Source organism: Hordeum vulgare, chromosome 4H (assembly GCF_904849725.1).
Source record: "Hordeum vulgare subsp. vulgare chromosome 4H, MorexV3_pseudomolecules_assembly, whole genome shotgun sequence".
Lineage (NCBI taxonomy): Eukaryota > Viridiplantae > Streptophyta > Magnoliopsida > Poales > Poaceae > Hordeum > Hordeum vulgare.
This window is the reverse complement of record NC_058521.1, coordinates 603,883,763-603,955,851: the sequence shown is the minus strand read 5'-3', so window position 1 is coordinate 603,955,851 and position 72,089 is coordinate 603,883,763. Positions and strand designations below refer to the sequence as shown.

General features: G+C 44.3%; 1 protein-coding gene across 2 annotated transcripts; it reads right to left on the bottom strand.

The window, feature by feature from the left end:
• Positions 1-49,394: 49,394 nt before the first annotated feature.
• Positions 49,395-59,706, bottom strand: LOC123449983 (pre-mRNA-splicing factor ATP-dependent RNA helicase DEAH1-like). Of its 2 annotated transcripts, XM_045127375.1 has the most exons (27): positions 59,387-59,706; positions 59,155-59,285; positions 58,851-59,036; positions 58,689-58,772; positions 58,492-58,578; positions 57,597-57,630; positions 57,461-57,515; positions 56,511-56,570; positions 56,338-56,409; positions 56,049-56,112; positions 55,875-55,954; positions 55,716-55,783; positions 55,577-55,634; positions 53,903-53,960; positions 53,761-53,823; positions 53,561-53,629; positions 53,241-53,330; positions 52,895-52,981; positions 52,665-52,780; positions 52,518-52,584; positions 51,387-52,427; positions 51,234-51,296; positions 50,387-50,510; positions 50,200-50,300; positions 50,025-50,087; positions 49,864-49,936; positions 49,395-49,779 (listed from the first exon to the last, which is right to left on the bottom strand). In XM_045127375.1, exons 1-27 carry the CDS (start codon positions 59,484-59,486, stop codon positions 49,733-49,735), a joined length of 3,141 nt encoding a protein of 1,046 aa, XP_044983310.1. In that variant the 5' UTR covers positions 59,487-59,706; the 3' UTR covers positions 49,395-49,732. The 2 variants fall into 2 exon arrangements, with proteins under 2 accessions (XP_044983310.1, XP_044983311.1); XM_045127376.1 differs by lacking the exons at positions 58,851-59,036; positions 59,155-59,285; positions 59,387-59,706 and having other exon boundaries at positions 58,492-58,595.
• Positions 59,707-72,089: the final 12,383 nt, after the last annotated feature.

The window sequence follows — 72,089 nt, the reverse complement described above, 5'->3', positions numbered from 1 at the left end:
TAAAACCAAAAATACAATGAAAATGTTGCTGGATTTTATATAATATTTTGATAAAAGAAAAAGAAAAAACCCCACAAGGTGAGTTGAGTCATGTTCTTCTCATTTCATATCACCAACCAAACACAAGAATGGAACGAACCCATGATATTTTTTATCTTCAACCAAACACAAGAATGAAACCAACCCATTCCTTCAGAACGAGACGATGACATGCCATGTTTTTTGATTCTCAAACCAAACACACCCTTAAGCTATCCCTTGTCAAGATTAGACCCAACGTGAAAATGAATTATCAACCGGAGAAACATTTTAAGCTACAAAATATTTCAGTTTTAAAAATTCAGCTTTTGGTAGGATGACGTGACTCTTTGACCGGTTGACAAACATGTTACTCATTTTCATTGCATGCAATGTGGGCGAACGAAAAATGGCAACGAAGCGCTCGCCCAAGATGGTAAGATCGCATCGCGTGAAGGAGTTAGAGCACGAGCTTGCTTTTTTTGCGGGTAAGATCACGAAATTTTGTTTTTTATAACATTCGATTTTATTGTAGATGTTTATTTTATCTATCTAACAAACTTTACAAAGCATGGATTACCAAACAATAAGCCATATTTTCAAACGCATCTAAAGAAGCACTTATGAATTAGCCCATGGGCCCTTTCTTTCTACTCTCTCCTCACCCTTGTGCGTGCGCACCGACGGGCAAAGCGCGGACGGTGTCTGTGGCAGCGAGCGCTATCTCCCTCTCGCGTGGTGGGGTTGACGCGGCATGATCCAATTGCGCCAGAGCACAATGTGGCTTGGGGCGCAGCGGTGGCACTGTGATGGCGACACTCATAAGTGTTGGGCGTCGCGCCGTAGTGTGGAAGGCTACACGGGGGCGATGTTCCATGCCGGTGTTTGCAGTAGTGACTTTGACGCCTCAAGTGACGGGATCTGAGCTTGGAGGGTTGGGGAGTGGCCCCGTCGGTGATGAGGTCGATGGCGATTGCATATATGATGCTATATACTGACGCATTTCATATCAAATCAGTCATGCATGTGCATCTATGATGGTTTTGTACTGATGTGTAAAGGATTGGATCTGTCATGTATCAACAGATTTCTTGTAGTGATAGATAGCCAACACAGTTGTGGCAAGTTGACGGCGTCGATCGGTGCTCGTTGGGGCGGTTGCTACACCTTTGGCGGTGGCGATTGGCATTCGGCGACGTGGTACAGGTGTCGTGGTGGTGGCTCCTCCCTTCTCCTGGATTAGGCCAGCAGAGCAAGATATTCACGCGGTAGAGATGGCCAGGACCTAGGCCTCATGCTCGGGCAAATCTGATTGGGCCTTAGGCGGGTCAGAGATCCCGCTCCTGGTAGGTGATGGTGGACTGATCCAGGCGGTGTCTCCACATGGTGGTCGTATGGTTGGCTCTCCGACGAACACTATGGCGACGGTGGTGCATGGCTTTCCCTTTTTGTCGTGTGTGCGGTAAGGCGTGGAGCGGTGGATGGCTTGGACTCGCTCCCTGTCACTCGCGTGGTGATGCCCCAATCTGGATCTGGATATATGAACTCACCGCGCTTGTCTTGGAGACGTTATGGTGACACGGGGGAGCTGTCGAGCGAAACCATCGTGCTTTCTCGCCGTCGGCGGTCTGCTCGCAAGCGCCGCTCTCTTCTTGAGGACGTTGTCGTGGTGTTTCTCTCCGTGCCTGGTTCCACGTGAAAACCCTTTGCTATTGTGGACTCGGCAGGAGCGATGCTTAGCGATGTTCTCCCTCCTAGGGGTGTCGTCATGGAGCTCAGGTCTTATAATGTGTAGTGTGGCGTTGTATTCAGTTTCTCCTGCGCTCTATTTCAGTAGCTTAGACGCGTGTATCTTGCGTGATCCAGATATCCTGAAATCGGCGTTGTATGAGAGCTACCTCATCACATTGTATCTTTTGACCGTTTACTTGTTCGATTGTTGCTTTATATATACAACCCAACGAAAGTCTAGTTTCGGATCTAGTTGGGTGGTGTCAAACATAACAAACGAGATGCAACAATGGCGGCAAGAGGAAAAGGAAGGCGGTTCGTTAATTGGTTAAAAAACTAAGTCATGTCAGTAATAACCTTTGAAAAGTTATAATATGTGTATGTAGTCATGTCAGTAATAACCTCTGAAAAGTTATACTCCTTCCGTCACGGTTTAGGAGGTACGCTTGAAAAATCTCTAGGATCAAGGTAGTTATCGATTGGTTGTGAGATGTAGCAGGTGTAGATGTTAATGCGCCTAATCAACTGAAAAAATATTAGTACTAATGTGTGAGGAGCAAATTGAAAGAGCGCATGCCTGAGTAGTACTAGTACTAATTAATAAGAGTAATTGCTTTCGCGTCTTAAACCTTGTCTATTTTGAAAACGCACGCTAGTTTAACTGTGTCTTGTAAACCGTGATGAAGGGAGTACTATGTGTATGTGGGCATGTAATATTAAAACCGTGTCTGCTGGCGGTGGGGGAGGTTCCTGTTGTTATATAACCTTCAAACTAGTAGCCCCCTCTCCCGTTTTGTCTCTTTATCACTGAGTTAAAGTAGGCCTCTGTTCAAGCTTTTCGTCTAATAAAGAACATTCGCCCATCATCATGCACGACCATAGAAAAGGAGCATCATGTCCCAGGTAAGAAAAGAGAAAGCTTAAAATTCATATAGGCAAAACAAAATTCTGTCACATTGCGATATTGATGTTTTGGTACAAATTCTTCTTGACACGTGTGAGTAATAACATCCAGTATATTTCAGCGTATTTGGCTCAAAACCATGTATATATGAGGGGATGGGGGTTGGTATGACCTTTAACCCTTTAGCCGTTTCGGTTTCATCTTGGGGTTAAAAAACTAACCCAAAAGATAAATGTTACACGTGTGACATGAAGCATTCTGGTTCTGACTTTTCTATAACTACTGTTGCCATCCAAAAAGAAAGAAAGAAAATGAAACTTGCCATCTAATTTTCTTTATTATTTTGCTAAAACAGATCTAGATATGAGATAAGTATTGCACATATAAGTTCTATATCATTGATCCTATATGAAAATTCGTGTGGGTATATTTTTTATGCTTGATTTAGTCATTTAGATGTGCATTAACTATGTCACATCTGCAAACCAACCCATGGTTGGATGGTTAAGGATTGTGGTATCCCTGTCCAACGGAGTTCAAGTCCGACGTTGGTGCTTGCATTTTTCTGAATTTAATTTATTTCAGGTCTTTCGACGTTGGTGTTGTAAGAAAATTTTGGCGCCACCATGACGGCTGCAGAGCATGCCCTAGCTAGGTAATTAAGAAAAAGGAAAGCTGAAAATTCGTCTAAACAAAACAAAACGCCAACTATTAGATCGATACAAACGCCCACGCCATTCTGTGAAACTAGTCAAGTACGTACCTTCCGTACGGGAGAGATGGTTGTCCTCGTCCAGCCCTAAGGTTTATGTAGGGAAATGGATTCGGAGAACTCGCGGCGACGTTCCAACCAGCCCTGCCTGATTGCTCCGACGAAGCATCGACGCTGGCCCTGACCTGGGACTGGGAGCTCGAGAAGCCGGCCGCGCGCACGACGACGCGGTGGACGCCGGGGTCGTCGAGGACGGAGACGGCGAGCTTCTCGAGCCCGACCTTTCCCCCAGCCCCGCCCGTGCGCCGGTACGGCTGCGCTTGCGCCCGCTTCAGCGTGACCACGAACGCGTTGGACGGCGCCGGGTCGCCACCGTCGCGGGTCACGGCGAGGCGGCCGAGCGCGAGGTCGAGCGCGTTGGGCTGCAGCGGGTGGGAGTGGGACGACCTGACGCAGGCGGCGCGGAGGATGCCTGCCGGTGCCGAGGCCGAGAGCATTACGCGGGCGATGTGGAGCGGGGTGACCTGCGCGTGCCCCCGCCGCGCCGCCAGGCTCACCGCCTGCCGCACCACGGCGACCGCCTCCTCCCCCAGCGCGTGCCCGCCGGTGACCCGCATACTGGGAGCTACTCTTGGATCAGTTCGGGCTAGCGTGGTAGAGGGAGGCAGACGCTTCTTCTTCGTTCCAGGTGGCGCGCGTGCAGAGATTTATGCGTGCATGGGGCATGGCACGGCGGCCGGCATGCATGCACGAGTAATTGCATGGGCTCCCCGGCTTCCTGTATCTCTACGTACGGAGTACGTAATACGTAGTTATGTATGCAAGTTAAGTCGGTGCTGTGTATTTGGAATTTGGGATCAGTAGAGCATCTCCAACAGCTCCAGCATATCCCCAATAATCTAATGGCTCATTTATCAATCGCTCGGCCATGGCGCACCGGTGCTCCGGCGACTGCGGCGGCGGTCTGGTGATAACCACGGCTCTCCGATGGCCGTGACATTATTGAGGAGCACATTGGGAGAGTGTCAACACGAGTACCTCCATTTAGGGAAAGATGTATTGTTTTCTTTATCACAAAAAATAAAATATTGGAAACTGTTGAACTGAGTTTTTGCCCAACTCCCTCGATAAATTTAACGAGCCGTTGAAGATGGTCTTGGCAGAGTAAGGCTACACGACCGAGAATTTTAAGGTTTACGGAATGATCCGATGTGACACTTTATAATTGTGCAAGGCTGAAGTGGATTGTTTTAGTTGGTATAATTAGATTAGGTGGGCCCCACCTTGAAATTACGAGGAGAGGAGGGAGAAGGCCTCATAGTGAGAGTAATAATATAAAGTTGTAATATACATGCCACGTAGTCAATAATATAAAGTAACATAATATGTTAACATTGGTTGGTCGGCCATAGTGGAAAGTATCATATAGTAATATCATGCGGAGTAGTATTATTGAACAGTTCATTTGTTGACATGTATGACACATGATAGCACATTATTTAATATGATACAGTATCATGATACGATACTTAACTCTCTCTTTTTCATTTGATTCTATGTCATCTTGACAATTTGTTTGGTTGACATTCATTATGGACAGACACACATAGCGATTGCCAATATCGAATGACTCTATAAAGTAATAAATGAAGCTTTCTACTCTCTATAAAGATAGTAACATAGACCAATAACATAAATGTTACTATTCTAAGTTATTTTCTATTATATCAAGGAAAAAAATAATGCGCTATACAAAATAGTGTAGCCCCTAAAAATATGTTATTAGCGTGCTATGACGTGCAATAGCATATGCTATTAATGAAACATTATGCACTGATAAATTTAACGAGTCAATTCTCTACATGTTATAATGTGTTAGGCTGATTGTAATGGGGAGTATCATATACTAATATCATGCATATAATACTAATGTATGATACTACACCCGTAATGCATAGTATCATATAATAGGTCATTTATTACCATGCATGACACATATTAACACAACATTCAATATAATACGGTATCATGATATTAATATGATATGGTAACACAACATGTCATGACATGACATGATATTAATATGATACAGTAACACAACATGACATGATGTTAATATGATACGATATCATGATATGACACATAGTAACACAACATTCATTACCATAGTATCAATCATCTTTTTTTCATTTAATTCTATATCACCTCATCAAAATTGTATAATGAACATGCATGGTACTAATACTTTCATTACGACCAGTCTTAGCGGCAATATAGGGTCTTATTTTTTCAATGATTATAACTAGCCTAAGTAGCGTTTTTATGGCATGGTAGTGCACCCATCTGCCACACAACACAATCCACCGTACGCTGGCATGAACAGAACTCCTGGTCCGTGGATGCACAGCACCACATAAACTTCTGATCAGCTTGCATGCATGCCTTAAATGTAGTACTCCCTCCGTTCTTAAATATAAGTCTTTTAAGCGATTTCACTAGATGTCTACATACGGAATAAAATGATCGAATGTACACTTTAAAATATGTCTATATACATCAGTATGTAGTCCACTAGTGAAATCTTTATAAAGACTTATATTTAAGAACGGAGGGAGTAGTGGATATGCATGGTCCATCTGCACATATATATGGAAATTACACCGTCCTCATGGCTGCAGGAAGTGCCACCCAAGGACGCCGTGCCTCATGCCTGCAGTCATGACAGAAGGCTACCTAGCTACTTCCTCCGTTTTGTAATATAAAATTATTTTTTGCACTACATTCGTGTTTATAATGTTTTTATATTATATTTTTTTATATTTTAGAATATAAATCTTTTAGATATTTGAATATGGCCTGTGTACGGATGAATATATATATTTTTAGAGTATTTTCATTCATTTTATTTTGTATGCAGTACATATTGAAATCTATAAAAAGATTTATATTTATAAACGAAAAGAGTAGGATGAAGGGAGTAGAAGGGATACTATGCAAGTTGCCGTGGAAGTTGGCTATAATTTTATTAGATGTTATTTACTCCGTACCTAAATATAAGATCTTTTAAAGATTTTACTATAAACTACATACGAATGTATATAGATATACTTTAGAGTGTAGATTCACTCATTTTGCTTTTCATGTACTCCTAGTTTATAGTCAAATCTCTAAAATATCTTATATTTTAAAATGGAGGGAGTAGTATTTTGATTAACAATGTGAGAATTGAAACTAAAATACATATACATTCATACTCCTATGTAGTATACCCTTGGATCTTTGGAATCAGACGGTCACCTTAAATTACTTCAACTAGATGGCTACTACTTAACCCCATATAAAAGTCGTTGCCTCGTTGGATAGGCAAATCTGACTGTCCCGCATGCATGCAGGGATTCACGGTGGTGTCAGATAGGTACTAACCATCCATTACTTTCAAAATACCCACGAAAAAGTTGGGATCGATTACGTCCAGCTTTCACATAACTCATGAAGTAAATTTGGTGGCTATACGTGGTCCGGCCTCCATACATATGCGGCCACAACATTCGTGGCTGCAGGAAGGGACATCTGAGGGCAATGTGCATCATGTACAGCACAAGGGTAGGGGCCACATGTAGTAAACTAAATGACACATGCAAGTTGCTTCAGCAATTAGTTGTGACATAGTTCAGTGATTCTGTTCTACGGAACTTGAATATTTGAATTGATAGTATACTCAAGTACAAAGTGTTGTATTTGATTATATGCATATTTGTATTGAATATAATAAAATATTAGAAATAACTTTTTTTCATGCATGATTCCATGTTGATGTGGGCATTTTTTTCATGCATGGTTACAAGTTGAGATGGTCCTTTCCTGTTAGAAGGAAGAGAGAGGGATGGGTGAAATAGTTTTTCTATTGCTTGAGCCTCATGGACACATATATAGGAGTACAATGATTAACTTGGATAAATCTTAGTCTATCTCATATTTCCTAACTACTCCCTCGGTTTTTAAATATAAGTCTTTTTAGAGGTTTAACTAGAAGATTATATACGAATGTATATAAACATATTGTAGAATGTAGATTCACTCATTTTGCTCCATATGTAGTCCCCTAATGAAATCTTTAAAAAGACTTATATTTATGAATGAAAGGAGTAGTCAATATACTCAACATTTCCCATATATGGTTATGGTTGCATGCCGAGGTGGCAAGAAATATGTAAGTGGAGATCATCCAATATAAGTAGCACAACAGAATGAGGTTTTTCTCACACATGGTTCCATGTTGAGGTGTGCGTTTTGTTTTCATGCATGGTTATATGTTGAGATGACAAATTTACATGTTAAAAAAATATGTTAGTGTCAATCACCGCTTGGCTGGGCGCTGCATAGTTAGAGGCAGCAGCCGAAAAGCTAGAGGACTATACCTTGCGAGTTGCTACGTACTACTTGAGCGGTGTGCCGCGATTTCTGAACCAGTTGAGTACAGAGGACTTTACCCAAAAAGCCAGAAAGCTCCGCTGGGGCGATCCTGTGGCAGTGATGCCTAGAGGCTGTTTAACCCACAGCCTTTACTACCTCCCCTCACGCACTACACCCAGACACAGACAGTCACATACCATTACTCGTGTTGCAGGAAAAATCATACTCCATTACTACTCGACACTATTGGCACCAGCCAATGTCCACACAGCACATCTCTCATTCAACAGGGATGTGGCTGTGTACTCGTAACGTACGTGTGTGGCCATGCATTTCAAGCACAGTTGTTTTGTACTAACAACAAATATAAAAAGAAGCATGTGCCGGCCGGTTCGATTAATAATTGGCACGGAGAGAAAAAACATATGCATGCATGCGTGCATGCAGCTGGAGCACATGTCGGGCTCGATTCCAACCGGCACGTAATCAATTTAGTCTAGAAATTGCATCGGTCGATTAATGCCGGTGCCAGAGCTCTGCGCCCGTGCCCAACTGCTCACCATGTCATGCTGCTCAGCAAAGCCTATTTGCCTGCAGAAGTAGCCAGGCAGCGTGATCAACAGCGTATATGGTTGCATAGAATCACCGCGCGGACACTTCTATTGTTTTGACCCTTTTACGAAAATTGAGCGAGATTTGATCCCGACTTGATAAAGTTTCGGTTTTCTAACAGTTGGAATCGATGACAGTAGAGGTTACCAGCCTACCGTCAAGGCTTCTGACGATAGACAATTTATTCATGTTAGTGAAGCGCAACCTTATCATCAAACAGGCTGAGGGTTGTTTATGTAACCCTATCGTCAAGATATCTCACGATACATGCGTATAAGCATTGTACTATCTAATACTTGAAAGAAATTATGTAAGGCGTGCACCCTACCATCGGGGTGCCTCAACAGTAGACAGTTATACCCTATCGCCATCGACTCCGACGGTAGGCAGTTATACCTTACCATCATCGATGATTAGTTAGTTTCTAGTGTAGAACGGTGTGTACTGAAAGCATTGGTGTGGTTTGCTGCACCAATGAACTACTATGGTGATCTATCAAACTTATGATGAATTTGGTGAACCAAAATATTTTGGCAAATAATCATTCATTTAGTTCGATGACAATTCCAGTAGAGAGAGAGGAGGGGTGCATGATTTCGACTGTGGGTATTGAGAGTTGGAAATTATTCCAAAGTATCAAGATGCATAAAAATTTGAGTACAACTAAGACATTATAAATAAATGAATCCTCTATAACACTAAGCTCCCTAGTTTAAAAGAGATCACATTCAATTGATGTCTCCAATAAGAATTGGTCATCCGATTTTTATCGGGTCGATATTTTCTCAAAGCTCTCTCATTCATTTCTTTATACTATACACTATGCTTCCTAATTTTAAAAATCTCTCAGTTAATTGATGTATTTACTTTCGAATTGGGTCACCTGATTTTGACCGGGTCAACAATTTATCAACCACCCCCATTCAATTATTTTAATTCACTATGTTCCCTAATTTTGAACATCTTTCATTCAAATTAAGGTATTCGATTTACAATTTTGACCGGGCCAATGATTTTTCAAATCAATCAGCATCAACCGGCCTATATAAATATACCAGTACCGCGCACCCTACCCACCCTCTAAAAAAATAAGCGCCAACGTTTGATATTGTAGCACCGATATAGTACATGCACTCGCTGACGCAAAATTTCCGACATAAATGTAGGTTAGTTAGCGGATAACACAGAATCACATCATAATGTCCACCAAATAACCGCATTGTAAGCAGAATTAAAACACACTCCATCATCTCATTGTTGGGGAACGTCGCATGGAAAACAAAAAATTTCCTACACGCACGAAGACCTATCATGGTGATGTCCATCTACGAGAGGGGATTTTCGATCTACGTACCCTTGTAGATCGCACAGCAGAAGCGTTAGTGAACGCGGTTGATGTAGTGGAACGTCCTCACGTCCCTCGATCCGCCCCGCGAACCGTCCCACGAACCGTCCCGCGATCCGTCCCACGATCTAGTGCCGAACGGACGGCACCTCCGCGTTCAGCACACGTACAGCTCGACGATGATCTCGGCCTTCTTGATCCAGCAAGAGAGACGGAGAGGTACATGAGTTCTCCGGCAGTGTGACGGCGCTCCGGAGGTTGGTGATGATCTAATCTCGGTAGGGCTCCGCCCGAGCTCCGCAGAGACGCGATCTAGAGGTAAAACCGTGGAGGTATGTGGTCGGGCTGCCTTGAAAAAGTTGTCTCAAATCAGCCCTAATTGCTCCATATATATAGGAGGAGGGAGGGGAGGCTTGCCTTGAGGCTCAAGGAGCCCTAAGGGTTGCGCCACCAAGGGGAGGAGGAGTCCTCCTCCAATCCTAGTCCAACTAGGATTGGAAGGTGGAGTCCTTCTCTCCTTTTCCACCTCCTTTTTTTTTCTTTTCTCTTTGATTTTCTTCCTATGGCGCATAGGGCCTTCTTGGGCTATCCCACCAGCCCACAAAGGGCTGGTGCGCCACCCCCAAGGCCTATGGGCTTCCCCGGGGTGGGCTGCCCCCCCCCCCCCCCCCCGTGAACACCCGGAACCCATTCGTCATTTCCGGTAACTCCGAAAACCTTCCGGTAATCAAATGAGGTCAACCTATATATCAATCTTCGTCTCCGGACCATTCCGAAAACCCTCGTGACGTCCGGGACTCCGAACAACATTTGGTAACCAACCATATAACTCAAATACGCATAAAACAACGTTGAACCTTAAGTGTGCAGACCCTGCGGGCTCGAAAACTATGTAGACATGACCCGAGTGACTCCTCGGTCAATATCCAATAGCGGGACCTGGATGCCCATATTGGATCCTACATATTCTACGAAGATCTTATCGTTTGAACCTCAGTGCCAAGGATTCATATAATCCCGTATGTCATTCCCTTTGTCCTTCGGTATGTTACTTGCCCGAGATTCGATCGTCAGTATCCGCATACCTATTTCAATCTCGTTTACCGGCAAGTCTCTTTACTCGTTCCGTAATACAAGATCCCGCAACTTACACTAAGTCACATTGCTTGCAAGGCTTGTGTGTGATGTTGTATTACCGAGTGGGCCCCGAGATACCTCTCCGTCATACGGAGTGACAAATCCCAGTCTTGATCCATACTAACTCAACGAACACCTTCGGAGATACCTGTAGAGCATCTTTATAGTCACCCAGTTACGTTGCAACGTTTGATACACACAAAGCATTCCTCCGGTGTCAGTGAGTTATATGATCTCATGGTCATAGGAACAAATACTTGACACGCAGAAAAGAGTAGCAACAAAATGACACGATCAACATGCTACGTCTATTAATTTGGGTCTAGTCCATCACATGATTCTCCTAATGATGTGATCCCGTTATCAAGTGACAACTCTTGCCTATGGTCAGGAAACCTTGACCATCTTTGATCAACGAGCTAGTCAATTAGAGGCTTACTAGGGACAGTGTTTTGTCTATGTATCCACACATGCATTGTGTTTCCAATCAATACAATTATAGCATGGATAATAAACGATTATCATGAACAAAGAAATATAATAATAACTAATTTATTATTGCCTCTAGGGCATATTTCCAACAGTCTCCCACTTGCACTAGAGTCAATAATCTAGTTCACATCACCATGTGATTCCAACGAATCCAACACCCATATAGTTATGGGGTCTGATCACGTCTTGCTCGTGAGAGAGGTTTTAGTCAACGGTTCTGAAGCTTTCAGATCTGTGTGTTCTTTACAAATCTTGATGTCATCTTATAGATGCTGCTACTATGTGCTATTCGGAAATACTCCAAATATCTACTCTACTATACGAATCCGTTTCACTACTCGTAGTTATTCGGATTAGTGTCAAAGCTTGCATTGACGTAACCCTTTAGGACGAACTCTTTAACCACCTCCATAATCGAGAAAAATTCCTTAGTCCATCAGTTACTAAGGATAAATTTTGACCACTGCTAGTGATTCAATCATGGATCACTCTCTGTACCTCTCAACAGACTTTGAGTCAAGGCACACATCAGGTGCGGTACCCAGCATGGCATACTTCAGATTCTACGGCCAAGGCATAGAAGATGACCTTCGTCTATTCTCTTTATTCTGCCGTGGTCGGGTTTTGAGTCTTACTCAAATCCACACCTTACAACACAACCAAGAACTCCTTCTTTGCTGATCTATTTCGAATTCCTTCAAAAACTTGTCAAGGCATGCATCTTGTTGAAACTTCTATTAAGCGTTTTGGTCTATCTCCATAGATCTTGATGCTCAACGTTCAAGTAGCGCAATCCAGGTACTCCTTTGAAAACTCCTTTCAAACAACCTTGTATGCTTTACAGAAATTCTACATTACTTCTGATCCACAATATTTCAACCACATATACTCATCAGAAACTCTATAGTGCTCCCACTCACTTCTTTGGAAATACAAGTTTCTCATAAACCTTGTACAAACCCAAAATCTTTGATCATCTCATCAAAGTGTATGTTCCAACTCCGAGATGCTTGCACCAGTCCATTGAAGGATCGCTGGAGCTTGCATACTTGCTAGTATCTTTAGGATCGACAAAACCTCCTGGTTGTATCACATACAATGTTTGCTCAAGGAAACCATCGAGGAAACAATGTTTTGACATCCTATGTGCAATATTTCATAAATAATGCAGCAACTACTAACATAATTCTAACAGACTTTTAGCATCACTACGAGTGAGAAAGTCTCATCATAGTCAACTGTTTGATCTTGTCGGAAACATCTTTGCGACAAGTCGAGCTTTTCTTAATAGTGACTTATCACCATCATCGTCTGTCTTCCTTTTAAAGATCCATCGTTACTCAATAGTCCTATGACCATCAAGTAGTTCTTCCAAAGTCTACACTTTGTTTTCATACATGGATCCTCTCTCGGATTTCATGGCCTCCAGCCATTTGTCGGAATCCGGGCCCACCATTGCTTTCTTCATAACTCGTAGGTTCACTGTTGCTCAACAACATGACTTCCAAGACAGGGTTACCGTACCACTCTGCAGTAGTACGCGACCTTGTCAACCTACGAGGTTTGTAGTAACTTGATCCGATGCTCGATGATCACCATCATCAGCTTTCACTTCAATTGGTGTAGGCGCCACAGGAACAACTTCCTGCGCCCTGCTACACACTGGTTGAAGTGATGGTTCAATAACCTCATCAAGTTTTACCACCCTCCCACTCAATTCTTTCGAGAGAAACCTTTCCTCGAGAAAGGATCCGTTTCTAGAAACAAACACTTTGCTTTCGGATCTGAGATAGGAGATGTACCCAACTGTTTTGGATATCCTATGAAGATGCATTTATCCGCTTTGGGTTCGAGCTTATCAGACTGAAATTTTTTCACATAAGTGTCGAAGCCCCAAACTTTCAAGAAACGACAGTTTAGATTTCTCTAAACCTCAGTCTATATTGTGTCATCTCAACGGAAATACGCGGTGCCCTATTTAAAGTGAATGCGGTTGTCTCTAATGCATAACCCATAAACGATAGTGGTAATTCGATAAGAGACATCATAGCATGCACCATACCAAATAGTGCGTGGCTATGACGTTCACACACATCATCACACTATGATGTTCCAGGTGGCATGAACTGCGAAACAATTTCCACATTGTCTTAACTGCGTACCAAAACTCGTAACTCAGATATTCATTTCTATGATCATATCGTAGATCGTTTATCCTCTTGTAACGACGAACTTCACTCTAAAACAGAATTGAACTTTTCAATATTTCAGACTTGTGATTCATTAAGTAAATACTCTTGTATCTACTCAAATCGTCATTGAAGTAAGAACATAATGATATCCACTGCGTGCCTCAGCACCCATTGGACTGCATACATCAAAATGTATCACTTCCAACAAGTTACTATCTTGTTTCATCTCAATGAAGACAAGGCTTTGCTCATGTGGTATGATTTGCATGTCACTAGTGATTCAAAATCAAGTGAGTATAAAGATCCATCAGCATGGAGCCTCTTCATGCAATTTATACCAACATGACTCAAGCGACAGTGCCACAAGTAAGTGGTACTATCATCATTACCTCGTATCTTTTGGCACCAATATCATGAACATGTGTAACGCTACAATCGAGATTCAATAAACCATTGAAGGTGATTATTCAAGCAAATAGAGTAACCATTATTCTCTTTAAATGAATAATCATATTGCAATAAACACGATCCAATCATGTTCATGCTTAACGCAAGCACCAAATAACAATTATTTAGGTTTAACACCAATCCCGATGGTAGAGGGAGCGTGCGACGTTTGATCATATCAACCTTGGAAACACTTCCAACACGTATCGTCACCTCGCCTTTAGCTAGTCTCCGTTTATGCCGTAGCTTTCATTTCGTGTTACTAATCACTTAGCAACCGAACCGGTATCCAATACCCTCGTGCTACTAGGAGTACTAGTAAAGTACACATCAACATCATGTATATCAAATATACTTCTTTCGACTTTTGCCAGCCTTCTTATCTACCAAGTATCTAGAGTTGCTCCGCCTCAGTGAATGTTCCCCTCATTACAGAAGCACTTAGTCTCGGGTTTGGGTTTAATCTTGGGTCTCTTCATTAGTGCAGCAATTGTTTTGCCGTTTCACGAAGTATCCATTCTAGCCCTTGCCTTTCTTGAAACTTAGTGGTTTTACTAACCATCAACTATTGATGCTCCTTCTTGATTTCTACTTTCGCAGTGTCAAACATCGCGAATTGCTCAAGGATCATTGTATCTATCCTTGATATGTTATAGTTCATCACGAAGCTCTCATAGCTTGGTGGCAGTGATTTTGGAGAACCATCACTATCTCATCTCGAAGATTAACTCCCACTTGATTCAAGCGATTGTCGTACTCAGACAATCTGAGCACACGCTCAACGATTGAGCTTTTATCCTTTACTTTGTGGACAAAGAATCTTGTCGGAGGTCTTGTACCTCTTAACCAGGGCACAAGCATGAAATCACAATTTCATCTCTTTAGAACATCACTTATGTTTCGTGACGTTTCAAAACGTCTTCGGCGCCTTGCTTCTAAGCCATTAAGTATTTTGCACCGAACTATCGTGTAGTCATCAGAAACGTGTATGTCGGATGTTCACAGCATCCACAGACGACGCTCGAGGTGCAGCACACCGAGTGGTGCATTAAGGACATAAGCCTTCTGCGCAGCAACGAGGACAATCCTCTGAAAAGTTTGCTACTATCAACTTTCAACTAAATTTTCTCTAGGAACATATAAAAATAGTAGAGCTATAGCGCAAGCTACATCGTAATTCGCAAAGACCATTAGACTATGTTGATGACAATTAGTTCAATTAATCATATTACTTAAGAACTCCCACTCAAAAAGTACATCTCTCTAGTCATTTGAGTGGTACATGATCCAAATCCACTATCTCAAGTCCGATCATCACGTGAGTCGAGAATAGTTTCAGTGGTAAGCATCTCTATGCTAATCATATCAACTATACGATTCATGCTCGACCTTTCGGTCTCATGTGTTCCGAGGCCATGTCTGCACATGCTAGGCTCGTCAAGCTTAACCCGAGTGTTCCGCGTGTGCAACTGTTTTGCACCCGTTGTATGTGAACGTTGAGTCTATCACACCCGATCATCACGAGGTGTCTCGAAACGAAGAACTGTCGCAACGGTGCACAGTCGGGGAGAACACAATTTCGTCTTGAAATTTTAGTGAGAGATCACCTCATAATGCTACCGTCGTTCTAAGCAAGATAAGGTGCATAAAGGACTAACATCACATGCAATTCATAAGTGACATGATATGGCCATCATCATGTGCTTCTTGATCTCCATCACCAAAGCACCGGCACGATCTTCTTGTCACCGGCGTCACACCATGATCTCCATCAACGTGTCGCCATCGGGTTTGTCGTGCTACTCATGCTATTACTACTAAAGCTACATCCTAGCAATATAGTAAACGCATCTGCAAGCACAAATGTTAGTTTAAAGACAACCCTATGGCTCCTGCCGGTTGCCGTACCATCGACGTGCAAGTCGATATTAACTATTACAACATGATCATCTCATACATCCAATATATCACATCACATCATTGGCCATATCACATCACAAGCATACCCTGCAAAAACAAGTTAGACGTCCTCTAATTGTTGTTGCATGTTTTACGTGGTGACCATGGGTATCTAGTAGGATCGCATCTTACTTATGCAAACACCACAACGGAGATGTCTGAATTGCTATTTAACCTCATCCAAGGAACTCCTCGGTCAAATCCGATTCAACTAAAGTTGGAGAAACCGACACTCGCCGGTCATCTTTGAGCAACGGAGTTACTCGTAGCGATGAAACCAGTCTCTCGTAAGCGTACGAGTAATGTCGGTCCGAGCCGCTTCGATCCAACAATACCGCAGAATCAAGAAAAGACTTAGGAGGGCAGCAAAACGCACATCACCGCCCACAAAAACTTTTGTGTTCTACTCGAGAAGACATCTACGCATGAACCTAGCTCATGATGCCACTATTGGGGAACGTCGCATGGGAAACAAAAAATTTCCTACGCGCACGAAGACCTATCATGGTGATGTCCATCTACGAGAGGGGATTTTCGATCTACGTACCCTTGTAGATCGCATAGCAGAAGCGTTAGTGAACGCGGTTGATGTAGTGGAACGTCCTCACGTCCCTCGATCCGCCCCGCGAACCGTCCCACGAACCGTCCCGCGATCCGTCCAACGATCTAGTGCCGAACGGACGGCACCTCCGCGTTCATCACACGTACAGCTCGACGATGATCTCGACCTTCTTGATCCAGCAAGAGAGACAGAGAGGTAGATGAGTTCTCCGGCAGCGTGACGGCGCTCCGGAGGTTGGTGATGATCTAATCTCGGCAGGGCTCCGCCCGAGCTCCGTAGAGACGCGATCTAGAGGTAAAACCGTGGAGGTATGTGGTTGGGCTGCCTTGAAAAAGTTGTCTCAAATCAGCCCTAATTGCTCCATATATATAGGAGGAGGGAGGGGAGGCTTGCCTTGAGGCTCAAGGAGCCCCAAGGGCTGCGCCACCAAGGGGAGGAGGAGTCCTCCTCCAATCCTAGTCCAACTAGGATTGGAAGGTGGAGTCCTTCTCTCCTTTCCCACCTCCTTTTTTTTTCTTTTCTCTTTGATTTTCTTCCTATGGCGCATAGGGCCTTCTTGGGCTGTCCCACCAGCCCACAGAGGGCTGGTGCGCCACCCCCAAGGCCTATGGCCTTCCCCGGGGTGGGCTGCCCCCCTCCCCCCCGGTGAACACCCGGAACCCATTCGTCATTCCGGGTACATTCCCGGTAACTCCGAAAACCTTCCAGTAATCAAATGAGGTCATCCTATATATCAATCTTCGTCTCCGGACCATTCCGGAAACCCTCGTGACGTCCGTGATCCCATCCGGGACTCCGAACAACATTCGGTAACCAACCATATAACTCAAATACGCATAAAACAACGTCGAACCTTAAGTGTGCAGACCCTGCGGGCTCGAGAACTATATAGACATGACCCGAGTGACTCCTCGGTCAATATCCAATAGCGGGACCTGGATGCCCATATTGGATCCTACATATTCTACGAAGATCTTATCGTTTGAACCTCAGTGCCAAGGATTCATATAATCCCGTATGTCATTCCCTTTGTCCTTCGGTATGTTACTTGCCCGAGATTCGATCGTCAGTATCCGCATACCTATTTCAATCTCGTTTACCGGCAAGTCTCTTTACTCGTTCCGTAATACAAGATCCCGCAACTTACACTAAGTCACATTGCTTGCAAGGCTTGTGTGTGATGTTGTATTACCGAGTGGGCCCCGAGATACCTCTCCGTCATACGGAGTGACAAATCCCAGTCTTGATCCATACTAACTCAACGAACACCTTCGGAGATACCTGTAGAGCATCTTTATAGTCACCCAGTTACGTTGCAACGTTTGATACACACAAAGCATTCCTCCGGTGTTAGTGAGTTATATGATCTCATGGTCATAGGAACAAATACTTGACACGCAGAAAAACAGTAGCAACAAAATGACACGATCAACATGCTACGTCTATTAATTTGGGTCTAGTCCATCACATGATTCTCCTAATGATGTGATCCCGTTATCAAGTGACAACACTTGCCTATGGTCAGGAAACCTTGACCATCTTTGATCAACGAGCTAGTCAACTAGAGGCTTACTAGGGACAGTGTTTTGTCTATGTATCCACACATGCACTGTGTTTCCAATCAATACAATTATAGCATGGATAATAAACGATTATCATGAACAAAGAAATATAATAATAACTAATTTATTATTGCCTCTAGGGCATATTTCCATCACTCATACACCCGTAAACCTAGATATTCCATTAGTTTCAAAATATAAGGGGCATTAGTTTCTTGAAAAGTCAAAATTATTTAATTTTAACCAAATTCAAAACAAAAATATCGACATCCACAATCTTAAACAAAAAAAGTATGGACATTCATTCATGATGAATCTAATCATACCGATTTGATATTATGGATTTTGATATATTTTCCTACAAGTTTGATCAAACTTAAAAGCTTTGAATTTTCAAAAAAGAAATTATATTTTAAAAAGGAGTTTTTTAAATGAAACACAACAACACCAACGGACATACACCTTATATTTTGAAACTTTTTTTTAAACCCAACAACACCAATGAAGCAGTAAAGCACGTCCAACCCTTCTTGTGATGATAAATGGAAAATGATTTGCTGGTTTGCTAGGTTCCGAGAATGGTGTTGGAAAAATAGAAGCAATGGGGAATTGTGAATAATGGCTTTGGAGCACGGGCACATTGCACCCTTTTTTAATTCCAACAAAAATGATTTTTGTGGCTTGAAATTCTGAAATTATATTTACATGTGTTAGAGCATATATCTCCATATGTGGTTTTGGTAATTGATGACAATTCCTATGGACTAATGGTTGCCTTAAGTTATATTTATAGGATTTGTCCATAGGCACTTCTTGAAGTCCATCTGTTGGGTTCAAGGAGTTTATATGATGACCAAGGTGGTATTCAAGGTATTATCCAAAGAATGGTCATAGAGACACAAGGTTGATCAAGATCTCAGACAAAGAGTAAATCAAGATGATCAACACACAAAGCGTACAAGATGTACCGAGAGGGATCAAGTGATCCCATGGTATGGTAAGCATTGTCCATTACGTGTTTGTGTACTAACCCATGGTCTTCGTGAGAGTTCTATGTGGGGGTTAGGTGTGTTTCCATGGGCTTGCGTCAAAGAGAAGATCTCATACAACCCATGAAGTATGACGTCAAGTTGTGATTGTCATCAAGATTGCGATGTGCAAGTTCAAGTGGATCAGCACGAAGATATCATGCTTGAAGCTTGCAATCCATTGTGGTGGCAATGGACTTGTGAAGATATGCTAAAGAGTGGCTCACCCATAATGAGTATGGGGGAGCAATCAACTAGTCTTCATCAAGCCAAAGCAATCAAGAAAGGTGGTCCATCTTGAGGAAGCCAAGATCATCATCATCTAGCTCAAGAGGACGAGGTGCAAGGTATAGGTTTGCCCTTGATAGGTTTTCCGTTTAGGATAGATTGTTGTACTATCAAGGGGGCTCTCAAGTGAGTAGCTTGATCGTATCGTTCGTTGAGAGCTCAAACCATTTGCATCCTTGCATCATACTTCTTGGTTCTTGTTTGGTGTTTCTCTTTGTGAGTTTTAGAGCTTATGGTCATCTTCGTGACAAGCTCGAGTTCATCGAAAACGGAGTCCATATGCATCTACTATGATGTTTTCGATGTTGGAGTTTTTGCCGGTTCTTCATTCATAGAGGACTCACATCTCTATATCATTGGCATTTTCATATGTGCATGGTCTTATCGCTGTTTGGATAGCTCTTGTCGTCCTGAATCCAACAAGTTTGGGTTTGCTCGATTCGGAGCTCGTATGCGAAAGTTATGGATGTTTCAGTGGCGAGCGGTAGTACCGCTGGACCTAGCGGTAGTACCGCTAGAGTTGGCGGTAGTACCGCTGGCCCTAGCGGTAGTACCGCTCGAGCTGGCGGTAGTATCGCTGTCCAGCGGTAGTACCGCCCCTGGCCAGCGGTAGTACCACTCCAAGTTTTGAGTACCGTCATCTTTGCGGTTGTACTGCGTCGGACCTTTTTGCGAAGACTTTCTTGGCGGTGGTAGTGCCTTTGCACTACCAGGGGCCCAGCGGTAGTACCGCTGGAGTGCCAGCGGTAGTACCGCTGCAGCCAGCGGTAGTACCGCCCCTGGTCAGCGGTAGTACTACTGGAGTGCCGGCGGTAGTACCGCTGCAGCCAGCGGTAGTACCGCTGGGCTCGGGCTGTAAGTGGGGGTAACGGTCTGATTCCTCCCCCCCACTATATAAAGGGGGTCTTCTTCCCCCTTGGCTTTACCTATCCGTTGAGCTCTTGTTCTACCTCCATTGTTGACATTCTTAGAGCTTGCTTACTCTCAATCCCTCCAATGATTCTTGCTTGTTCTTGAGGGAAAAGAGAGAGGAGATCTAGATCCACATCTCCACCAATCACTTTCTCCTCTATGTGAGGGGAACCCCTTGGATCTTGATTTTGGAGTTCTTTGTGAGCTCCTTGTTCTTCCTCTCATATTTCTCCATAGCTTTCGTTGTTGTGGAGGGATTTGAGTGTGAGGGACTTGACCACTTCGTGTGTTCTTGCCATTGCATTAGTTGCATCGGTTTGAGTTCTCCACGGTGATACGTGGAAGTGAAGTTTGAGAAGCTTATTACCTTTGGTACTTAGTACCCTAGATATTGTTCTTCGCGGATGCTTTGGCGTCCTAGAAGCTTGGTGGTGTCTCGGAGCTCAATCATTGTGGTGTGAAGCTCCGGGCAAGCGTTGGGGTCTCCAATTAGGTTATGGAGATTGCCCCGAGCAATTTGTACGGGTACCGGTAACCGCCCCCAAGGGTTGCCACGTGTACGGGTTCGGTGACCGCCCCCAAGGTTTGCCATTTGTACGGGTTCGGTGACCGCCCTCAAGGGTCCCTTAGTGGAATCACGGCATCTTGCATTGTGCGAGGACGTGAGGAGATTACGGTGGCCTTAGTGGCATCTTGGGGAGCATTGTGCCTCCACACCGCTCTAACGGAGATTAGTATCCGCAAGGGTGTGAACTTCGGGATACATCATCGTCTCCCCGTGCCTCGGTTATCTCTTACCCGAACCCTTTACTTATGCACTTTACTTTGTGATAGACATATTGTTCATTGTAATATATCTTGCTATCACTTAGTTGTTTATCTTGCTTAGCATAAGTTGTTGGTGCACATAGGTGAGCCTAGTTGTTTGTAGGTTTTGTGCTTGACATATTAAACGTTAGTTTTATTCCGCATTTGTTCAAGCCTAAACCTTAATTATTTTAAAGCGCCTATTCACCTCCCCCCCTCTAGGCGACATCCACGTCCTTTCAACATGCATCTATAAAAGTGTAGTATGACCGTGCAAAACTTCATCAATATGCGTGCATGCATGTGAGATATAAAAAAATACATATACATGCAAAACAAAATGGGTTTATTTTTTGTTGATTTTGGACCGGAATTTTGAATTTTCTGCATAGCGTATAATATAGCGTATTGTTTTTTTTGAATGAAAGGGGTTTCCCCCCTGCCCCATTTTATTAAAATGAAGCAGACCAAGAGTAACAAGGACCTCCACGCGCAAAACAGAAAAGGTAAGCAAAACCTGGATCCAGGTTACAACACCAGAACATATATCAGCGCCAGCAACCTAGTATCTAGGTAAACCACTTTTTTATTACACACCAAAATGATAGAAAGCTAATCAGGGTCATGGCTCCATGCGATCCTCAGAAGCTCTCCCCGACGCTTGTCCAACAGCAAAGTGAACCTCCTCAGCACTTCCACTTGAGCAGCATCGCAAAGAACCCATCATTGTTGCAAAATCCCTCTTAGTTTGACAAGAACGCAGCCCAAACCTCTCCAAGTGCGTCCCTGGAAGCAAAATTCATTTCGTAATGTCCAAATGCTCCATAAGGAGGCAGCAGTAATCAAATTAAGCATAGGTTTTTCTGTTGGAATTATGCCCTAGAGGCAATAATAAATATAGTTATTATTATAATTCTTGTATCAAGATAATCGTTTATTGTCCATGCTATAATTGTATTGAATGAAGACTCATTTACATGTGTGGATACATAGACAAAACACCGTCCCTAGCAAGCCTCTAGTTGGCTAGCCAGTTGATCAAAGATAGTCAGTGTCTTCTGATTATGAACAAGGTGTTGTTGCTTGATAACTGGATCACGTCATTAGGAGAATCACGTGATGGACTAGACCCAAACTAATAGACGTAGCATGTTGATCGTGTCATTTTGTTGCTACTGTTTTCTGCGTGTCAAGTATTAATTCCTATGACCATGAGATCATATAACTCACTGACACCGGAAGAATGCTTTGTGTGTATCAAACGTCGCAACGTAACTGGGTGACTATAAAGATGCTCTACAGGTATCTCCGAAGGTGTTAGTTGAGTTAGTATGGATCAAGACTGGGATTTGTCACTCCGTGTGAACGGAGAGGTATCTCGGGGCCCACTCGGTAATACAACATCACACACAAGCCTTGCAAGCAATGTAACTTAGTGTAAGTTGTGGGATCTTGTATTACGGAACGAGGAAAGAGACTTGCCGGTAAATGAGATTGAAATAGGTATGCAGATACTGACGATCGAATCTCGGGCAAGTAACATACCGAAGGACAAAGGGAATGACATACGGGATTATATGAATCCTTGGCACTGAGGTTCAAACGATAAGATCTTCGTAGAATATGTAGGATCCAATATGGGCATCCAGGTCCCACTATTGGATATTGACCGAGGAGTCTCTCGGGTCATGTCTACATAGTTCTCGAACCCGCAGGGTCTGCACACTTAAGGTTCGACGTTGTTTTATGCGTATTTGAGTTATATGGTTGGTTACCGAATGTTGTTCGGAGTCCCGGATGAGATCACGGACGTCACGAGGGTTTCTGGAATAGTCCGGAAACGAAGATTGATATATAGGATGACCTCATCTGATTACCGGAAGGTTTTCGGAGTTACCGGAAATGTACAGGGAATGACGAATGGGTTCCGGGAGTTCACCGGGGGGGGGGGGCAACCCACCCCGGGGAAGCCCATAGGCCTTGAGGGTGGCACACCAGCCCTTAGTGGGCTGGTGGGACAGCCCAAAAGGGCTCTATGCGCCAAGAAGAGAAAATCAAGAGAAAAAGAAAAAAAGGAGGTGGGAAGGAAGGGGGACTCCCTCCCACCAAACCAAGTCCAACTCGGTTTGGGGGGAGTCCTCCCCCCTTGGACTCGGCCGACCCCCTTGGGGCCCCTTGAGCCCCAAGGCAAGGTCCCCTCCCTCCCACCTATATATACGGAGGTTTTAGGGCTGATTTGAGACGACTTTTCCACGGCAGCCCGACCACATACCTCCACGGTTTTTCCTCTAGATCGCGTTTCTGCGGAGCTCGGGCGGAGCCCTGCTGAGACAAGGTCATCACCAACCTCCGGAGCGCCGTCACGCTGCCGGAGAACTCTTCTACCTCTCCGTCTCTCTTGCTGGATCAAGAAGGCCGAGATCATCGTCGAGCTGTACGTGTGCTGAACGCGGAGGTGCCGTCCGTTCGGTACTAGATCGTGGGACTGATCGCGGGATTGTTCGCGGGGCGGATCGAGGGACGTGAGGACGTTCCACTACATCAACCGCGTTCACTAACGCTTCTGCTGTACGATCTACAAGGGTACGTAGATCACTCATCCCCTCTGCGTAGATGGACATCACCATGATAGGTCTTCGTGCGCGTAGGAAATTTTATTTTTCCCGTGCGACGTTCCCCAACATTTTCTTGTTCAACTTCCACAAGGAAGACACATCAGACAAGCATTGAATTCTATTGCAATCAAAGAACTCAGCTATAATAGACCAAATGCTACCAGCATTGACACAATCAAAAAAGATATGTTGCACATATTCTTCCTCAGTACAAAACAAGCATGTTAAGTCATTTAACTGTTTTCATTTAGCTACATTATCTCTAGTTAGAATCTTGTTATAAAGACATAACCACAGAAACACATGAATATGTTGTGGGCATAAAGTTTTCCAAAGACTGTCTCCAAAAGGAGAAACCACTCCACCAAAGTTGATGCTCTTATAAAAAGAGCTCACACAGTAGATGCCATTAGACTCCAATTGCCAAATGGGGTAATCAGGAGAGCTAGACATGGGGAAACTCTTAATGTGCTCAATGAGCTTATTCCAGCTAGACATAACTCTACTGTCCACACATCTACTAAAGGACAGCCTAAGTGTTGTCCCATCCCAAACCTGGAACACCACACAATCCTGCTGGTTACATATATCAAATAGTTCCCAAAACCTCACTTTCAGGAAACACTCCCCAGCCCAAATATCATGCCAGAAACTAATATTGTCACCATTACCAATGCCCCAGTGATAAAAAAAATTGCAGCACTAAGAGCCCAAGTACTCCCTCCATACCAGTGCATAGGGCACATTACGAAAACCAGGTATTCCCAAATCACTTAGGCGCAAGTCATTAAATATCCTCCTCGTGCCCCTCCCAGCCTCGTTCCCTGGCCACTTCTCCTCGTTTGCCTCGAAATTTCCCCGAGAAAACCTCTCCCCTCCCCATCTGTTCGGTTCTAGGTGTGAAACCAGGCTGCATGGCATGCATGCCCTTCCCTCTCCCTCTCCTCCATTATTTAAATAGATGAACAGATTGGTACAATGGACTGAGGGAGCAGAAAAAGGCCACATAAGAGAGGAGCATCTGCAGCAACAGTACGGCACCATGGGGAAGGAGCTAGTGCAGCAGCAGTATGGCGCCATGGGTGAGGAGTTTGTGCAGCAGGAGCAGGAGCATGGCGCCATGGAGGAGAAGAACTTGGAGCAGCAGCAGCTTGGCGCCATGGAGGAGGAGAAGAACTTGGAGCAGCAGCATCTTGGCGCCATGGAGGAGGAGAAGAACGTGGAGCAGCAGCAGCTTGGCGCCATGGAGGAGGAGAAGAACGTGGAGCAGCAACAGCTTGCCGCAATGAAGGAGGAGAAGAATGTGGAGCAGCAGCGGCAACAACATGGCGCCATGGGAGAGAAGGTATACTCCATGGATAACAAGGTTTTAGAACTCCCATACGTCCCTATACATGAGTTGGATGTTGCCTTTAGTGTTGAGGTAGTGCCGGATGATGTCCCTCTTGTGAACCCTGATGCGGAGACGCAAGACACTCGAGAGTTGCTCCTCTCCGGAATATGGAAGAAGAAGGTTGGCACCATGAATGTGGGAGTGCAGGTTGGTGGCGATGATGTGAATGTAACCAAGTAGGAGGTGGCAAGAGGGAACAATGTAGTTGACGCCGTGAAGAAAAGCAAGTGGGATGACATTGATGATCCAAAGAAAAATCCAATAGTTGGGGAGATGCTTCATTTGCATAGCCCGAATACTTCAATGTGGATGGTTCGATCAAACCGCCGAAGAATGACATTGTGGGCAAGGAAGATTAGTTCTTGCGCTTGTATTTTTCAATGCATGATTAAAACTATGGTTGTAAGATTTTATTTTATGTGGACAAAAAGTTTGATGTTTTGATCATCTTCATTCAAGCTCATTATGAAAATAGTTCTCAAAATGATCACAATATGCATTACAATCACATACAAATAGAAAGTCCTCACGTTATGCATTACAATCACATAAAATGTTTCATGGTGTGGCCAAGAACTCTCTCGCAACTTCAACATACTCTGGATCGATTTCCAATCTGATCGGTAGGTCTCCAGTCGCCTCAAGTGACTGCTTCTTCAGATGGGGCAAGGCATAGTGAATTGATCCTTTATGCTTAATGATCTCTCTCATACAAGCTTGATGGCTTAAGAAAATTTTGTTAAGACGTTGATGTGGATATTCTTCTAGAGATTCTTCCACCTTCTTCACAATATCAGGAAGGTCCTTCGGCATTTTCCGTTGAAATATGGCTTGCATAGAGTTAAACCAACCAAGATCCAAGCCATTGGTGTCGGGCGAGTTAGGTGGTTGAAAAATCATCCTAATGTCCCAACCACCTCTTCTTGCTTCACGAAGAACATCAGGGTCATCCACTTGAACATGTGTCTTTGCGTTGTCTTGTTGAATAAAAATTGTGTTCCAACGATCTTCGTCTGGCCACTTCTCCTTGATCGCCGGTAAAACATACTTAATTAGGTATTCACGGCTCTTTTCTTTGCCTACAAAAATTGAAAAAATGATGTAAATATAAACATAATAAAATTGTACTCGAAAACAACATCAAAATAATATGGCCACATAATAGAATTAAATTATCTTACCAACACTCGTAGAGGGCTTCAGTTCCATGGTTCCCCTTTTCCTATATTTGCTCTCCTTTTGTGCCGCCACCCATTCTACATATGGCCACACTCCTATCTTGCCGTCAAATGTGCATTCACCTGCACTATTGTACCGAGGCCTAGCCATGGCTGCAAGGAACATTATTTTCTCTATGTGCCCCTTGTTTTTTGTTTGCCTCTGCGGGTTTGGTTCCTTGTTGCTCAAATAAAGTTTTTGGTTCTTCCTCGTCCGATAGAACCACTTCTCATCTATATGGACAACATTATATTCAGCCTTGAAAGTAGGTTTGTGTGGCAAGCTTGATGGCTCAAGGTGCATAAGAGAGTACGACACACGAGCCTTCATATTTTCCTCATTCAAAGCGGGTTTCAAGTCACTAGTATGACGACGGAATTCTTTTTCTTGTAGCCTACGATGCACCGTACTCTTCGCCATCTTAAGTGCAGCAGCTAGGCACTGTAATGTTGTCCGTTCTTCATGTGGTATAGCCTCCATGGCATCGGAATCAAGCTTAAGTTTGGACCTACCACACTTCAACTTTTTCATACGCATGACGGTGTTAACGGAACCACCATCTCGCCCTTGCTTCCATACCCTTTGAACAACCCTCAGTGGACATTCACATAGACGGGCAACCTCTTTACTTACTCCCCTCTTCCTTCTACTAAGACCATTCCTGGCCAAGAGCATGCCATAGATGTGTCTCCTTTGCTCGGTGTCATACTGTTCCCTTTTCTTTTTGTTGGCAAGTACATCTATTCAAGAAGACAAATATGACTTAATATATTTCATGCATAAACAACAAGATTTCATCAGTGCTTACAACATATGTTGCATGACTTACTTAGGTCCACTGTCTTCTTGGGGGCTAGAGGAAACTCTGGTAGAGGCGGGCAAGCGTCCATGTGCTCAAAGACACCGGCATCATGAGTTGATTGGAAGTTGCCAAAGCTGTACACATAGAAGTTTTCTGTTCAGTGCATATTACAATCATAGAGAAGCTTGCCAAGTTGAAAATGCACTTACGTGTAGTTGGTGTCGAAGCCACCGGCGTATCCAAGATCCTCGCCGCTTTCTTCGACACCGTGGGTGTGTGAAGTGCCACTTCCCCTACCCCTTGAACCTCGACCCTTTCTACCCCTTGGAGGTCCTGAAAATTCAGTTTATAATTTTGTTGAATGTAAAAAATATTGACATGCATGTTCATGACAGCAATTTGAACAAGAAAATTCAACAATAGATTACACTTACGGCCATAGTTCCTTGTTGGAGCTTGCACAATGTTCATGGCGGTGTTGCCGGCATGCTCCTGCTGGTCAACGTTGCTGCTCGCGCCCATAGCCAGCCTCGTCGACGCACCACCACGAGGAAGTCGAGAACAGGCTGCACCTCGTGCCCGATTGCTTCCGCCGCCACGACTGGACCCAGCCTCACCAGTACCACCGCCGCGAGGCCTACGGGACAGACTAACGCGGCGAACAGGTGCGACTGGCTCGCTTCCTGCCGTGCCTATAGTAAAACTTGGCATGGTTCTTCCAAGGAGGCCGGACGGCGGCGTGTCCGTCGCAGCATCACCGATGCTTGCAGTGTAGAGGACGCGAGGACGACGAACCAGGCCGAGCGGTGGGAGCCCCGTCGTTGTATTATCGGTAGTACAGATGAAGCCGCCACGCGGACGACCTGCCATACCTAGAGGTGGCAGCCGGCGACCACCAAGGACGACGGCATCTGCTGCACCTCGAGCTCGACTACCTAGGACGAGCGCATCTGGTGGCGGCGACCTGCTTCCTCCATCCTCTCCGCCATGACCTGCTCCATCCTCTCCACCTTCCTCTATTTGCGGTGGATTGTTGAGATCAAAGATGGCCATTGACGGGAGGAGGAAGATGAATGGGAGAGGTTGCAACCATCTGGCCTATTTATACACATATTTTACAGCTTCGCGCCTTCGATCTAAAACGAAAAATTACACCTAAACCTGGCGCCGGGACGAAGAAGATACGCGGGAGGAAGATTTGGGCTGGAATTTTTGGCCAAAGCTGGCGCTGGGAGGAAGAAGATGAGCGGGAAGCAGGCATTGGAAGGAAATAGGATGGGCGCCGAAGATGCATGCAACGTTGATTAGTATTGCATGTCATTAAAGTATGTGGGCCTGCAAGGGGATATCAATGGACGTCGTATTAAGTAGCCATCAAAGTATGTGGGCCTGGAGTAGAAAATTCACAGCTCCAGTTGCTTCTCTATGCCCAATCTACAGCCACCTAGGTCGCGATGCACTCTCTAAAGTGCCCTATACACTGGTATGGAGGGAGTAACACTTTTCCAAAAGGGGGAGCCCCCTTGTTGCGTGGACCAGAGCAGATTTGGATTAGAAACATTATATTTATAGGTTAATTTTTTTTTCTAATCACTATCAGCACTATTAAAGAATCTCTTACTCCAAGAAGCAAGCAGAGCTATATTAAATTCTCTAATATTGGGAATTCTCAAACCACCAAATTCCTTCTTCCTAGAAACAAGGCCCCAATGAGCTAAATGATACTTACGTTGTTCAGCCATGTTACCCCACAAGAAAGGAGCCATTTGAGAATTAATAGCTTTGATAGCCCATTTTGGGAATTTCACCACTGACATGAAATAAGCAGGGATGCTCACCACACAAGCACAGAGCAAAATAATTTTGCCTCTGTAAGTTAAATACCTCCCTAACCAGCCAGAAATCCCTTTGATAATTCTGTCAATTAAAGTTGGAGATCCTCTCTTCTCAGATTATCATAATGCAGGGGAACTCCCAAATACTTAATAGGGAAAGAACTTAGATTGCAGCAGAAGATCTGGGCACATACCCTCGCTCTATCATCATCCACATTAATAGTGATAAGGTCATTTTTATGGAAGTTAATTTTCATACCCGAGAGGTTTTCAAAACAGGATAAAATCCATTTAAAATTCTTTTTTTTCAAAAGAATCCTTTAGAAAGAGGAGAGTATTGTTGAGTGAAAATCAAAAGGTATTTAGACCGCATGCACGCGTATTAGTGCCCTCATGCTCGTTGAGGTTGAGAATGTGGTCTGTCATGGGTTATAGCGTCGCCCGGCCCTCTCGCTTCTTTTTTTTTTATGTTTTTTTTTTTTGAAAGATCCAGCATAGTTTTTGACGTCTAATTGATTTAGCAGATGGAGTGACAAAATGTTGATCAAGTGATCGGTGAATGAAAGAAGATTACAGCTTTTTTGACGGGTGGCCCTCTCCCTCTTGCGGTGCCTCTCTAGCAGCCTCGACGCCGGGCCGTACACTGTTTTGCCCATGCTACGGTTTGTTTGTCGATAACATGTCCTCTTCTCTGCAGTACTGCCAAAGCGCCGCCGATTGCAGATACGAATAGCCGTGGTACTTGATCGTGCCTGTAGCTGCCCACTTGGGCTTACTGATGAAGACAACGACGTTTAACTGGACCTTAAAACAGAGCTACTGTTGTGTGGAGACAAAGGGGTGGGTCGGGACCAGGCATTAGGCACTGAGGCTGGTCATAGTGAAGGATTAACTTATACTAATGTCATGCACAGCGCCGGGCTGGTAAAATTTGAGGCCCTGTGCGAAACTAAAAAGTAAGGCCCTATCTCAACAAAAAAATAAGTTAACAAGAAATTATAGAAACCAGACTAATGTTTTTCATGATGACGTAAATCTGTATTATTAAAACATAAGATAAATTAAATTAAATTGAATTATAAAGTAACATATATTAATTGAAGATCATGCATCAACGTTTGGATATTAGAAAAATCATTTAACTCACCTAATTTTGGGTCATGTCCAGTTAAACCACTACATTATCTTATTTAACCGAGGAGGTAAATACCGATCTCTCATGAAGTAACGGTCCCTACCAAAAGTTAACCAGGAAATTCGGTACTAGGAATAGGAACCGAAGTTAATCAAAAAGGAGGACTCGCTAAGTACTTGAAGGCTAGATTCGGTCACGGATCGATTTGACATGGCGACGACTTTAAAATTTGAGAGAGGAAGGTACGAAGGCAACAACGACAGCAGCCTAAATCCAACCGATCTGATGAGACGAAGGCGACGAGACGATCATGTTTCCTATAGCGACGGTACACTTTTTAGACCGGCGGTAGCGTTTTCATATTATCGATCGAACGATTTCCTTCTTTTTTTGAGAAATATCGATCAAGCACCTGTGCTCGATGGCCTCGAAGGCCCAACTACAGCTCCTGATCGACTCAGTCCCAATTCCAGCATGTATGATCTAGTCACGTTTTAGTATTTAGATATATTCATTTCTAGACAAATCTAAGACAAAAAATTTGGGACGGAAGAAGTACTTGTTCTATATACAAAATTTGAGGCCCCTAAAAATTGTGGGCCCTGTGCATATGGCACATTTTGTAGCATTGTTGTGTTGGAATTGTGCCTTAGAGGCAATAATAAATATAGTTATTATTATAATTCCTGTATCAAGATAATCGTTTATTATCCATGCTATAATTGTATTAAATGAAGACTCATTTACATGTGTGGATACATAGACAAAACACTGTCCCTAGCAAGCCTCTAGTTGGCTAGCCAGTTGATCAAAGATAGTCAGTGTCTTCTGATTATGAACAAGGTGTTGTTGCTTGATAACTGGATCACGTCATTAGGAGAATCACGTGATGGACTAGACCCAAACTAATAGACATAGCATGTTGATCGTGTCATTTTGTTGCTACTGTTTTCTGCGTGTCAAGTATTTGTTCCTATGACCATGAGATCATATAACTTACTAACACCGGAGGAATACTTTGTGTGTATCAAACGTCGCAACGTAACTGGGTGACTATAAAGATGTTCTACAGGTATCCCCGAAGGTGTTCGTTGAGTTAGTATGGATCAAGACTGGGATTTGTCACTCCGTGTGACGGAGAGGTATCTCGGGGCCCACTCGGTAATACAACATCACACACAAGCCTTGCAAGCAATGTAACTTAGTGTAAGTTGCGGGATCTTGTATTACGGAACGAGTAAAGAGACTTGCCGATAAACGAGATTGAAATAGGTATGCGGATACTGACGATCGAATCTCGGGCAAGTAACATACCGAAGGACAAAGGGAATGACATACGGGATTATATGAATCCTTGGCACTGAGGTTCAAACGATAAGATCTTCGTAGAATATGTAGGATCCAATATGGGCATCCAGGTCCCGCTATTGGATATTGACCGAGGAGTCTCTCGGGTCATGTCTACATAGTTCTCGAACCCGCAGGGTCTGCACACTTAAGGTTCGACGTTGTTTTATGCGTATTTGAATTATATGGTTGGTTACCGAATGTTGTTCGGAGTCCCGAATGAGAACACGGACGTCACGAGGGTTTCCGGAATGGTCCGGAAACGAAGATTGATATATAGGATGACCTTATTTGATTACCGGAAGGTTTTCGGAGTTACCGGGAATGTACCGGGAATGACGAATGGGTTCCGGGAGTTCACCGGGGGGGGGGGGCAACCCACCCCGGGGAAGCCCATAGGCCTTGAGGGTGGCGCATCAGCCCTTAGTGGTCTGGTGGGACAGCCCAAAAGGGCCCTATGCGCATTGGAAGAAAAATCAAAGAGAAAAGAAAAAAAAGAGGAGGTGGGAAAGGAAAGAAGGACTCCACCCACCAAACCAAGTAGGTCTTGGTTTGGGGGGGGGAGTCCTTTCCCCCTTTGGCTCGGCCGACCCCCTTGGGGCTCCTTGAGCCCCAAGGCAAGGTCCCCCCCTCTCCCACCTATATATACGGAGGTTTTAGGGCTGATTTGAGACGACTTTTCCACGGCAGCCCGACCACATACCTCCACGGTTTTTCCTCTAGATCGCGTTTCTGCGGAGCTCGGGCGGAGCCCTGCTGAGACGAGATCATCACCAACCTCCGGAGCGCCGTCACGCTGCCGGAGAACTCTTCTACCTCCCCGTCTCTCTTGCTGGATCAAGAAGGTCGAGATCATCGTCGAGTTGTACGTGTGCTGAACGCGGAGGTGCCGTCCGTTCAGCACTAGATCGTGGGACTGATCGCGGGATAGTTCGCGGGGCGGATCGAGGGACGTGAGGACGTTCCACTACATCAACCGCGTTCACTAACGCTTCTGCTGTACGGTCTACAAGGGTACGTAGATCACTCATCCCCTCTCGTAGATGGACATCACCATGATAGGTCTTCGTGCGCGTAGGAAATTTTTTGTTTCCCATGCGACGTTCCCCAAGAGTGGCATCATGAGCTAGGTTCATGCGTAGATGTCTTCTCGAGTAGAACACAAAAGTTTTGTGGGCGGTGATGTGCGTTTTGCTGCCCTCCTTAGTCTTTTCTTGATTCCGCGGTATTGTTGGATTGAAGCGGCTTGGACCGACATTACTCGTACGCTTACGAGAGACTGGTTTCATCGCTACGAGTAACCCCGTTGCTCAAAGATGACTGGCAAGTGTCGGTTTCTCCAACTTTAGTTGAATCGGATTTGACCGAGGAGGTCCTTGGATGAGGTTAAATAGCAACTCATATATCTCCGTTGTGGTGTTTGCGTAAGTAAGATGCGATCCTACTAGATACCCATGGTCACCACGTAAAACATGCAACAACAAAATTAGAGGACGTCTAACTTGTTTTTGCACGGTATGCTTGTGATGTGATATGGCCAACGATGTGATGTGATATATTGGATGTATGAGATGATCATGTTGTAATAGATAATATCGACTTGCACGTCGATGGTACGGCAACCGGCAGGAGCCATAGGGTTGTCTTTATACTAATGTTTGTGCTTGCAGATGCGTTTACTATTTTGCTAGGATGTAGCTTTAGTAGTAATAGCATGAGTAGCACGACAACCCCGATGGCGACACGTTGATGGAGCACATGGTGTGGCGCCGGTGACAAGAAGATCGTGCCGGTGCTTTGGTGATGGAGATCAAGAAGCACGTGATGATGGCCATATCATGTCACTTATGAATTGCATGTGATGTTAATCCTTTTATGCACCTTATTTTGCTTAGAACGACGGTAGAATTATGAGGTGATCTCTCACTAAAATTTCAAGACGAAATTGTGTTCTCCCCGACTGTGCACCGTTGCTACAGTTCATCGTTTCGAGACACCACGTGATGATCGGGTGTGATAGACTCAACGTTCACATACAACGGGTGCAAAACAGTTGCGCACGTGGAACACTCGGGTTAAGCTTGACGAGCCTAGCATGTCCAGACATGGCCTCGGAACACATGAGACCGAAAGGTCGATCATGAATCATATAGATGATATGATTAGCATAGGGATGCTTACCACTGAAACTATACTCAACTCACGTGATGATCGGACTTGAGCTAATGTAAGTGGATCATGAACCACTCAAATGACTAGAGAGATGTACTTTTTCAGTGGGAGTTTAGCGAATAATTTGATTAAGTTAAACTCTAATTATCTTGAACATAGTCTAAGTCCACTTTGAATATATTTGTGTTGTAGATCATGGCTCACGCGAGAGTCACCCTGAATTTTAATACGTTCCTAGAGAAAGCTAAGTTGAAAGATGATGGAAGCAACTTTGTAGACTGGGCTCGTAATCTTAAGCTAATCTTACAAGCTGGGAAGAAGGATTATGTCCTTAATGCCGCACTAGGAGATGAACCACCCGCTACGGCTGATCAGGATGTTAAGAACGCTTGGTTAGCACGTAAGGAGGACTACTCAGTAGTTCAATGTGCAGTCTTGTATGGCTTAGAACCGGGACTTCAACGTCGCTTTGAGCGTCATGGAGCATTTGAGATGTTCCAAGAGTTGAAGTTTATCTTTCAGAAGAATGCCCGGATCGAGAGGTATGAGACCTTCGATAAATTCTATGCTTACAAGATGGAGGAGAACTCGTCTGTCAGTGAACATGTGCTCAAAATGTCTGGGTACTCAAACCGTCTAGCTGAGCTGGGGATTGAACTCCCGCAAGAGGCTATCACTGACAGAATCCTTCAATCACTGCCGCCAAGCTATAAAGGCTTTGTGTTGAACTACAACATGCAAGGGATGAACAAGTCACCCGGCGAGTTGTTTGCGATGCTGAAAGTCGCAGAGTCTGAACTCCGTAAAGAGCATCAAGTGTTGATGGTGAATAAGACCACTAGTTTCAAGAGAAACGGCAAAGGCAAGAAGGGTAATTCAAAGAAGAGCGGCAAGCCTGTTGCCAATCCGACGAAGAAACCCAAAGCTGGACCTAAGCCTGAAACAGAGTGTTACTATTGCAAGGGTATGGGTCATTGGAAGCGCAATTGCCCCAAGTATCTGGCAGATAAGAAGGCGGCCAAAGAAAAATCAGGTATATTTGATATACATGTTATTGATGTGTACTTAACCGGCTCTCGTAGTAATGCCTGGGTATTCGATACCGTTTATGTTGCTCATATTTGCAACTCGAAACAGGAACTGCGGAATAGACGAAGGCTGGCGAAAGATGAAGTGACGATGCGCGTAGGAAATGGTTCCAAGGTTGATGCAATCGCCGTCGGCACAGTTTCACTTCAGTTACCATCAGGATTAGTTATGAACTTGAATCATTGTTATTTAGTGCCTGCGTTGAGCATGAACATTATATCTGGATCTTGTTTATTGTGAGACCGTTACTCTTTTAAGTCAGAGAATAATGGTTGTTCTATTTCTATGAGTAACATCTTTTATGGTCATGCACCCAATGTGAGAGGATTGTTCATATTGAATCTTGATAGCGATACACACATACATAACATTGAGACCAAAAGAGTTAGAGTTAACAATGATAGCGCCATATTTTTGTGGCACTGCCGCTTAGGTCATATTGGTGTAAAGCGCATGAAGAAACTCCATGCCGATGGACTTTTGGAGTCACTTGACTTTGATTCACTTGACACGTGCGAACCATGCCTCATGGGCAAGATGACTAAAACTCCGTTCTCCGGAACAATGGAGCATGCAAGTGACTTGTTGGAAATCATACATACCGATGTGTGTGGTCCGATGAGCGTAGAGGCACGCGGCGGATATCGTTATTTTCTCACCTTCACCGACGATTTGAGTAGATATGGTTATGTCTACTTAATGAAGCACAAGTCTGAAACATTTGAAAAGTTCAAGCAATTTCAGAGTGAAGTTGAAAATCATCGTAACAAGAAGATCAAGTTCCTACGGTCTGATCGTGGGGGTGAATATCTGAGTTTCGAGTTTGGTGCTCACTTAAGACAATGTGGAATTGTTTCACAGTTGACACCGCCTGGAACACCACAGCGTAATGGTGTGTCCGAACGTCGTAATCGTACTTTATTAGAGATGGTGCGATCTATGATGTCTCTTACCGATTTGCCATTATCGTTTTGGGGTTATGCATTAGAAACAGTTGCATTCACTTTAAATAGGGCACCATCAAAATCCGTTGAGACGACACCATACGAACTGTGGTATGGCAAAAGGCCAAAGTTGTCGTTTCTTAAAGTTTGGGGATGTGATGCTTATGTCAAAAAGCTTCAGCCTGAAAAGCTGGAACCCAAAGCGGAAAAGTGCATCTTCATAGGTTACCCAAAAGAGACAGTTGGGTACACCTTCTATCTCAAATCCAAGGGCAAAGTGTTTGTTGCTAAAAATGGAGCTTTTCTTGAGAAGGAGTTTCTCTCGAGAGAATTGAGTGGGAGGAAGATAGAACTTGACGAGGTTGTCGAACCTCTCATCCCTCTGGATGGTGGCGCAGGGCAAGGGGAAACCTCTGTCGTTGCGACGCCGGTTGAGGAGGAAGTTAATGATGATGATCATGAAACTCCGGTTCAAGTTTCTGTCAAACCACGCAGGTCGACGAGACCACGTGCTGCTCCAGAGTGGTACGGTAATCCCGTCTTATCAATCATGTTGTTGGACAACAATGAACCTGCAAATTATGAAGAAGCAATGGTGGGCCCAGATTCCAACAAATGGCTAGAAGCCATGAAGTCTGAGATAGGATCCATGTATGAGAACAAAGTGTGGCTTTGGAGGTACTGCCTGAGGGCCGCAAGGCTATTCAGAACAAATGGATCTTTAAGAGGAAGACGGACGCTGACGGCAATGTGACCGTTTATAAAGCTCGACTTGTGGTAAAGGGTTTTTCACAAGTTCAAGGAGTTGACTACGATGAGAGATTCTCACCCGTAGCGATGCTTAAGTCCGTCAGAATCATGTTAGCAATAGCTGCATTTCTCGATTATGAAATCTGGCAGATGGATGTCAAAACAGCGTTCCTTAACGGTTTCCTTAAGGAAGAATTGTATATCATGCAACCCGAAGGTTTTGTCGATCCTAAGAATGCTAACAAGGTGTGCAAGCTCCAGCGATCCATTTATGGACTGGTGCAAGCATCTCGGAGTTGGAACAAACGCTTTGATGAGGTGATCAAAGCATTTGGGTTTATACAAGTGGTTGGAGAATCTTGTATTTACAAGAAAGTGAGTGGGAGCTCTGTGGCGTTTCTAATATTATATGTGGATGACATATTGCTGATTGGAAACAACGTAGAGTTTTTGGAGAGCATAAAGGATTACTTGAATAAAAGTTTCTCTATGAAGGACCTAGGAGAAGCTGCTTACATTCTAGGCATTAAGATCTATAGGGATAGATCAAAACGCGTGATAGGACTTTCACAAAACACATACCTTGATAAAGTTTTGAAGAGGTTCAAAATGAACAGTCCAAGAAGGGGTTCTTGCCAGTTTTACAAGGTACGAGATTGAGTAAGACTCAGTGCCCAGCAACTGATGAAGATAGAGAGCATATGCGCTCCGTCCCCTATGCTTCAGCCATAGGTTCTATCATGTATGCAATGATGTGCACTAGACCGGACGTTAGCCTGGCCATAAGTATGGCAGGTAGGTTCCAGAGTAATCCAGGAGTGGATCACTGGACAGCGGTCAAGAATATCCTGAAGTACCTGAAAAGGACTAAGGAGATGTTTCTCGTGTATGGAGGTGACGAAGAGCTCGCCGTAAAGGGTTACGTCGATGCAAGCTTTGACACAGATCTGGACGATTCTAAGTCGCAAACCGGATACGTATTTATTCTTAATGGGTGTGCGGTAAGCTGGTGCAGTTCCAAGCAAAGCGTCGTAGCAGATTCTACATGTGAAGCGGAGAACATGGCTTCCTCGGAGGCGGCTAAGGAGGGTGTCTGGATGAAGCAGTTCATGACGGATCTTGGATTGGTGCCAAGCGCACTGAATCCAATAACCTTGTTCTGTGACAACACGGGTGCCATTGCCTTAGAAAAGAAACCACGGTTTCACAAGAAGTCCAGACACATCAAACGACGCTTCAACCTCATTCGCGACTACGTCGAAGGAGAGGACGTAAATATATGCAAAGTGCACACGGATCTGAATGTAGCAGACCCGCTGACTAAACCTCTTCCACGGCCAAAGCATGATCAACACCAGAACTGTATGGGTGTTAGATTTATTACAATGTAATTCGCATGATGATGTGAGGGCTAGATTATTGACTCTAGTGCAAGTGGGAGAGTGTTGGAATTATGCCCTAGAGGCAATAATAAATATAGTTATTATTATAATTCCTGTATCAAGATAATCGTTTATTATCCATGCTATAATTGTATTGAATGAAGACTCATTTACATGTGTGGATACATAGACAAAACACTGTCCCTAGCAAGCCTCTAGTTGGCTAGCCAGTTGATCAAAGATAGTCAGTGTCTTCTGATTATGAACAAGGTGTTGTTGCTTGATAACTGGATCACGTCATTAGGAGAATCACGTGATGGACTAGACCCAAACTAATAGACGTAGCATGTTGATCGTGTCATTTTGTTGCTACTGTTTTCTGCGTGTCAAGTATTTGTTCCTATGACCATGAGATCATATAACTTACTAACACCGGAGGAATACTTTCTGTGTATCAAACGTCGCAACGTAACTGGGTGACTATAAAGATGCTCTACAGGTATCTCCGAAGGTGTTCGTTGAGTTAGTATGGATCAAGACTGGGATTTGTCACTCCGTGTGACGGAGAGGTATCTCGGGGCCCACTCGGTAATACAACATCACACACAAGCCTTGCAAGCAATGTAACTTAGTGTAAGTTGCGGGATCTTGTATTACGGAACGAGTAAAGAGACTTGCCGGTAAACGAGATTGAAATAGGTATGCGGATACTGACGATCGAATCTCGGGCAAGTAACATACCGAAGGACAAAGGGAATGACATACGGGATTATATGAATCCTTGGCACTGAGGTTCAAACGATAAGATCTTCGTAGAATATGTAGGATCCAATATGGGCATCCAGGTCCCGGTATTGGATATTGACCGAGGAGTCTCTCGGGTCATGTCTACATAGTTCTCGAACCTGCAGGGTCTGCACACTTAAGGTTCGACGTTGTTTTATGCGTATTTGAGTTATATGGTTGGTTACCGAGTGTTTTAGGGCTGATTTGAGACGACTTTTCCACGGCAAGGTCCCCCCTCTCCCACCTATATATACGGAGGTTTTAGGGCTGATTTGAGACGACTTTTCCATGGCAGCCCGACCACATACCTCCACGGTTTTTCCTCTAGATCGCGTTTCTGCGGAGCTCGGGCGGAGCCCTGCTGAGACGAGATCATCACCAACCTCCGGAGCGCCGTCACGCTGCCGGAGAACTCTTCTACCTCTCCGTCTCTCTTGCTGGATTAAGAAGGCCGAGATCATCGTCGAGTTGTACGTGTGCTGAACGCGGAGGTGCCGTCCGTTCGGCACTAGATCGTGGGACTGATCGCGGGATAGTTCGCGGGGCGGATCGAGGGACATGAGGATGTTCCACTACATCAACCGCGTTCACTAACGCTTCTGCTGTACGGTCTACAAGGGTACGTAGATCACTCATCTCCTGTCGTAGATGGACATCACCATGATAGGTCTTCGTGCGCGTAGGAAAATTTTTGTTTCCCATGCGACGTTCCCCAACATGTTGGTCCAGCCCAGGTCATGCATATAAGACTAGTCTATATTAGTAGTATGTTTATAGTGAGGAATAATATAGAGGTATGATTATAAAGTGGCTGCATGCATCGCTCAGATGACGAGCGTGCATGGTGGATTCCTTGGCGGTGCTTGAACTCGCTCTCCTCTCTTTCCATCTCATGTAAACTCTAGAACATGATGTATTCCCGTTGTGCTTAACGAAAAGGGGATAGCCCGGTTGAACACGATATATATATAGGATGACATATAGCTCATATTTTGTTGATCAAATTTGTGATGCAAAGCTTGACATGAAAAACGAAGTGGCCTTGTAGAGAATTGGAGGTCTATTCTAATAACATCCTTAAGAGTCTTATTTTAATAACACCCCGGTCAACTACCACCCCTGACCTAATCCACCTTCAACCACGCCGCACCTTTCTCTCTCTCCCGTTCCCGGTTCCACCCCACCTCCAACCTTCCTCCTCCCGAGCCACAACCCCCTCCTACCACATTCTTCCACGCGCCGGGGCCCCACCAAAGCAACCTCGCGGGTGGCCCCGCTGCCAAAAGCACCATCGCCGGCCCCGGTGCCCAACGCGCCGCCCCGAGCTCCCCTCCCCCTTCTCATCTCCTGATCCGGCCATCCTAGGCTCGAATCCGTCCATGCAGGGATATGTCGCCTCCATCTCTAGCTCCGGCACCACCCTTCGGATCCGGTATATTCCCCCCTCCCCGGCCATGAAATCCATGACATGGTTCGAAGGATCCAGGCCATGGCGGGTGCTCCTCGATTTGGGCGGCTCCACTCTGGCGAGCTCCTCGACCGAGCGCACCCCTGAACACCGCCTCCATGGTCGGGCCCCTCGATCCCTGCTGCCACAAGCCACCCCGGTCGCCATCGGCCCATCACCAACCGTCGGCGGTTCCGAGCCTCCCTGACGTGATGGATCCCGTTGATCCATGGTCGATCCACGACGAGCACATCACTGCCACGACAGTACGATGACCAGTCGTAGCATGATGGGATCTGCCTTTCCGGCTTTCCATCCGCAACCTAGACGATGGGCCGGCCTCCATGCCCCCATCCAAAAAAATGTTATGGACACGACAGAAAAACAACGAGGTTCACTTCTCTATAACACTACGGTTCACTTACGCACAATGTGAAGTGCGGTCCACTACCTCGCGTGAGAAAAATCACGTCGAACAAAAAAGAAACCATGGAGTTCGCTTGCCCGATCGATGCAGTGTTGGTTTCAGTATGAAGCAGTGTAGTTTTCTATTCGATGTGGTTCACTCGTCGATTTTGGTGTCATGAAAAAGAGAGTGTCGTGCAGTTTTTCTGACACGGAGGTCACTAGTCTCTGTATTCCAGTATCTTTTCTAAAGAAAGTGCAGTGCCCTCGCGTTGAGCGTGCAGTTCATAAGTGTTAGCAGAATAACTACTTTTGCTAATATTAGCAGAATTGACCATGTATATATATATATATATATATATATATATATATATATATATATATATATATATATATATAAAACTCCCCTTAAGGCCGTATGCTAATAACACTTCCGCTTATTCTCATAACACTTCTGCACTTTCTATCCACCTAACCCGGATTGCATAGATACGAGACAAAACTGCACTAGCCCATCCTCGGCACCCCGCCTTCTACCATGCACCCACCTTTTTCTCCTGGTCAACTCCCACCACAACCCACCACCTCCACATTCTTCTACATGTAGCAACCACCACCGGATCTTCTTCCATGGAGGCATGGCAGACGACAAAGTATCTGATCCCTGTAGTGCTTCCCTTCCCGGCAGCCACCAGCGCCTGATCTTGGCACAATCATCCTCCACACCATCTGCCCCCAACCACCCGACCATGTTCTTCCTCCCCCTCCCCTTCCCCGACCACATTCTTCCCCGCCCCTCCCCTCCCCTACCCCGACCACCTTCTTCTGCGGTGGTGGCCCCTCAGGTTCGACCTCCCCTGGCCATGGAGCAACCTCCCACCGTCACACCACTGCCTTGATCTGCCACCTGAGCGCCTCTAGGAGCCCCTGCCATCGCCTTCCCTCACGAGAGCGTCGTGCCCCCGAGATCCACCTGATCCCAAGCGGTGCGTCGTCGGCTACCAGTGCCTCCTACTCTGGCGAAGGCCTCAACCTGCTACTTTCCTCGAGCACCGACGCACCCACCATCCGCGTCTCCATGGATCCATGGGAATCCCGGCTCCCTTGCCCGCGACACCCCCCGACGAGCTCCATCCCCGACCCGATCCAGTTCCGGGCGAAGGGGCTTCCCTCTCCTTGCCCCCAGATCCCGTCATTCCTTTAGTGAGGGGACACCCTGCCTCGTCATTTCCTCATTGTCGCACGCGTAGGAGACCGCAACACCGGCCCAGGATCCCCGTTCCTCTCTTCCTCTCCCTGCAATTCTCAGTGACGGTGAGCAGTCCAGGCTTCTTCCCCTTCTTCCCCTGCACCGTTCGATGCGCCTCTCCCTTCTCCCCCTGCTTCCTCCTCTTTCTCTAATCTTTGTCCTCTCTCTGTTTGTGCGTTGCAGCAACCACGCAGCCATGGCCGCTGTTGCCCGAAGCTAGCCATCGCTTGGACCCGACGCCGATGAGTTCTCCACTCACCTGCATGTGGATTTGGTCACCATGATCCCTTCTCAGCCTGCTCCAACGACGTTCACTACTAGGAAAAACCTTATAGGTAGGAGCCTATTAGTAGCGCTGGAAAGTAGAAAGGGTTGTTGCTATTTTGCAGTAGCACTGTACACAATGCAATGCTACTGCTAATGTCCTTAGCAGTAGCGCAGGCCTCATAATCTGCGCTACTGATAAACAGGGACCAACGAGGCCACCCGCAGTAGCTATAGTAGCAGCGTCGTTCTTAATACTGCGCTAGTGCTAAGGTCAATATCAGTAGCGTTGCGTAACATCCAGCGCTACTGCTAAAAGGGGCCCAACGACGTAACCGCGGTAGCTGTAGTAGCAGCGCCGGCTTGGAAAAATCACTACTGCTAAGTACAATAGCAGTAGCGCTCCCCCGGAACCACCGCTAGTGCTATGTTGAGTTAACACTCGCCGTGCCTAAAAATTTCCTAACTCTCCCCCACTCCCCCACCCCCTCTCTCCTCGATCTCAAGCCGTCGCCGCCTCCCTCGCCGTTGTCGTCGTCATCGTTGTCGCCGCCTCCCTCGCCGTCGTCGTCGTCGTCGCCGCCGTCGCCACCGCGCGCCTCCCCTCTCGCTCTCGTAAGCCCCCTTCCCCTCTCCCGCTCCGGTAAGCCCCCTCCCCATCCCGCTCCGGTAAGCCCCCTCCCCATCCCGCTCCGGTAAGCCCCCCACCCCCCCCCCTCCAAGCGCCGCCGCCCCCCTCCCCTCCCGCTCTAGGCACCCCAAGGCTGCTGCCATTTTGATTTTAGGGCCATCGGTTCAAGATGTCATCTTGAGATGCATGTTAATAAGAAAATCAAGATATGTTTGTTGAAGATCTTTTGATGGGCTAACTAGAAAGAAGGAAAAAAATCTTGTTTGTAAATTTCATGTAAGTAGGCACATTAGGTTTGAATTAGACAGCCAATGGTTTCAAACAACTTATTTAAACATTGGAGAGGAAAAAGGGCACTTACATATTTCACCAACCTACAAATATCATCCTTTTGTTGGTGTTAATGCATAAAACAGTAGTGAGTTTCTCACTTTTGCTTGCTAAGTTGTGCTAAGTTTGCCGGAATGTCCGAGTGGCCTATGTTTTTCCGAAATGTTGATTCATTTCCGTTCCGGCAAATTACAGGCGCTCCATATGTTCACTATTTAGCAAAGGTGATGCCTAAAATTTCCGTGAATTTCGTCATGTACTAGTGTTAGAAACTAGGACATATGGAGTGCTTGGGAATTGCCGGAAAGGGTAATGAATCAACATTCTGGCAAAACGTAGGTCCCTTTTTATTGTTCATGCTTCTGTTTATATATAGATGTTTAATTCTTTTGATATAGTGTCACGGTTGTTGTTTACACATTTACCACATTAAAACAGGAAATGTCTGACGATGAATATTGGGAGTGTGAATATTGCGGCGACTGTCGGGGTATGTGCGACACGCCTCACCTGTGAGACGATGGGTTCTTCAGCATGAAGCTTGACGAGAATGGAGATATGTTCCTCTCTTGCCATGCAAGAAGATATGTGTTGGAGAGGCTCGGTTTCGAAGACCACGAGAGAATTAAGATGAGGAGCGCTAACCTGAGGACTATACATGGTCACACATTTGTTATCAAAGTATTTAATTCAGTTTTTCAAACAGAATCCCAAATTGGGAAGATCTTTGCAAGGCATATGGATTTCAGGAGGGTATGGAAATAACCTTTGATCTTCGTCTTGAAGATAATATGCCAGGCAACATCGACATTTGGGTGGTTGTCGATATGCTTCATGTTTTATCTCCATGTGAGTTCCTCAACCATATTTGTCAAGTAATTTGCATTCTATATTTAGAAATAGTTGGCGTTCATCAATATACTAAATTTGTTAAATTATAATTTACGGCTTATTTCGTTTCTTTGAGTGAATTACGGAAATTAATTGACACGACACACTACACGTGTGGATCATATCTAACTTGGGAGGAGAAGGATGTTCTTCTCTACTTTCTTGTTGGTGTTCTGGTTTCTAGGGATACATTCCCGTATAATTTTGGAATTGGCCAAAATTATACATTTTACATGCCACTGGTGCATAGGTTGAGGCCGGATGACATTCGCCGAAATATCTTGGTAAGAGTTTCCTAATTAAGTACGCTCTACTATTGCATAAATGATGTTGATTACATTGCTAATTAGGTTATTATTATGTTCTTCAACAATAACTGATACATGATGTAGTGCCTCTGTTGATGCACCCAGAAGGTCAAATGAAAATTAAAAGCCCGTTGAGGGCTGAGTTCGATGCTCCATACTCGAGTAAGCTCAAATCAAAATCAAAAAGGCTCCAAATTGAAGCATGGAGAGAAATAAAGAAGGAGCGCAAGCCACAAGTTGGAGACCGTTGGATCTCTGTGCTTCATCATGGAGACATAGGTGTTATTCTGTTTTATGACATTATACCTAAGAGCGAGGACTAGGTCTTATGAGAGACAAGTTATTCTGGTTTATATTAACTTGACAGGATCGATTAGGATGCATGCATATGATAACTATTATGATGTTTCTCTATTTTACTTTATGTGTATCATATGATAACTTGGTATATGATTAAGATGATGATGAGTTGTTAGATGACTACGTAAGATGATGATGATTTATATGACATGATACTCCCTCCGTCCCAAAATTCTTATCTTAGCTTTGTCTAGAAATGGATGTATCTAAAGACAAGAATTTTGGGACGGAGGGAGTACTTTATGTGTATGAAGTGATGCAAATTATGCATGTTTATTATGATATGATGAAACCACTATATAGAGCATGCACAAATACGTAAAAAAAGGGCATAAATACGATGAGAATTAAATATTAAAAACAGGAATATTAGCAGTAGCGCTGGAATATTAGCAGTAGCGTTGCCTTAGCAGTAACGCTCTACTTATTCTAGCGCTACTACTAACGTAGATACCAGTAGCGCTTTCAATCCAACGCTATTGCTAAGAGTTAGTTGTAGCGCATTAGCAGTAGCGCTGGCCCCATCGCTACTACTAAGGGTAAAACCAGCACTACTACTAGGGTTTTCCCTAGTAGTGGTTGGTGGTGACTCCCACCTCTGCACGCCTTCAAGGAGGAACGAACGAAGGTCGCCGGAGCCCGGCCACCACCACCTTCTTTGTTCTTCTCCTCTCTCGCAGTTTGTCAATCGTCCACTCCTCTCTTGCGGTTCGGCATCATACTCGTGGCAATTTGGTGTTTCAAGACCATGGAGCTCACATACGCGTGTGATGCAGTTCTGCACGTGCGGTTCGAAGCTCCTACCTGATGGCTACGCCCCTTACTCGTCATGGCGCTATGACGTGAAGACGAGGCGAGCAGCCCACATCAGGGGTGTGAGCAGCTCACATGGGGGATCTCGGAGTCCGCAGTGCACTCCGGTGGGTGCAGTGGTGCACTCTCGTCCTGTTGCAGTGCATTACTTTTCATTTTTGCAATTTTTTCAGGAAGAAGCATTACCACTGCGTGCAGTTCATCATCCTGTGCGTGTACTTCTGTTTTTCATTGCGGAGTGAACAACTCGTCGTGCTGGAGGTTCCAACGACCAGATTGCTATTTGTGTTTGATGTATTTTCTCTACGAGGGACCTACTGAAAATTTGTGAAACATGGTGCCAATTCGTTATGCATTGACATTCATGTTTTGGTGACGCCATGGATGGCATACAATTCGACAACACACGACATACGGTTCAGAAAGCTCATTTGTGTAGTTTAAGGGCGCGGAGGAATTTAGTTTTTAGGACAATGTGTGTTGTTTTTTCACGTGCATGTATATGATTTTATTTAAAAAGCAGTCCACTCAGCATCGTATTGTGGTTCATTTTTTCGACCATGTGGCTCATGTTTTTCGTCCCGAGCAGCTCACTAGGAAAACAAATCCGAAAATTATGCACGATAAAAAAGTAATGAGGTTCACTTCTCTATAGCAATGTGGTTCAATTACGCCCGATGTGAAGTGCACTCTGCTTACTCGTCTTGAAAAATTCACGTTCAACGGAAGAAAAAACATGCAATGCACTTATCTGTCGGATGTAGTGCGGTTTTCCGTCAAAAAGCAATGCGCTCTTCTATTCGATGTGGTTCACGCATTCATATGGATGTCACAAAAAACAAAGTGCCTGCATTTCGATAATTTCAAAACTGCTCTTAAAACCGTAAGAAATTAGAAAGAGTGTTGTACATGAAAAAGATGTGCCTGGTCGATATCTTTCCAACGTTGTATCATTTGTACCGTTCCAACAAGCAGTTTGCAAAAAATTACGAAAATACGCTTGCTGCCACTCCTAGGCAGTCACACCGTTTTCAGAATACATTTAAAACCGTAAGGAATCCCAACAAATGGTCAACATATGAAAGTTGCGCATATTCCACAGCTTTTTAATGCCGTATAATACGCCTCGTTCCGACGAACGGTTTAAAAACTGCAGCAAAAACAATCCCAAAAAACTAAAAATTTCAAAACACGGAGTTCCGTTTTTTAGTAAATTTGAAATTACTCTTAAACCATAAGTAATTAGAGAATGAAATATATATGAAAACGTTGCGCCTCGATGATACCTTTCAAACGCCATATCGTTTGATTCATTCCAACGAGCGTTTTAGAAAAAATCGCGAAAATACGCTCCCTGCAGCCCGTCATGCGTCCACTATTTTTGAAACTGTTCTTAAACCATGAGGAATCTCAAAACGTGTTCAACATGACGAAGTTGGGAATTTTCTGTAGCAATCCAACGGTATATTATACGCTTTGTTCTGATAAATGGTTTACAAACTGAAGCCAAAATGATGTCAAAAAATACGTACAGTTTTTTCTAGTGACATTGGAATGCTCCTTTTGATAGGGATGCAATACACTACCGTTGAGCGTGCAGTTGGAAAGCCTACTCAACACTCCTTAACAACGCCTCCAAGAGGGAAAATAATGTGAAGCGTCATCGCTGCCGAGTCCGCGAGGCCAAGAGATATAGTCACCACTACCACCATGGTGCCCTCCTCAGAGCCAACCATGCGGACCGTCTTTCAGGGTCACCAGCCCGACATCCATGCCCCTAGACCTTGGCAGTCGCCCGCTTCACAAAGCACATACCGCAGCAGGAAAAGCCCGGCATCAGCCATCAACCTAGGGTCAGCGCCACCACCATAGGGGCGTCCACTCCTACAACCCCCTCCAATCACGATAGACCGGCGGGCGAATTACCGAGCGATTGTTGATACCCGTCGTGGAGAATTAGCTCATGTGGCGCCAAGTCCGCGGTTTGACGCACCGACCAGCCTGCAGGCACCATGAAGCCCCACCCACCACCGCCATGGACCTTCACCGACTCCATGACATGAGGACGCCTCCCCAACCACCACGTGTCGTGTGTTGGACACTCCCTCGGGATTTATTTTTTTCTTAAACCTTTTTTAGGTTTTAATTTAGGGGGGGCTTTATTGTTTCTGTTCGATTTTCCTTAGGTTTTCCAGAGAGAAAATCGGAAAACAAATGCGCGAATAAACATTTTTTTGCGAGAGGCGAAGATTTGCTTCTTGTTGAGGCAGAGTTGTGTTGGAAATGGGTAAATGCATTTTTTTTCTTGCTTTCGCGAGAGGCACGTAATTGCTTCCTGTGGAGGCACGAATTTGCTTTCGGTGTGCCTCTTGAAAAGGAAAAAAAAGTTGAGAAAAAAAATCCTTCTTCCAGCTTATTTTTTTCCCGGCTTTTCCTAGATTTTTTGTGAAAAATATTTATTAACATGGGGTCTAGTTTCGAAGATTTCGAAGCGAGAAATACAACGATGAAAAGGGTTAGAGATTTGGATGTGCGATATAAGAGATAAAATATGTTGAATAAACAAATCTACGAAAAAGAAAAAACTCTCAATTGTGTCAAGTGGCGGAAATGCAATACGCCATTTGTCACAACAAGGAGAGATGACAGTGATAATTAAGGGGGTATCCTTTGCAAAGTCACTCCCCTGTTGTGACAAGTGGTGCGTCGTGCCTGCCTCCAACCTAACTCGATGAGAGGAGGGCCCTCTGATCCGGTTTGGTGAGTAGATGAGGGTGTCCCTTTTGGCTAGTTTTAGGAGGGCCCTCTGATCCGGTTTGGTGAGTAGATGAGGGTGTCCCTTGTCGTGACTTGAGAAGGTGATAATGACCTTTGCAAGAGATACCCCTTTGGGCTAGTTTTAGGGGGTAAGGCTTCGACGGTCGGACTCCGACCATGTGTTCTTGGTGCAATCATCTTCTACGGGGTTGGGGCATTGTGTCTAAGAATAAAGATCAGACGATCATTTCTTCCGCCTTAGCATGACCACCGTCAATGAGGGGTTTGTGTGGTTTCATTCTCAACAAACACCAGGTCCGGCAAGGAGCCCCCAGCCGCGGCCTGGAACCCGGATTTCGTTGGACAACGGCGGTCATGGACATCCACAGTATCATGCAGCGCACAATCGTCGTCGCCCTCATGGGTTGGCGCCGATCGATTGTCGCCGGCCCGCCAGAGCCACTCGAGGCGCCGCTTGCCCCAAATTGGTCGTCGACCCACCCCTCTCTGGCAACCACCGGCAAGGCCGCCAACCACCGCTGACAGCCACCTTCATACATTGATTTCACCACAGACGACGACCGCCACTAAAGACGGCTAAGGATGAGGTTTCTTTTGTTTTGATGTTTATTAAACTTTAAGTTAATTTGCAATGTTCAGCAACTTTGTGGACGTTTAAGATTTGAAGTCCAAATGCAGACAAATCTTTAAGATGCAAGGGCCGGTTGAGAAAACAAAAGTCCGATTGTGATAGTTGGCCTAGGAATAAAGGTCGGCCGACCGAGAGCACCTCCTTCTTCCCAAAATTTTGAAATGTCAAAATAAATCCAACAGAAAAATTATGTGTTCTTTGTCACATTCAAGTGCTAGCTGAAATTTTTTAGGCAAAAAGGTTAAGTATTTTGTCATGTGCAAAAAAACAAATTAGACATCAATTGTTACCCAAAAATGTCACACCCAAATTTGTTTTTTATTCACTGACAAAACATGTCTGCTTCATGAAAATTATGAAGCATGCTTATACGACACTAACACAAACATCTATAAAAAATTCAGATTTTTTGTAAAATGTGTACTTTTTTTTTTGCATTACCATTGGTTCATCCAGGTGCAACTGCTCCCGGGAGCCGGAGCCAAAACGGCCCTCCCGCATTTGGCCATCCTTACTGTTCTAGCGCAGCATCACTGCCCCGACCGATGTTCATTCATCGGTCATCACAGTCCGGTCTCTGGCTGACTGCCTACTATTTTAAACTATGGGCTCAACTTTCCAAGGATCAGTAGAATATCCAAGTCATGCTCCTCATCTGGCAACAGAGGAATACTTGACAAAAAAGAAAAGCTAGAGGATTTAATCCTACGAATCAGAAAAAGTTGCCATGATGAGACGCCGACAATCCAATGTTGATACAACACAGTGGTAGGCACTGTATGTTTGATAACCGAATATGGCTTAGGACCGAGGTCTCAGCATCAATGCTGCGTTGCGCCCAACTATCTACGGCTATACCGACACCCTCAAACTTATACAAGAACGATCAATTATGTTAACAGGACCATGGTGAGTGATAGGATGTAATCTAAAACAAGAGTAGAAAGAAAAAAGCCATGTGATCCCGATGTTTGAAACTAAACTGTTTACACAACATCTAATCTATCCAAAGGCTGGCTTCATGAGCCCAGGCAGACTACAATGCAGCTCGTCCTTGGCCCTTGGGCAGCTTCTTCGAAGCAGCTGCGCGGATAAAAGGGAAAAGATTTGTAAGCTACAGCTCCTCGCTTGAACCAAGAAATAACATCAAGCATGTTTCACGCTTACCGTCGTCCACATCTTTTAGTTGGTAGTAGTGCGGGGCAATTTCCACCAGCCATTCAGGCTTCAGTTCCGTCACCTGCACGCATGCATTGTCCATAGCAGTTCAGACGACAATCAAATTCTTTCTTTCACGACTTGCTTAATTCTGGAGAATCGGTGCAAACCTGACGCATGTACTCTTTAGTCGTGAGAACTAGTTCGTGGTATATTACCCAACGGGGAAGTAGCTGCATATACGAGGCAAATATAAACAATGTCAGAAACAAAACTTGGACAAGACTAATGCTATGGATGATGGAATGTCCAGGATATAAAAATAAATACGACAGCTCAACATGCCTGTGCTAATCCTGAACTAGGGTGGATAAAGACCGTCTGAGGATTCTTGACAGTTCTATATGAGCCATTCTTCTGCAACCGAGCAGAGTGGTGGAAGAAACCTGCAACCCACAGGTACCCACTTATCAGATTTATCCATCTCAGCCAACTTGCACAAAAAAAAGAACTGAATCATCAGTACACCTACCGGATGTTATAGCCTTTTTAATAGCATCCAAGTCACTGGCATTTGAACACACCTCAATCTCGACTCTCTCCATAAGTCCCTCCAGTTGATCTCGAATATCTCTTGCTCTCTTCATGCTGCGGACCTGATGTATGCACCGACAGTTTTATCACATAAACTTTGCAGGAACAGTGATCAACATATTACAGTAACTGCATATGTAATAAAAAGTAAGCTAACTATGGTTGGCGTTGGTTAATTATTTTCAAATGACTTTCGAAATAGAACATGAAATTTTAACGTCTCTATTTCTGCAGTGGAAATAAAAAGATGCGTCGGGCAAAAACAATATCCACTGGATGAAATAGCACATGTTAGTATCTTCTACAGTCCATTAAAAGCGTCATGATGCTCATGCACATCAATGTTCTACACTTCTACTCCCTCCGTTCCAAAATATAAGACCTTTTAGAGATTTCATTAGAAGACTACATACGGAGCAAAATGAGTGAATCTACACTTTAGAATATGTCTATGTACATCCGTATGTAGTTTATAATGCAATCTCTAAAAGGTCTTATATTTAGGAACGGAGGGAGTATATAACATGTAATATTGTCTCCGCAATTCCAATGCAATTTCTTGCATTTGCATTTTGCTCTACTTATGAGACTCCTCATCATTCAGCCCTACAATAGATACTAAAAAAACTATTTGGCCAGAGCAAGTGCTACACACACAATCAGTAACATAGGAAGTTACAAAACCTGACAAAATCTGGAGGAACGCAAAATAAGAGTGATGCTAATATCATGATGTCCAGAGAATATAATATCTTCCGCTGGATCACCGGAATACAACAAGATACCTGGATATAATTTTCATAGCACCATTGAGTCGAGAAGTCTGTTTCTCTCCATGAGTTATAAACCTGAAATGATATTGAAGAAATTAGCGCTTTACAGCTCAAATCTAATAAACATTATGAATTCTGATAAATTACAAGGGAAAGAAAGAATACATTGAGTAATGCTATGTGGTCCCCAACGTTCCCAGTGTGGAAGTTCAGCCTTGCATTATCTGCATGAACCTGTTTGTCTTTCGGACGGTAGAATATAGAATTGCCGATCGACAACATTGACGCAATGGACATGACCTCATCAGAACACTTGTATTTCTCCGAAGCTACTATCATCTTTGACAACATGGGATCTAGTGGAAACTCTGCCATTCGTCTTCCAGTCTTGGTCAACTCTCCACGACTGTTGAGTGCACTGAGAGCAAAAAGTTGTTCCAGGGCCTTCAACAAGGCCTCTGAAGGAGGTGGGTCCATAAAATCAAAATTAACCAAGTCATGAATACCAAGACTCTTAAGTGTAAGAACAACATTTGCAAGGTTGGTTCTTTGTATCTCTGGAACAGTATTATCCTCAAGATCATGCATGTAGTTATAACTTGTGTACAGACGGAAACATTTTCCTGGTCCTGTCCGTCCAGATCTTCCTGCCCTCTGGTTTGCTGATGCCTTTGAGATGGGATTGATAAGCAGGGATTCCATCCCGGTACGAGGGTTGTATGACTTGATCTTACAAAAACCTGGGTCAATAACATATTTTATACCATCAATGGTTAGTGAAGTCTCTGCTATATTAGTGGCCAGGACCACTTTCCGAGAACCCTCAGGGGTTGTTTCAAAGATCTTCGCTTGAAGTTCAGTAGGCAGATTTGCATAAATAGGGCATATATTTAGCTCTGGAATCTTTGTGCCTAAACCCCTTGTTTTGTGTTTAAGGATTTCATCAACTGTTTCAATTTCTTCCTGTCCTGTAAGGAACACTAGGATATCACCAGGGGGCTGTGTCACATGTATCTGTAAAATAGTGACAATGGCAGCATCAATATAATCTGCTTCTGGAGCTTTTGTATAATGAACTTCAACAGGGTATCGCCTCCCAGGAATCTTGAAAATAGGAGCTGAATCAAAGTAGTCGCTAAATTTTTCAGCGTCAAGGGTTGCACTTGAAATAAGCAACTTCAGGTCTGGACGAAACCTAGCAATGTCCTGCAGACATAGTATTACGTATATGAGGAATTAAATGGGTGTCCACAAATCTGATGGAAGAGCATACCAAAGTGATACGAGCCAGCTAACCTTAACCAAACCAAACAAGATATCAGTAGACAGCGTGCGCTCATGAGCCTCATCAACCATGACAACACTTAACAAAAAAATAAACAGATATAAGTGGTGCATTCAATAGTACAACTCAAGTAAAGAAAATGATTTGCTAACGATTACCTGTAGCCCGCCAAATCTGGTTCTCCGAGAAACTCCCTCAAAAGCATTCCATCAGTCATGTATTTAATCATTGTTTTCTCTGAGGTGCAATCCTCAAACCTTATGGAGTAACCAACCTGCAGGGTGGCACTAAAGATTACAATTTCATATAATGTAATGGAAGATCCAACGCATAAACACATTCCAGAATTTGATATTATTATATGACTATGTTTATGAACAGAACAAACCTCGTGTCCCAATTTCACACCCATCTCTTGAGACACCCTTGCTGCAACGCTCATGGCTGCCACTCGACGAGGTTGTGTACAAGCAACCTGCAAATTTTAAAAATTACCCAAATTTTGACAGATCCATAAATTCATTGTAACTGCAATCATTAAGGCTAAACATAATCGCACTTCATAGAGCAAAACCATTAATGTGTAACAAAAGAAAAAATGCAGATTTTTTCACGACGCATTAGACCAAAACAAAAAAACTATTCCTGTAAGCCATATGTGCATTAACAGACAGTAATAGTAATAAAAAAAGCAATGCTACTAATAATAGAAAGATTAATGCTGTGTGGCATACCTTTCCTCTTGCTGTATATCCAGCTTCATGAAGATATTGAGGTATTTGTGTTGTTTTACCAGAGCCGGTTTCTCCCACTATGACAATAACCTGCAAGCAGCACATGCCCACAAATCAACGCGAGAACAAATGGACGTAATTAGATCATGTCATCATATACAAATAGTTACAAAGGGAAGTGGGTATTTCTTTTATAAATAGAGTTCAAATTTGGGGAATTGTGAAAGACTGAAAGGGCATTGAGCAAAGCATGAATGTTGATTGCTGAATCCTAGCACGTAAGTGTTCCACAGTCCACAATGAACACTAATATCACAAACCTGATATTCATCAACAGCCTTGAGCAGGTCATCTCTGAATTTATAGATTGGAAGGGTTTTCCGCTCATCCTAGTTCAAAAAGGAAGCCAGTTCAAATACAAAGATAACTATTAGGGACTATAATTATGATTCAGCTTTTATGAAGAGGATGAGTAGGTATATCTGTTTGTAACAAATAAGTTCATAATCTGCTCACACACCTGAAGTTCTCTTTTTAAAATATCTTTTGCATCAATGGTCTCTTGGTCTGAATCATCTTCAAACTACAACATAAGAAAGTTCAGTAAAAGATATCTTAAAGCAATCAAATTAGGAGAGTAAATAAAGTAACTAACTGATTACCTGTGTTCCTTCTATGACCGATGATTTTACAAAATCAATTTGATCATCAAATACATACCTAAGAAGTTTAAAAAGTAATATGAGTACAAAACAACTGTTGAACAACGGTGTTGTCAAGACTACACAAAATTCATCTGTCCAACAAAGGTGCAATCAAAGGCTATAGAGAATTCATAGTTTCAGTACTACGGCATGTTTAGACAAGGGGTACTTTTGTGTGAGCTTCAGTATTTAGCTAAAAAGCACGTACACGCCAAAAATTGCTGATTCGCCGTCCTGGGATGGCAGGATACATGTGTCCTGCAGTATCCCTAATTTTCAAAAAAATATTGAAAAGAAAAAAATAAAGGGACACGGTGGCATACATACGTGACACGTCTAGGACACGGCTTGGCTTAAAAACAGCCTCGGCCCAATACCTAACCCCATTTTGCAGGGGTCGCACACAAGCTCTCCGCATAAGAACGAGCTTCACCTAGAAAAAACATAAGAACAAGCTGCTCCCAGCCTCCCAGGCAGCAGTGAACACGCCACCGCCGGCGGCAACGCCTGGACTCGACCGGTTACCGCTACCCCCAGCACCAGCAGCCTCTCCTCCCAACGCAGCGCCAGCAGCCTCCTCAAAACGGCAGGTAACCCAAATCCCAAAACCCAGCAGCCTCTCCTCAACCTCTTTATCTCTTTTATTCTGTTTTTCTTCCATTGAGCTGCTGCTGCTGTAGTGCTGTTTGCTACCCATGTTGTGCTGCTCTTTGAATGCTTGTGCAGCTTGCTGTTAGGTAGCATGGCATCTGGGAGCGGCACAGCCGGTACCGGTAGCCAATTGTCCGTGGGTGAGAGGGAAGGGCAGCCTGGTCCTGGTGCTGTAGATCCCAAGTATCCTTGTGGGCTTATGTGGAGAAGCTTACACCTACATCCAGTAGCTGTGGAGGCGACACAAAGTTCCGTTGCAATTTCTGTAATAAAACTAACCCAGGCAGTTATTCAAGAGTGAGGCCTTATCTTCTTCAGATAACAAAGAAAGATGTAGCAACCTGTGACAAAGTTCATGTTTGATGTGTCATGGAAGGCCTCCAGTAGCTATAGAGGCAACACGGAGTTTTGTCTTCAGATTATTCTCTAACACTAGACTAGCATTGATGTGCTATGCAAGATGCAACTTGCAAAAATGACATGGGAGGATCAATCAAGCATACACCAAATGGGGCAGTATTCTGATCTCTTTCTCTCTTGTTTTTTTTGTCTTCACTCTATATTACATGGCATACTTTTATTTTATTTTATTTTATATGTGCTCGCCATATCGTTGTGTCTCCATCCCCGTATCCATGCTTTTTAGGTATTTAGTTCAAGTTTTAATTAACTAGCAAAGCTCCCTAAAGAAATACCTCTAATCCAAACAATTCCTTACAGGGATCCTTTTATACGGAACAAAATTTCTGGCCAGACAATCCTCAGCAAGTGACATGCAGTTGAGTGCTGATTAATTACATGGCTTGTCACAATTCTAACCGGAAAGATGGAGTGATGGACTCTCAGAAACAGCAGAAAAGTAAACTTTGCTGATGAACAATTCATAAGAAGAATAACAAACTTACTGGTTTTCCTTAGAATACAGCAGAGAAGTAAACTTTGCTAGTGAACAATTCATAATAAGAAGAATAAAAAACTTACTGGTACTCATTAGAAGACCGCTTTCTATCTTTCGATCCAAATTCCAGCTTAGACTTTCCTGAAAGAAGTCGACCAATTTTAAATATACAACAAAGAGCAATACCGATTTCCTGTGGATAAACCAAGTAAATGCTATTACCTATTTGATGTTCTTCCCATGCTTCCTGTTCAGCGAAAGGATTCATTTTATCTTTGGCCTCAGGATCTCTGCTTGTCCAGCAAATTCAAAAATCAATATATCTATACAAGTTCGGGGAAGTTAACACACTGTCAAACAGAAGGACTCGCAGATACATACTTGTAACGCTGCATTGCTACCGAGAATCTCTTTTCTTGATTAACACCTTCACCCATGTCATAAGCTTCAGGCATTTTGTACTGAAAATCACGTGATTGACGAACTGAGGACATTGGCATCAAGAGATCATAGTGTCATCATTACTCTGCAATATTCTCAAGGGGGGGAACATACCTCAGCAACATCATCTGCACTCTCAACATGCTGCTTAACAAGATCAAAAATCTTCTTCTTGTATCTGCACACATAAACCGTTGAATGCCCAGGTTTATTTGAAATGCACTGCATAAAAGCCTATGTGTACATGCATCTAACTAGAAGAGAATCTGTAGCATAATTCTGCATATCCTCACTCCTGGGTACTCCCTCCTCGGTACTAAATCAGTGACAACTAATATTGAACGGAGGGAGTACAAAGTTATCAGTAGAGCGGCACTTTATGGGACTCGGTTAGAATCAGCACCTGAAGTCATTTTTTTCTGCTTCGGTCAGTGTCACATCCTGAAAAAGGTATTCATGATCGAGAATTTCGTCCCTGCAGTTACCCCAAACAGTAAGTTAATGTATGTACCAGCTGAACATATAGACAACATCACGAACAACAATATACTTGTATAGAAATTCTGTTGTACTGACCGAATCTCATCAATTTTTTTATCCCTTCGCTTTTGCAAGTACGCTTGCCTTGAAAAATCTCTGCACATTTGCATTGAAAGGAAAGTTAATATTCCAGAACTCCTGACAGATCTTTCCAATAAAACAGCTTGATTTTCCTACATCCAATAAGATGACTCAAAGTAACAAACTACTAAATGCAAGCAAAAGGCTTGACATTTCATTGAATTTTATCTTTATATTATATGTTCTCTTTTCTGTAATGTCACCCACTTGCGTTCAAGATAAAAGCTTAAAATATGCAAGAGAAAAATGTGGTCAGCTGCAAAAAACCTTTCCCAGCAGGGTATAATCATCCAAAATAAGCAGCGCCGTTGTCATTTGCATACATTAGCACCAAAATGGTACATGTAAATGCAATTCAATTTTCAAGGAAAAGCACGGTCCGCCTTCTATGTACACCGTCAATTCATTCCAAAATAAATTCTACAAGTAACAGATAAATGTGTTGAACTCTATATAAACTTTACCTATACATCACAAGGGTGTTTATTCAGTTACTATTCTGCTACTCTAGTCATAGCCGAAAACATTACTGTAGTCAAGAATAAAATTGTTTCCACGTACGACTTCTTCAAATGTTCAGATGTGAGTACAGTATTTAGCACAAACCTACAGTACAACAATGGAAAACCAACAGTCCAGGGTGCTCAGTTCGACAAGCTAGCAACAAGTTCATGCAGATATATACATGATGGTTGCTTTCTTTCTACTTTTTTCCCTCAGTTTTCCTCTTGGATAATGACTGGATATGGTACTGTTTGAAGTGGCCAGGTTTTTCACCAGTATCTTGGGAAAATGGTTTTTCATCAGTATCATGGGGCAAATAAAACTAATTTCCTACGTACATCGACAGAAGTAAAAGAAATTATAATTAAAAAAGTACAACAACCAACTGCAACAGGAATAACCTCAGATCTGAAGTGTCATTCTTTTCCAATGCTTGTGATCTTCTGGTAAGCTCCTCTGTCAACAATCTCCAATGAATAAATTACAATGATAATAATGAACCAAATTAGTAGAGTATACATGTTCAGGTAGGCATACCTTGTTCTTCCTTAGATAACTGTCGCTCCATCAACTGTAGACGGAAATCATTCAATAACATCAGCTCAAATAACTATAACAAGATTTAAAAACATAGTACAACTAGAAGACATGATTTGCTGGAGTTTAGAAACATGCTATGTGCTAGATATATAAAGTAGGTAGGTGATGCAAGGAAATACTACCAAAGAGGTGCTAATCTACGTATATTGGCATGCAGGTCAACTCAAAGAACTACACTTCTTAGGTATCAACATTCCAAAAACCGTACTTCTGAGGACGTGAGTCATGGCTCACCGATCAATGACACAATTCCTTTGTAACCATTTCAGAAAATAAAATCGGCAACAAAATTTCATCAGTGTAATTAACCAGTGCGGTCGCAATTTTCAGTTCATAGAAGTGTGGTTTTATACTTTTATGAATCGATAATATGGAGAAGTGTGACTTTGTGAAAGTGTAAAACTACTCCTTTAAAATGTAGTTACTTGATTGATAGTTTGAGAAGAATTTTGTAGTTTTAAGAAAGTAACTCTAAGATGTACTCTAACAAACATGTCACTACAATCAGATCTTCTCTCGTAGTGAATATATAACAAGCCACAAATCATTTAAGATTCCTTCAGAACGAAATGACTTGTTTTACAAAACAAAAAAATGGCATCAAACACAAAAAGGAGAAGCCATTCACCAACTATATTTTTGTTCAGCACTCCATTTCATATGAAGAACATGTGCCAGCAGAATACTTCAAAGTCAACCAGGAACAGTAGGAGTTGGTTATAACTTGATGTATTATTTAGTTGTTAGAAAAAAGGAGGTTCCTCTCATTGGGAATAAATTAAGTGATAGCAAACATAGAGACGAAATGAATATCAGCTTGCAAGACAATCACCTTTCGAGTGTGCACTGCATCTCTTTCTCTCATGTTCTTCTCTAGCTGTGCCCTTTCCTGCTGATCCCTTAAAATTTCTTGTTCTTCCTACAAGGCATCACATGCTATAATGGATTCAAAAGCACATTTTAATTGACCATTCCGTACATTTTTTTTATATACACAACAAAAACAGATTCCTCGAAAGAAGGGCATACATCCAGAGTGTCGTTGCCGTCTTCATCATCCACTTCTTCTGTTCTCCTTCGTACACTCCTCTCAGAAATATGCGCTGCTGTTTCCTGCAACGCGACATTATCAATTTGAATCACGGCATGTGAAAGCGACACGATAAAAGGGTGGCTACCACGCCGTCTCACATCATCATCCTTCCCATCGTCTTGGTCTTGAGTCTTCCTCCTAAAATGCTTCCTGCTCTTAGAGGATGCGCTCGCCGAGCTCGTCGTGTGGTTGTCAATCTCATCATCATCCTCATCGGCCAACAGCTTGTAGGTGCTTTGTTTCTTGACAAGCTTTGCTGCATCCCTTTCCTGTTTCTGGTAATTCTGCGGCAAGAAAGGAAAAGCATATATATGCATAGCATTAAAATCATCGAAGACAAAGCCGCAACACAGTTGTCGACACAAAGGGATTGGTCAGCAGAGGAGGTGGACCAAATCTTACACTGATGCTCTTGCCCTTGCGGGGGACCTTGGCGTAGATGTCGGCGGCGAAGCTGGTCGTCTCGGCGGACGAGGAGAAGCCGTAGTCGACGAGCTTCCCCACGAGATCGCCGGCGGAAGAGCAGTCCTTGGCTGAGCACGGACAGATTTGCGGACCCAGATTAGGATCATCATCATCAGAGAAGAAGAAACCGAAGGAGCCCCGCGGCAAAGCAGAGTAAAACCGGCTGTACCTAGACCGATGACGTAGTGCACGAGGACGCTCGTCGAGAAACCCTGGATAGACATGAGCTTGTCCGAGACCCAGTCCCTGAGCTGCTTGTCGCTCGCCATCACCGCGGAGGGGTTGGGGGTTGAAGTGGGGGCGGAGGCGGAGGAAGTGACTGTAGGATAGGCGGAGGCGCCCGGGGCAGAGGGAGTGCGGCGGCGCCCGGCCTGGATGGTCTGGACGTCGGGGAGGAGGGGCGGCGGATTCCGGCGACCGGAGAGGTGCGGGGGGCGTGGCCGGCGGCGCGTCCGGGAACCCTAGCTAGAGAGGAGGAGTCGTGCTGGTGCGTCGCACGGGACACGGGAGAGAGATTGAGCGGGCCATGACGGTGCTCCAGGTCCAGGAGCTACACAGCCGTTGGATCTGAATCCAAAGGCCACCAGAGCTAGCTTGCCCAAATTTGATAACACTAGCACAAATGTCCTTCCGTTGCAACGGGAAATAAGTATGATGTACCATTTTTTGAAATAAACAATGTAAATGATCCTTCCCTGAAATTTAAGACGTACACTAAAATAATATAGAATACAAACTAAAAAGAACCTAAAAGTTTGGATTTTTGGTGCATATGAATGAAGGCATGATAATCCATGTGCGTTGATAAAAGAATAAATTTTCAAATTTGCATTTACTACATGTTTTTTAGGAAAATATAACCATGATAGTTGATAGGTTGGTGCGATCATTAGACGGAGAAGACTACTGTTAGAGCATATATCTCCATATGTGGTTTTGGTAATTGATGACAATTCCTATGGACTAATGGTTGTCTTAAGTTATATTTATAGGATTTGTCCATAGGCACTTCTTGAAGTCCATCTGTTGGGTTCAGGGAGTTTATATGATGACCAAGGTGGTATTCAAGGTATTATCCAAAGAATGGTCATAGAGACACAAGGTTGATAAAGATCGTCAGACAAAGAGTAAATCAAGATGATCAACACACAAAGCGTACAAGATGTACCGAGAGGGATCAAGTGATCCCATGGTATGGTAAGCATTGTCCAGTACGTATTTGTGCACTAACCCATGGTCTTTGTGAGAGTTCTATGTGGGGGTTAGGTGTGCTTCCATGGGCTTGCGTTTAGAGGAAGATCTCATACAACCCATGAAGGATGACGTCAAGTGGTGATCGTCATCAAGATTGCGGTGTGCAAGTTCAAGAGGATCAGCACGAATATATCGTGCTTGAAGCTTGCCGTCCATTGTGGTGGCAATGGACTTGTGAAGATATGCTGAAGAGTGGCTCACCCATAGTAAGTAAGGGGGAGCAATCAACTAGTCTTCATCAAGCCAACGCAATCAAGAAAGGTGGTCCATCTTGAGGAAGCCAATATCATCATCATCTAGCTCAAGAGGACGAGGTGCAAGGTATAGGTTTTCCCTTGATAGGTTTTCTGTTTAGGATAGATTGTTGTACTATCAAGGGGGGCTCTCAAGTGAGTAGCTTGATCGTATCGTTCGTTGAGAGCTCAAACCATTTGCATCCTTGCATCATACTTCTTGGTTCTTGTTTGTTGTTTCTATTTGTGAGTTTTAGAGCTTATGGTCATCTTCGTGACAAGCTCGAGTTCATCAAAAACGGAGTCCATATGCATCTACTATGATGTTTTCGATGTTGGAGTTTTTATCGGTTCTTCATTCATAGAGGACTCACATCTCTATATCATTGTCATTTTCATATCTGTATGGTCTTATCACTGTTTGGATAGCTCTTGTCGTCCTGAATCCAACAAGCTTGGGTTTGCTCGATTCGGAGCTCGTATGCGAAAGTTATGGTTGTTTCAGTGGCGAGCGGTAGTACCGCTGGACCTATCGGTAGTACCGCTAGAGCTGGCGGTAGTACCACTGTCCCAGCGGTAGTACCGCCCCTGGTCAGCGGTAGTACCGCTCCAAGATTTTAGTACCGTCATCTTTGCGGTTGTACTGCGTCGGACATTTTTGCGAAGACTTTCTTGGCGGTGGTTGGCCCGGTAGTATCTTTGCGCTACCATGGGCTCAGCGGTAGTACCGCCGGAGGGTCAGCGGTAGTACCGCTGCAGCCAGCGGTAGAACCGCCGGAGGGTCAGCGGTAGTACCGCTGCAGCCAGCGGTAGTACCGCCGGACGGTCAGCGGTAGTACCGCTGGAGCCAGCGGTAGTACCGTTGGGCTCGGGCTGTAAGTGGGGGTAACGGTCTGATTCCTTCCCCCACTATATAAAGGGGGTCTTCTTCCTCCTTGGTCTTATCCATCCGTTGAGCTCTTGTTCTACCTCCATTGTTGACATTCTTAGAGCTTGCTTACTCTCAATCCCTCCAATGATTCTTGCTTGTTCTTGAGGGAAAAGAGAGAGGATATCTAGATCCACATCTCCACCGATCACTTTCTCCTCTATGTGAGGGGAACCCCTTGGATCTTGATCTTGGAGTTCTTTGTGAGCTCCTTGTTCTTCCTCTCATATTTCTCCATAGCTTTCGTTGTTGTGGAGGGATTTGAGTGTGAGGGACTTGACCACTTCGTGTGTTCTTGCCATTGCATTGGTTGCATCGGTTTGAGTTCTCCACGGTGATACGTGGAAGTGAAGTTTGAGAAGCTCGTTACCTTTGGTACTTAGTACCCTAGATATTGTTCTTCGTGGATGCTTTGGCGTCCTTGAAGCTTGGGGCTGTCTCGGAGCTCAATCATTGTGGTGTGAAGCTCCGGGCAAGCGTCGGGGTCTCCAATTAGGTTGTGGAGATTGCCCCGAGCAATTTGTAAGGGTACCGGTAACCGCCCCCAAGGGTTGCCACGTGTACGGGTTCGGTGACCGCCCCCAAGGTTTGCCATTTGTACGGGTTCGGTGACCGCCCTCAAGGGTTCCTTAGTGGAATCACGGCATCTTGCATTGTGCGAGGGCGTGAAGAGATTACGGTGGCCTTAGTGGCATCTTAGGGAGCATTGTGCCTCCACGCCGCTCCAACTGAGATTAGCATCCGCAAGGGTGTGCACTTCGGGATACATCATCGTCTCCGCGTACCTCGATTATCTCTTACCCGAACCCTTTACTTATGCACTTTACTTTGTGATAGCCATATTGTCTCTTGTCATATATCTTGCTATCACTTAGTTGTTTATCTTGCTTAGCATAAGTTGTTGGTGCACATAGGTGAGCCTAGTTGTTTGAGGTTTTGTGCTTGACATATTAAACATTAGTTTTATTCCGCATTTGTTCAAGCCTAAACCTTAATTATTTTAAAGCGCCTATTCACCCCCCATCTAGGCGACATCCACGTCCTTTCAATTGGTATCAGAGCTAGGTCTCTCTTTATTAGGTTTAACCACCTAGAGAGTAAGGATGTCGACTAGGGGTTTAGGATTCACTGACACTCTTAGTTTCGATGGCACAAATTTTGATGTTTGGGTAATTCGCATGCTTAATCACTTTCGGGTCTTGGACCCAAATTTGGAGCGAATTGTAGATATGGGTTTTTTCTCCTCCAAAGGATTCTCAAAATATATCTTTAGAGGATGAGAAAAACTCTTATCTCAATGCTCAAGCTTCTAATGTGCTTTTTTATGCTTTGAGCAATGTAGTTATATTTCAACTCATGCCATTCTGGGATGCTCATGAGTTGTGGACAAAGCTTCAAGATAAATATGGTGTGTCCAAGATTTGCAGGGATGATTGTTCTTCCTCCACCTCCGGTCGTGTGGTCTTCTCAACTTCATCTACTTCACCTACATGTGGATTGCCACAAGGTAATGATATCGTGAGTAGTGGTGACCGTTCCAATAATGAAAGTGGGTTTATTGTTGATGATCCTTCATCACTATATTATTGCAATGCTTCATCTTTGGGCGTTAACACTTCGAGCACTCTAAATGTTTCACATGCTTGTGTTGCTAGTCCGTGCATATCATGTAAAAACTGTGTGTCTAAATCTCATGATGATATGCCTCCTATATCTTGTTGCCATGATAAAAATGTATATATTTGCTCGAGTTGTTGTGCTAACAACGTAGAGGAAATTCATCACTCCATGGAACAAGATGTGGCCTTGAATGATGCTTCAAGGGATCCTACCTCATCATCTATCGTGACTCACTTTTGCCTTATGGCTAAGGCTTCAAAGGTATCTCCTACTTTGAATTCCAATATATCTCATGATGATGATGTTGATGATAATGGGGATGAGGATAATGATAAAGAGAGTGATAATATTGCATCCTTAAAATTTAAGGGTGAAATGATTTTTAAATCTCTTTATAAGAATAAACTTGCTTGTTCCAACTTCTTGGAAATCATGTCTATTGCCACTGAGGGCAAGAAATACATTGAGAAGTTGGAAGCTCATCTTGAGGAGCATGAGGCCACCATTGAGACAATGGAAGGTCATGAGCGTGATTACGCTAATGAGATCGCAGAGCTATCTCAAGCTCTTGATAATGAACAAACCACCAAGGAATCTCTTGAGGAAACCTTTGCTCTAGAATTTATCTAGATTAAAGGATCCTATGATAGAGCTCTCAAGGTGGCTAATGATTTTAGAACTAAAAATGATAAGCTTGAAGTTGCACATGCTATACTCCTTGAGGACTACGAGCACCTCGAAAATGGCGCAAGGGCTATTAAGATCTCGCTCATCGAACTCACCGAGTCTCATGCTCAACTTGAAGCTTCATATGCTAAAGAGCTTGCCAAGGTGCCTTCTCCTCTTATTGCTAATGATGATGCTTGTGCTACTAACTCTACTTCTTGTGAAGCATCCATTTTAAAGGAGAATGTTGAGCTAAGGGCTCAACTAGAGTTGCTATCTAGCAATTATGGGAAATTGGAAGAAAGTCATGTAATGCTCACAAGCTCTCATGATGATCTTCTAGCATCCCATAATGTGCTAAAATTAGCTCATGAGGCTATTACTACCAAGGTAACATCGAGTGAGCCTCATGTGGACATTAGCACTACTTCTAGTCAAAAAGCTATATTGCTATGTGCTAGTCCTTGTAATTCATCTACTCATAATGTTGCTACATCTTGTGATGAATTACTCTCCATGCCTTGTTGCTCTAACAATGAAGCTTATACTTCCTCTAGTACTTGTGTTGATACTAACCATGTAGAGGAAATCAAAGAGCTCAAGGCCCAAGTCACTTCCTTGAAGAAAGACTTGGAAAAGAGTCATGAAGGGATGTCCACACTCAACAATGTCTTGTGTGGACAAAAATCCCCGAATGATAAAAATGGACTTGGATTCAACTCCAACAAGAAGAAGAAGTCCAAAAGCTTCAAGAAGAAGGGCCAAGAACAAGTCAAGAATTTGGCCAAGATTATTTGCTTCAAGTGCAAAATTGAAGGGCACCATGTTAGATCTTGCCCACTAAAGAAGAAGCCCCAAAGTCACAAGCAACAAGGGAAGAGGCCACAAGTGCACTCACATACTCAACTACAAGTTGAAGAAAGGCCCCTTCCCAAGAAGACCCAAGCAACACTCCTCGTGTTGAGAAATCAATAGGGAAGAAATTAAAGGGTAGATGTTGCTACTTATGTCGTGAGAAGGGTCACTTCGCTTCTTCTTGCACGAGAGGTAATTTATCCAACCCAATCATTATTGATGATATCTATTCTCTTGGGAAGGGTAAGGTTGGCAATGTGTTTGCCAAGTTTGTTGGTACTCAAAGTGGTGTCAAGAAAAGTACCATTTGGGTTGCCAAGCCTATTGTGACTAACCTCTTAGGACCCAACGTGGTTGGGGACCAACAAGCTCAAACTTGATCAATAGGTGAACATGGAGGACATTAGAGACTTGGATACATAATGAAGAATTAAGGGGTCTTCATCATTCATATTTTCTCAAGCCAAGTCATTTGGATTATCGAGTTTCTATCTTATATCCAATGTGCCTCCTTACGGTAACTTGTATTTAAACTGTTTACATTGTTAGTTGCTTGCCCCTTTGCATGTTGTGATTTTGTACCTTGCATGTGTTTGTACATGTTATGCTTCCAACTTGCTTATGTTGAATAACCAAGTATGTGCATGTTGGTTTGCATATCATGTACATGTGAGTCTTGTATTGAGCCTTATTGCATCTTGTTTGTATCTTTGTTGGCTCTTGTGAGAGATTAGTGGATTATCCCATTGTGGGGGAGTGATGTGCTTTGCACACCTCACAATCCTATAAATGTGTTTACATGGGGAATACCACTTAGTATTGATATTTTAAAATTATCTAGTTTCTATGTGGTATGTCTTACTCATGAGAAATTCAAATTCTATATGGTCCATTAATTATCTCTTGTTGGCTTTAATTTGCCACTTGGTAATATTGCATGTCGCTCAGCTCCGCTTTCCTCTTTCTCTCTTGGCTTGTGTAACCGCCTGCGTCGGGAAACCCAACTTTCCACGGAACGGAGCCTGGTGTGCCTCGTGTTCATCCAGGGTGCTCAACATTCCCTAGGGCCTTAGTCAGCTCGTCCTTCTCTCTGTCGGGAATGAACGTCCCTTCATGCGTGATGACGAGTTGATGAATATACTTCTCGCCCATCGTTGGTTACCCCAAGTGGAAGGTGGAGATGTAGTCAGCAGCAAGTTTCCCTTACACGGAGACTGTAAGGTTTATCGAACCAGGAGGACTCCGAGGATCAACAAATAGGTGTCCGCTGCCCTGGCGCTAGTAGAAGACGTGGACCTGCACACACAACAAATAACTTTGCTGCCAACGAGTACAGAGAGGTTGTCAATCTCTCCAACCTTGTAGTTTGCAAAGGATCAAAACACAAGCGGGAATAGCGATAGTGATTGCAATGGAAAAGTAAATAAAAGCAGTAAATGATGGAGGTGTAAGCAATGGTGGTGATATGGACCTGAGTCACATGATGTTCACTAGTGATGTCTCTCTCCCAAAAGACGATAAACAACTATGCATGGGTAAACAAATTACAGCTGGGCAATTGATAGAATTATAAACGCACCGCAATGCTAATTATGCTACTTGAAAGTTAGAGGCTCAATAGTAATGGGCAGTACGCCAAGACAAGTAGACCGTTTATTCATCAGCATCTACTTACTAGTCATCCACCTTAAGATATCTATCCATAACACCTTACTTGTATTAAGTTGCGAGCCCCACCCAAAGTGTAAACTCAAAGCAACGGACAACTACGTTAACGAACTATGCGTAAGGTAAACAATCCTTGCAATCGTGGTTACAAGCACCGTTCTTTTCTCCCTGGTGGCAACAACACATCCCCTAGTCTCATGTTTCTGTCACTCAAGCTAGACATCAGGGGGCATGAACGCTCCCTCTTGGAGTTACAATCTACTACTCGGCCAAAGTAATAAAGATCAACGGAGAACATGCGTGAATCACTAAAGAACATGATTTAAAGGATAATCAAATATATAACTCATAACAATATGAACATAATATCATAATCCATCGGATCCCAACAAACCGAGCATAGTAATAGCATGAAAATTACATAGGTGCCTTGATCATGTAGGGCAGCTCACAAGGGCTAATCATTGAAGCACGAGATTGGAGAGAAGACATCACATAGCTACTGGTCATGGACTCATGGTCCAAGGAGGACTACTCACGGCACGTCCGGGAAGCGTCCATGGCGGTGGAGAAACTCCCGGAGGTCAATCCTCCCTCCGACACGGTGCCGGGAAGAGGTCACCTGACGCTCCCGATCTCGAAAGCGCTGTGACGGCGGAACGATGGAGAAATTCGTGATTCTGGATATGCGTGAAGGGTTTCCGACCGAAGGGGTAAATATAGGCCAAAGGAGGGCGTCAGAGGAGGTGGGGCCCACCTAGGCGGCCTGTGGGCGCGACCAAGGGCCAGGCCACGCAGGGTGGCCGCCTGGGCAGCCCCTGGCCCCCTCTGGCCCATCTTCGGTGCTGTGGAAGCTTCCATCATGCTGATTTTTATATATTTTTCTCGGGTTTTTTGGGGCTCTAGAAATTTGGGTAAAAGCTCGTGCAAAAAAGACATCAACAGACAAAAACTGGCCAGAATATGCTAAATATGTGAGTTTTGACGAGTTCCCGTAACCGGACCTCGGGGTTTCCCGAAAGTTTGGATCGCATCGGGACCCAAAATCAGTGAGTAATACAATAGAAATTGGCCAAAATAGGCCAAAACTGCGAGTTTTGACGTGTACTCCATAGCCTAACCCGAGGGTTCCTCGAACGTTCGGATCACAACGGGACCATAAATTAGTGAGTAATAGCGTAGAAAACTGGCTAGAATAGGCCGAAACTGCGAGCCTTGGCGAGTTACAATAACCACTCACTGGGGTTCCCCGAACATTTGGATTGGAGATGGACCCGAAATCAGTGAGTAATGCTATAGAAAACTGGCCAGAATATGCTAAATATGTGAGTTTTGACGAGTTCCCTGTAACCGGACCTCAAGCTTCCCAAAACATTCCGATCAAAGAGGGACCCAAAATCAGTGAGCATAGGATAGGCCAAATCTGTGAGGTTTGACGACTTCCCCATACACGGACCCCGGGCTTCCCCGAACATTCAGGTCGCCTCGGGACCCAAATCAGTGAGTAATACTATAGATAACTGGCTAGAATAGGCCAAATCTGCGAGTTTTCACGAGTTCCCCGTAACCGGACCCCGGGATTCCCCGAACGTTTGGGTCGCAGCGGAACCCAAAATTAGTGAGTAATAGCATAGAAAACTGGCTAGAATAGGCCAAAACTGCGAGTTTGACGAGTTCCCAATAACCAAACATCGGGGTTCCCCGAACGTTTGGATCGCAGCTGGACCCGTAATTAGTGAGTAATAGTATAGGAAACTCGCCAGAATATGCCAAATTTGTGAGTCTTGACGAGTTCCCCATAACCGGACCTAGGGGTTTCCCGAACATTCGAATAAGAGAGGGACCCAAAATAAATGCGTAATAGCATACAAAATTGGCCAGTATAGGTCAAATCTATGAGTTTTGTTGAGTTCCCCGTAAGCGGACCTCGGGGCTCCCCAAACGTTCGTATCGCAGCGGGACTCAAAAACTGTGAGTAATAGTATAGAGAAGTGCCTAGAATAGGCCAAATGTGTGAGTTTTGACGAGTTTCCCGTAACCGGTCCTCGGTGTTCTCCGAAAGTTTGGATCGCAGCGGGACCCAAAATAAGTGAGTATAGGATAGAAAATTGGCTAGAATAGGCCAAAACTGTGAGTCCTGACGTGTACCACATGGTTCCTCGAACGTTCGGATCGCAGCGGGACCCAAAATTAGTGAGTAATAGCATGGTAAACCGGCCAGAATAGGCCAAAACTGCGAGTCTTGACGAGTTCCCAATAACTAGACACCGGGGTTCCCTGAACGTTTGGATCGGAGGTGGGCCCAAAATTAGTTAGTAATAGTATAGAAAACTGGCCAGAATATGCCAAATCTGTTAGTTTTGACGAGTTCCCCGAAACCGAACCTCGGGGTTCCCCGAACAGTCGGATCGCAGGGGACCCAAAATCAATGAGTAATAGCATACAAAACTAGCCACAATAGGCCAAATCTGTGAGTTCTGACGAGTTCCCCATAACCGGACCGTGTGGTTCCCCAAACGGTCGAATTGCAGCGGGACCCAAAATGATTGAGTAGTATCATAGAGAATTGTCTAGAATAGGCTACAACTGTGAGTTTTCATGAGTACACCGTAGCCAGACCCCGGGCTTCCCCGAACGATCGGATTGTTGGGGAACATCGCATGGGAAACAAAAAATTTCCTACGCGCACGAAGACCTATCATGGTGATGTTCATCTACGAGAGGGGATTTCTGATCTACGTACCCTTGTAGATCGCACATCAGAAGCGTTAGTGAACGCGGTTGATGTAGTGGAACGTCCTCACGTCCCTCGATCCGCCCCGCAAACCGTCCCACGAACCGTCCCGCGATCCGTCCCACGATCTAGTGCCGAACGGACGGCACCTCCGCATTCAGCACACGTACAACTCGATGATGATCCCGGCCTTCTTGATCCAGTAAGAGAGACGGAGAGGTAGATGAGTTCTCCGGCAGCGTGACGGCGCTCCGGGGGTTGGTGATGATCTTATCTCGGCAGGGCTCCGCCCGAGCTCCGCAGAAACGCGATCTAGAGGTAAAACCGTGGAGGTATGTGGTCGGGCTGCCTTGGAAAAGTTGTCTCAAATCAGCCCTAATTGCTCCATATATATAGGAGGAGGGAGGGGAGGCTTGCCTTGAGGCTCAAGGAGCCCCAAGGGCTGCGCCACCAAGGGAGGAGTCCTCCTCCAATCCTAGTCCAACTAGGATTGGAAACTGGAGTCCTTCTCTCCTTTCCCACCTCCTCTTTTTTTTCTTTCTCTTTGATTTTCTATCCTTGGTGCATAGGGCCCTCTTGGGCTGTCCAACCAGCCCACCAAGGGATGGTGCGCCACCCCCAAGGCCTATGGGCTTCCCCGGGGTGGGTTGCCCCCCCGGTGAACACCCGGAACCCATTCGTCATTCCCGGTAACTCCGAAAACCTTCCGGTAATCAAATGAGGTCATCCTATATATCAATCTTCGTTTCCGGACCATTCCGGAAACCCTCGTGACGTCTGTGATCTCATCCGGGACTCCGAACAACATTAGGTAACCAACCATATAACTGAAATACGCATAAAACAACGTCGAACCTTAAGTGTGCAAACCCTTCGGGTTCGAGAACTATGCAGACATGACCCGAGTGACTCCTCGGTCAATACCCAATAGCGGGACCTGGATGCCCATATTGGATCCCACATATTCTACGAAGATCTTATCGTTTGAACCTCAGTGCCAAGGATTCATATAATCCCGTATGTCATTCCCTTTGTCCTTCGGTATGTTACTTGCCCGAGATTCGATCGTCAGTATCCGCATACCTATTTCAATCTCGTTTACCGGCAAGTCTCTTTACTCGTTCCGTAATACAAGATCCCGCAACTTACACTAAGTCACATTGCTTGCAAGGCTTGTGTGTGATGTTGTATTACCGAGTGGGCCCCGAGATACCTCTCCGTCACACGGAGTGACAAATCCCAGTCTCGATCCATACTAACTCAACGAACACCTTCGGAGATACCTGTAGAGCATCTTTATAGTCACCCAGTTACGTTGCGACGTTTGATACATACAAAGCATTCCTCCGGTGTCAGTGAGTTATATGATCTCATGGTCATAGGAACAAATACTTGACACGCAGAAAACAGTAGCAACAAAATGACACGATCAACATGCTACGTCTATTAGTTTGGGTCTAGTCCATCACGTGATTCTTCTAATGACGTGATCCAGTTATCAAGCAACAACACCTTTGTACATAATCAGAAGACCCTGACTATCTTTGATCAACTGGCTAGCCAACTAGAGGCTTGCTAGGGACAGTGTTTTGTCTATATATCTACACATGTATATAAGTCTTCATTCAATACAATTATAGCATGGATAATAAACGATTATCTTGATACAGTAATTATAATAATAACTATATTTATTATTGCCTCTAGGGCATAATTCCAACACGGATCACAGTGGGACCCAAAATCACTGAGTAATAGCATAGAAAACTGGACAGAATAGGCCAAAACTGCGAGTTTTGACAACTTCCCCGTAACCGGACCCCGGGCTTCCCCGAACGTTCGAGTCGGCCCGGGACCAAAAATCAATGAGTAATACTATAGAAAACTAGCTAGAATAGGCCAAATCTGTGAGTTTTCACGAGTTCCCCGTAACCGTAACCCGGGGTTCCCCGAACATTTGGATCGTAGAGGGAACCTAATTAAGTGAGGAATAGTACACAAGACTGACCAGAATAGGCCAAATATGTGAGTTTTGACGAGTTACCCATAACTAGACCACGGGGTTCCCCAAACGTTCGGATTGCACAGTGACCCAAAATCGGTGAGTAATATCATAAAAAACCAGCTAGAATAGGCCAAATCTATGAGTTTTGATGAGTTTCCCGTAAGCGGACCTCGGGGATCCCCGAATGATGTAGTAATACCATAGAAAATTGGCTAGAATAGGCCAAAACTGCGAGTTTTGACGAGTACCTCGTAGCCGAATGTCGGGCTTCCCCGGATGACCGGATCACAGTGGGACCCAAAATCAGTGAGTAATAGCATAGAAACCTGGAGAAAATAGGCCAAAACTGGAGTCATGTCAAGTTGCCAATAACCAGACATCGGGGTTCCCCGGACGTTTGCATCGCCGCTGGACCCGAAATCAGTGAGTAATAGTATAGAAAACTGGCCAGAATATGTCAAATCTGTGAGTTTTAACGAATTTCCCGTAACTGGACCCCAGGGTTCCCCAAAAATTTGGATCGCAGAGGGACCCAAAATCAATGAGTAATAACATACGAAACTAGCTAGAATAGGCCAAATCTATGAGTTTTGACGAGTTCCTCATTAGCGGTCTGTGTGGTTCCATGAACATTCGGATTGCAACGGGACCCAAAATGATTGAGTAATAGCATACAAAACTAGCGAGAATAGGCCAAATCTACGAGTTTTGATGAGTTCCCCGTAAACGGACCTCGGGCCTCCCCGAACGTTCGGATCGCAACGAGACCCAAAATCTGTGAGTTTTGATGAGTTTCCCGTAAGCGGACCTCGGGGCTCCACGAACGTTCGGATCGCAATAGGACCCAAAATTTGTGAGTAATAGTATAGAAAACTGACCAGAATAGGCCAAAATTGTGAGTTCTGAGGA

What these genes read in the sequence shown, in the direction of transcription:
- LOC123449983 (XM_045127375.1), bottom strand. Translation starts at nt 59,486, where the DNA reads ATGGCGAGCGACAAGCAGCTCAGGGACTGGGTCTCGGACAAGCTCATG. An exon ending in ACGGCAACGACACTCTGGAT is followed by an intron (nt 58,579 to 58,688) that starts GTATGCCCTTCT and finishes GATGCCTTGTAG; the next exon opens with GAAGAACAAGAAATTTTAAG. An exon ending in GATATACAGCAAGAGGAAAG is followed by an intron (nt 52,982 to 53,240) that starts GTATGCCACACA and finishes TAAAATTTGCAG; the next exon opens with GTTGCTTGTACACAACCTCG.